Source organism: Lepidochelys kempii, chromosome 2 (genome assembly GCF_965140265.1).
Source record: "Lepidochelys kempii isolate rLepKem1 chromosome 2, rLepKem1.hap2, whole genome shotgun sequence".
Classification (NCBI taxonomy): Eukaryota; Metazoa; Chordata; order Testudines; family Cheloniidae; genus Lepidochelys; species Lepidochelys kempii.
In genome coordinates this window covers 156,703,982-156,776,070 of record NC_133257.1, presented here as the reverse complement: position 1 = coordinate 156,776,070, position 72,089 = coordinate 156,703,982, and the positions used below count along the sequence as shown (strand labels likewise).

General features: G+C 45.1%; 2 protein-coding genes across 2 annotated transcripts; one reads left to right on the top strand and one right to left on the bottom strand.

Annotated features, from left to right (window-relative positions):
* Positions 1–44,870: 44,870 nt before the first annotated feature.
* On the bottom strand, positions 44,871–47,712 carry ALG2 (ALG2 alpha-1,3/1,6-mannosyltransferase). The gene is given in 3 exon segments (XM_073332532.1): positions 44,871–46,618; positions 47,208–47,654; positions 47,656–47,712. Coding segments are annotated over 3 exon segments (1,392 nt in total). The 5' UTR covers positions 47,698–47,712; the 3' UTR covers positions 44,871–45,715.
* Positions 47,375–55,270, top strand: SEC61B (SEC61 translocon subunit beta). Its single transcript, XM_073332534.1, has 4 exons — positions 47,375–48,020; positions 48,104–48,201; positions 48,657–48,758; positions 54,906–55,270. Exons 1-4 carry the CDS (start codon positions 48,018–48,020, stop codon positions 54,991–54,993), a joined length of 291 nt encoding a protein of 96 aa, XP_073188635.1. The 5' UTR covers positions 47,375–48,017; the 3' UTR covers positions 54,994–55,270.
* The last annotated feature ends 16,819 nt before the right edge of the window (positions 55,271–72,089 follow it).

The following is a 72,089-nucleotide window of genomic DNA, read 5'->3' as shown; positions in this document are numbered from 1 at the left end:
AGCAGGGGATGGGGATGGCATTGTTCTACTGGAGAGAAAAGAGGGTTGTGTTGCTGTAGTAAGAGGGATGGGGGAGGGCTGGACTGGTGGAGCCAGGTTAGGAGAGAGGGCAGAGATCAGAGTGGGGGATTCATAGATATTTAGGTCAGAAGGGACCATTATGATCATCTAGTCTGACCTCCTGCACAACGCAGGCCACAGAATTTCACCCACCACTCCTACAAAAAAAACCTCACACCTATATCTGTGCTATTGAAGTCCTCAAATCGTAGTTTAAAGACTTCAAGGAGCAGAGAATCCTCCAGCAAGTGACCCGTGCCCCATGCTGCAGAGGAAGGCGTAAAACCTCCAGGGCCTCTTCCAATCTGCCCTGGAGGAAAATTCCTTCCCGACCCCAAATATGGCGATCAGCTAAACCCTGAGCATATGGGCAAGATTCATCAGCCAGATACTACAGAAAATTCTTTCCTGGGTAACTCGGATCTCACCCCATGCTATGCTAGGGGAAGTGTTGGGAGGTTGCAGCAGGAGGGAGAAGCCCCTTTTTGGGTGGGAAATCACCTGCCTCCACCTCAGGCAGGGTCAGAATTCACCAATCACAACCGAAGAACTGGGAAAAATGCCAAGAACACAAAGTCCTGCAGCTCTCAGACTCTTAGGCTGATGACATCCAACTTCATGTTTTCAGGTTGGTTGAACAACTTACCCAGCATCTAATGGTGATCGAGGCTCCTGTGCAGGATAAAAGCTCCCATGAAGGTAGCTGGCTGAGATTCACCCTAGAGGAGGGTGAAGTCACATCGGTAGGGTGTGGGGAGCAAATAGAAGAAATTATATCTGAACTCCCCCAAATGAGGGAGTCTGCCTGTGATTTATTGCTCAGGCTCACAACCTTCTGGTCTTGGTGGACCCACAACTCTTTCTGGGGCACCTGAAAGCCCAATATACAAGCCTACTTAAATTCCTGCTTCAGCTTCAATAGGGTATGTTAGTCTTCTGCTGTATAATATTAGAGTGCACCATTAATACTAAAATGAAATAGTTATGACAGTTATAACAAGGTGCTTGAGGATGCTGTGTAACAAAAGCAAAATCAACATGCAATAAAACACACAGTAATTAAATGCATCTGATGTAGTGAGCTGTAGCTCACGAAAGCTTATGCTCTAATAAATTGGTTAGTCTCTAAGGTGCCACAAGTACTCCTTTTCTTTTTACAGTAATTAAAATATGTATTGCTGTTTAATCCAAATGAGGGGGAATTCAATGTGAAAAGCATGGAGGAGTGTTGAGGCTAGTGGCGTGGGGAAGTTAATAAATTAAGGGTTTAAAAATTGATCTATTTTCCCTCAAAAGTGGCTGCATTTTTGAGGATAGAGATGTGGTTCCATACAATTTGTAAAGCACTTTGGGATCCTTTAAGGTGAATATATAAAGGTAAGATATTATTGTTACCATTTTGACGTTAGGCAGTAACATGATTTCACAGAATTCATTTATGTGACAACATAATGGTCTCCCCATGCGATGGTGTGTCCCTATTCAGGGAAGCACTTAAACACATAAGGTATGTCTACACAGCAAAGAAAAACCTCTGGCTGGCTTAGGGGGCCAATTTTGGTTGGACGTATTCCTGGGAGTTTCATCACATGACATAATCTTTAATTAAAGATTAAGCTTTAATTCCAGAAGACTCTAGGACAATCCTGGAGGGTTGGCAACCTCAGGCTGGCCCATGCTAGCGGGCTTGGGCTTGCGCTTCAGGTCTGTTTCACTGCTGTGTAGACTTCTGGGCTCAGGATGGAGCCCGGGCTCTAGGACCCTGTGAGGTGGGACAGTCTCAGAGCTTGGGCTCCTGCTGAGGCAGGAAGTCTACACAGCAATGAAATAGACCTGCAGCCTGAGCCCGGGAGCCTGAGTCAGCTGCCACAGGCCAGCCAGGGGTTTTTCTTTGTTCTGTAGATATGCCCATACTTCACTTTTAAGCATTACTTAAGTTCCATTGAAGTCATGTGATTTAAAGTTAAGCATGAGCCTCAGTGATTTTCTTAACACAGCTGCTTTCCTGAAATGGAGGCTTATTTTTAATCCATTTGCAGCACAGTAAGTGCAGCTCCCCTTCTGCCACTCATTCAGCTCCTCCTTATCCAAGCTCCCCTCTTTTTGCTAAGGCAACTGACTAAGTATTTTATTCTAGAGTAGTTGTAACTGGGGCCAAGAAGAATTTCTCAACGTCAGCTCAGGTAGCAGCCTAAGAATAAGGAGGGAGCAGAGCTAGTCGTAGGGGTATATGATGCATGCAGATTGTGACGTTATCTAATTAAAATATGACCATGTAGATCATTGCTGCTACCACTGTTACATAATTGCAACAAATCTTGTACAGAGTATGTCAAGTAAGGTGTCTATGGAAAGGTTATGATTTGTTGAATGTGGTTATGCTATTTGTATGTATGTATCATTTTTGTATTTGAAGTTCTGAATATTAACTATGTACCTGTTTCAAATGTTTGCTCCAGTGGTAACACCCACAAAGTATTTAGCCTGTACATCTTGAAGGGACTGTTCTAGTTAAATGGCTCATCCAGGAATACTTAACTCACAATGGACCATGGAAGACACCTCTCTACACTTAATGGACTTTCCTGTGAACATTCTAACTATGACTAAGCGAAGCATGCATGGGCATGTGACTTGCTCATGTGACTCCAAACACCATCTTGTTCCCTGTAATTTTCCACAGAGAGAACAACGGGTTTCTGTTCACATGGCAGAAGCTATAAAAGGCCCTGGAAACATCTCCATTTTGCCTCTTTCCTGCTCAAATCTCTGGACTATGTTGAACTTGTACTAATGGGAGCATTCTAACCAAGGGACTGAGGACCTTCCAGTGATTTGGAAGCAACCAGAGACTTAACAAGCCAGCAGTTTATTCTATCACTACTACAAGCCTGATCCAAGAACTTTGCAATTATTTTATGTATTTGATTCATAGAATCATAGAATCATAGAATCATAGAATATCAGGGTTGGAAGGGACCCCAGAAGGTCATCTAGTCCAACCCCCTGCTCAAAGCAGGACCAATTCCCAGTTAAATCATCCCAGCCAGGGCTTTGTCAAGCCTGACCTTAAAAACCTCTAAGGAAGGAGATTCTACCACCTCCCTAGGTAACGCATTCCAGTGTTTCACCACCCTCTTAGTGAAAAAGTTTTTCCTAATATCCAATCTAAACCTCCCCCACTGCAACTTGAGACCATTACTCCTCATTCTGTCATCTGCTACCATTGAGAACAGTCTAGAGCCATCCTCTTTGGAACCCCCTTTCAGGTAGTTGAAAGCAGCTATCAAATCCCCCCTCATTCTTCTCTTCTGCAGGCTAAACAATCCCAGCTCCCTCAGCCTCTCCTCATAAGTCATGTGTTCCAGTCCCCTAATCATTTTTGTTGCCCTTCGCTGGACTCTCTCCAATTTATCCACATCCTTCTTGAAGTGTGGGGCCCAAAACTGGACACAGTACTCCAGATGAGGCCTCACCAATGTCGAATAGAGGGGAACGATCACGTCCCTCGATCTGCTCGCTATGCCCCTACTTATACATCCCAAAATGCCATTGGCCTTCTTGGCAACAAGGGCACACTGCTGACTCATATCCAGCTTCTCGTCCACTGTCACCCCTAGGTCCTTTTCCGCAGAACTGCTGCCTAGCCATTCGGTCCCTAGTCTGTAGCTGTGCATTGGGTTCTTCCGTCCTAAGTGCAGGACCCTGCACTTATCCTTATTGAACCTCATCAGATTCCTTTTGGCCCAATCTTCCAATTGGTCTAGGTCCTTCTGTATCCTATCCCTCCCCTCCAGCGTATCTACCACTCCTCCCAGTTTAGTATCATCTGCAAATTTGCTGAGAGTGCAATCCACACCATCCTCCAGATCATTTATGAAGATATTGAATAAAACCGGCCCCAGGACCGACCCTTGGGGCACTCCACTTGATACCGGCTGCCAACTAGACATGGAGCCATTGATCACTACCCGTTGAGCCCAACAATCTAGCCAGCTTTCTACCCACCTTATAGTGCATTCATCCAGCCCATACTTCCTTAACTTGGTGACAAGAATACTATGGGAGACCGTGTCAAAAGCTTTGCTAAACTCAAGAAACAATACATCCACTGCTTTCCCTTCATCCACAGAACCAGTAATCTCATCATAAAAGGTGATTAGATTAGTCAGGCATGACCTTCCCTTGGTGAATCCATGCTGGCTGTTCCTGATCACTTTCCTCTCATGCAAGTGCTTCAGGATTGATTCTTTGAGGACCTGCTCCATGATTTTTCCAGGAACTGAGGTGAGGCTGACTGGCCTGTAGTTCCCAGGATCTTCCTTCTTCCCTTTTTTAAAGATTGGCACTACATTAGCCTTTTTCCAGTCATCCGGGACTTCCCCGGTTCGCCACGAGTTTTCAAAGATAATGGCCAGTGGCTCTGCAATCACAGCCGCCAATTCCTTCAGCACTCTCGGATGCAACTCGTCCGGCCCCATGGACTTGTGCATGTCCAGCTTTTCTAAATAGTCCCTAACCGCCTCTATCTCCACAGAGGGCTGGCCATCTCTTCCGCATTTTGTGATGCCCAGCGCAGCAGTCTGAGAGCTGACCTTGTTAGTGAAAACAGAGGCAAAAAAAGCATTGAGTACATTAGCTTTTTCCACATCCTCTGTCACTAGGTTGCCTCCCTCATTCAGTAAGGGGCCCACACATTCCTTGGCTTTCTTCTTGTTGCCAACATACCTGAAGAAACCCTTCTTGTTACTCTTGACATCTCTGGCTAGCTGCAGCTCCAGGTGCGATTTGGCCCTCCTGATAACATTCCTACATGCCCGAGCAATATTTTTATACTCTTCCCTGGTCATATGTCCAACCTTCCACTTCTTGTAAGCTTCTTTTTTATGTTTAAGATCCGCTAGGATTTCACCATTAAGCCAAGTTGGTCGCCTGCCATATTTACTATTCTTTCGACTCATCGGGATGGTTTGTCCCTGTAACCTCAACAGGGATTCCTTGAAATACAGCCAGCTCTCCTGGACTCCTTTCCCCTTCAAGTTAGTCCCCCAGGGGATCCTGGCCATCCGTTCCCTGAGGGAGTCGAAGTCTGCTTTCCTGAAGTCCAGGGTCCGTATCCTGCTGCTTACCTTTGTTCCCTGCGTCAGGATCCTGAACTCAACCAACTCATGGTCACTGCCTCCCAGATTCCCATCCACTTTTGCTTCCCCCACTAATTCTACCCGGTTTGTGAGCAGCAGGTCAAGAAAAGCACCCCCCCTAGTTGGCTCCTCTAGCACTTGCGCCAGGAAATTGTCCCCTACGCTTTCCAAAAACTTCCTGGATTGTCTATGCACTGCTGTATTGCTCTCCCAGCAGATATCAGGAAAATTAAAGTCACCCATGAGAATCAGGGCATGCGATCTAGTAGCTTCCGTGAGCTGCCGGAAGAAAGCCTCATCCACCTCATCCCCCTGGTCCGGTGGTCTATAGCAGACTCCCACCACTACATCACTCTTGTTGCACACACTTCTAAACTTAATCCAGAGACACTCAGGTTTTTCTGCAGTTTCGTACCGGAGCTCTGAGCAGTCATACTGCTCCCTTACATACAGTGCTACTCCCCCACCTTTTCTGCCCTGCCTGTCCTTCCTGAACAGTTTATAACCATCCATGACAGTACTCCAGTCATACGAGTTATCCCACCAAGTCTCTGTTATTCCGATCACGTCATAGTTCCTTGACATCACCAGGACCTCCAGTTCTCCCTGCTTGTTTCCAAGGCTTTGTGCATTTGTATATAAGCACTTGAGATAACCTGTTGATCGCCCCTCATTGCCAGTATGAGGCAGGAGCCCTCCCCTCACAGACATTGCTGCCTGTGCTTCCTCCCGGTATCCCGCTTTCCCACTTACCTCAGGGCTTTGGTCTCCTTCCCCCGGTGAACCTAGTTTAAAGCCCTCCTCACTAGGTTAGCCAGCCTGCTGGCAAAGATGCTCTTCCCTCTCTTCGTAAGATGGAGCCCGTCTCTACCCAGCACTCCTCCTTCATGGAACACCATCCCATGGTCAAAGAAACCAAAGCCTTCTCTCCGACACCATCTGCGTAGCCATTCGTTGACTTCCACGATTCGACGCTCCCTACCTAGGCCTTTTCCTTCCACGGGGAATTGGTAATTCCTTTAACCAATTTTAACTCTCATCTTTCTTTCTTTCTTTCTTTCTTTCTTTCTTTCTTTCTTTCTTTCTTTCTTTCTTTCTTTCTTTCTTTCTTTCTTTCTGTCTTTCTTTCTTTCTTTCTTTCTTTCTATACTAAAGGATTGGCAACAGCATGCTTATTGGGTAAGATCTGAGTTGTATATTGACCTGGGTATGTGGCTAGACATTTGGGATCAGAAGAACCTTTTGTTTGATGAAATTGGTTTTAAATAACCACGCGTCACTAAGTCTAGTGTCTGGGTGTTGAATCCAGGACTGGAATGCCTAAGAAGACTGCTTTTCTGACTTCTTGTTAGCCAGTGAGGTGAGACAGAAGTTTACTTTTGTTGGTGGTTTGGTACATCTCATGGAAGAATAACCACCAGTTTTGAGGTGTGTCTGCCCTCTCTCTCAGCAGCTTGTCCTGAATTTGGTATTCTCAGTTGTGACCCATGGAGGCACAGTGACACAGGTGCACAGGGCTCCCTCCCCGAAACTAGTTATGTGACTCAGCACTTCCCACACTGGCAAGAAGCTGCTGGGGAGGGAATGCTGGTGCCCCGAGACAGAGGTCACCTGTGCTAAGTTAGTGCCTGTAGCACCAGAGACCTAACTCCTTCTAGACTATAGGAGGAAGGAAGCAGGAGTGAGGATCTCATCCCCTAAGCTCAGGGTGGGGAGAGGGAATGATGGTACCCTAGTGAGAATTCCTGGTAAATTCTCTCCTTTTGGGATTCAGGGTGGACATGAAGTAAAGATTTCACACACCACACAATTCTTTCTGATAGAAGTCTCTCTCTCTCCCACTCCTCCCCCCCGCTCCACCTCACTCCATTGGATGTGAGGAGGACCAGGAAAAGAAGCTCTGCAAGGTTTATGGAGGGAAGGGTGACCAACCAAGACCATGGGAGGAAAGGAGGAGTAGGGAAGTATATGTATGTGGAGGACAAGATTGTGGGAATATGTATGTGAGGGAGCAATGATATGTGGGGGCGGGGGAGTAGGAATAGAGGAGTATATGTATGAGGTGGGCAGAAAATTGGGGGCGGGCAGTGAGAAGGTATGTATGAGGTGGGCAGGAATGAGCAGGGCAGTGAGCCAGTGTGAATGTTGGGTTAAAGGTTAGGGAAGTGAGTTGATTGGTGTAAGGCTTTCCCCTACACAAGAGAAAATGTGTCCTTCTGGGCTGTTCTTAGATGTCCTACAAAAATGTGTAGGAGTAGTTTTGATCTTTTAGTGACAAAACTGCTGTTTCCTAAATTTTGAGTGGAGTGCCTAGATACTATGCACATTAGAAATAAATTATAGACAGATGAAAATATAGATACACTTATTTTAGATATTGAATTGCTTGCAACAGGGCCTGATTTTCATGCTATTTCATGTCGACACGTAAATAGCTCTGAATTCTTTCAGCTAGGGCATTAATTACATTATGATTTAATATTGCGTCACAATGGGAATTACAGATAGACGTTACATTGGCATGTGGTATCCTGTGCTGATGCAGTATCACATCAAGACAGTGTCGGGCACCTGGTATATCTCCTGATGACATCATGACACTATAATATTTTCTTGTGTGGCAATTGAAGGAAGGCAGCCCTAATACTTGAACTCAGTGTAGTAAAGTGGCTATAAGAAACCCATGATCCTCCTTGAGTTAGCTGTTCCTATGTTCTACACTTGTAGTCTTTACTGCGATGTCATAGACTCGTGGTAGGTAGGCACAATCTAAAGGGGAGGACACGCGACTGTCCCACATGTCTCCTCCGCCCAGGGACAACCCCCGTCCTACACCCAGCCTGGGACTGCGGTGCTCTCCCCACCCCACTAGAGTTACCTGCGTGTGGTGGGGGCAGGGAGGGGGGGAGGGATGGCTCTGTCCTTCTCCCGCTGTGTCTGCCCCTGGCATGTTCAGCTGCTCTCCCTGGCAGCTGGGTCCAGGCTGGGAATGGCTGAAGCTGCCTGAGAGAGCCCAGCTGGGGAGGTGGCACAAGTGGCAGGCCACTGCCTACCCGGTCCCAGCTGCTGGGGACAGGAACTGAGTGAGCTGGAAAAATGCTGGGGATAGAGAGGACTCCGGATCACTCGACCCCTGTCCCTGGCAGCCGGGCCTGGGCTGGTGGGGGCTGGGGTAGGCCACCACTGCTGCTTACCACCTCCCCAGCCAGGCTCTCGCAAGCAGCCACTGTGCTGCACAGAGCAGTGACCCGGAGTGGCCGGCATGAGAAGTGGCTGGTCCTGCCGGCATGAGAAGTGGCTGGTCCTGCAACACCTGGCCTGGCTGCCAGGGACAGGGGCCGAGCATCTGGCTCTGTGTGTGCGCCTACATTTCTGAGAGTGTTTCAGAAAGTCATAAAACTCACTGGCCAGACTCACAGAAGCTTCATTAGGGAAAAAAAGCCTTTGGAGGATGCATTCCGTACCAACAAAAGAGATATTACCTTAATGAATAATTAACACACAACTCGAAAAATCAAATTTCCTGCACAAGTCCGGTACTTCAACAAAGGTTTTATTCTGCATGTTAAAGCTCTGACACTTCATATCAGTAAGGTGTGGGGGGGAAAGGTCGCCAGTTATGTCATCCAGGGATGTGGTGTCTGCAGGGCTGGCAGGCTGAGCAATGCTTCTTTCTTCATTTTATTTTCCTTTGCCACCCATTGCTAAAAGAAAAACAGAGACCTTTATATTAACATTAATGACCTTAAATTATGTTTATTCAAGTTAAGGGGAATTTATGGAATATAGCTGCCTTTGACACCTGATCAGCTGTTCAAAACCTGACCAGGCATAACCCTTTGAAAATTACTCAGTGATGTATGTAAAATGAGTCGGAGGTCTCAATGGAGTGTCTAGTATAGCACGAAACCCACCTCCATTATTAGCACCTGCCCTCGTTGGCAGTCTCATCAGGAAAGCTAAGTAATGAATGGGCTGTAGAGAATGAACTACATCCTCACTCATAGGAGTAGGAGGTCTAGGCTGAGGAAACTTGGCAGTGTAGTGAGAAGTAGGTTGCACTGCTGTGTTACCCACTTTCTGTGGCTAAGTGCAGATTCCCCTCCCCCAGAACCAGCAGGGAGATTCCCCTTCTGGAGACCTTTCAGGGACCGCCAGCCAGGAAATGAGGACTTGTGCAGCCTCCAAGCTCCAGCCACGTGGGGCGTGGGAGAGAGACCTGTGGGCAGTGGAGGCTGTAACAGGAGCAGCAACAGTTCCTTTGGAACTTTTGGACAGTGATGTCATTGGACTTTATCTTCTCAGGAATGTTTCTGGACAAGTTTTACTCCTTGCTGATTAGCTACTTGCTCTAAGCCTCTCCCACTGCTGCCAGTTCACTCCGAGCCTTCCATCCTCCCCTCTATACCTTCCTTCCTCCTCTCCCCTCCTTCCCTCATCAGTATTGTCCTTCCCTTACTTGGGAGGCAAACTCGCCACTATTCCAGGGCTGCTCACTCAGCTACGATGACTCACCCCCCTGCAGTATCTCATCCCTTGGGCATGCTGCAGCAGCTTATCTCTGGGCATAGCCCAGGTCAGATGGCCCCCCAGATACAGGAATTCACTCTCACTGCCAGAGCGCAAGTTAGGCTGTGCAGCGGCAGGGCTTGGTTAGGAACCTCCTGCTGCCTCACAGTGTTACACACTCCCAGCCTCTCCCTGTCCCTGCCTCAGCATTACCTGAGCCTTGTTCCAGCCCTCCTCAGCCTTGTCCATGGCCTGTTCTGACTCTGTTCCAGCCCTGCATCCACCTGCTGCCCCCCAGACCTTTGGACTGATTCCAACCTGGCTTTGACCTTCAGCCGGCTTCCATCTGACCATGACCCTGATTTGGCTTGCTATGGACTCTGACCCCCATTCTGATCCTCGGCCTGCCCTTGGACCCTGGTTTCAGTGCTGCCTTCAACCCTACATCTGGCCTCGAACACTGCTCCAACCACCAGGCCGGTCTACCTAGAATCCAAAGCCTGACATACCTTCCTTTTTCCATGCTCCTATCAACTCATCCTGTCCCCCTTCCTTCTGTTCACAACATCCTATAATCTACTTTGTAGCACAATAGAGCACCACTCTTGATTTGGGACCTTTAGGTGCTACCGGAATCCACATAATGTATACTATCAATAATAATAAAAATTGCAGGATAATTCTTCATGGTGGATGTATTATGTACTTTTCCCAGTGTAATTTTAAATGTGTCTAAGTATGTTCATATTCTTTCAGTACTTGTAGAGAGTCTTTCTTTCTCTTTTTCTTTCTTCTAGCACCTGAATGAAGGCCGCATGCAGAATTTAAGCCCTTTTGTGCCAGGCACCGTACAAATACAGAGGTAGATATATTCCATGCCCTAAAGAGTTTACAGTCTCCTTCCAATGTCGTAATACTTTTCCTTTGTCTATACTTCCAGTTGGTCAATATATTTCTGTACTGAGATGCCAGAACTGAATGTAGGGTTCCAGGTATCGCTAACCCATCTTCTACAGCCACTTTCTGTATTAGGGAATTTTTCTGAACATTTCCTATCATTATAACTTGCTCATCTGCACTGGTTTCAGCAATGTTGAGAGTTCTAGCGTAGATTATTTGCTGGTTGCCGCCACTGTTTTTAACAGTGTAGATTATACCCGCTGCGAGCAGAGTTATATCTCATGGTGATAAAAATGCCAGCAGTAGCTGGCAGTCCGACTCTACTAGGACTTCTAGAGAAACCAGTGCAGTGGAAACAGTATTAGCAAGAGTGGGAAATTTTACAGATTCTCTAGTGTGAGCATGGCCCCATAGAGGAATTATTCCCTCTGATGCCAATGCAAACCCAAAACTCTGTTGGCCTTTTTTTTCTGCCATAGCAAATATCACACTTTGTAATGCACTATCTGCTGTCACTCTCAGCATTACAGTTTTCCAGCAGCTTTCCAATTTCTGTTCCTGACTGAATATCAGGTAACAAGCAGGAGAAATATTGTTCAATGCCGTGGCTTTGCTTAGCCACACCCTGTTCATATAATGACATTTTTGAAGTAGATGTTGACATTTCTGAATGAATGAATGAATCTTTCACTGAATTATAAACAATAAGAGGACTTTAACTTACAGACAGACTGGACGGTGGATGTTGTCCCACCCTTTGGTGTTTGTCCTCCATGAGACTTAGCTTCGTGGGACATCATTCCAGATGCCTTACTTCCACTGGAGATCCCAATAGAGGTGAAACCTGATGAATGGGTTGAGCTTTTGGCACCTACAACAAAGAGAGTTATAAAGAGTGTGTTGATAAAGATCTCCAGGCTGGAAGGGGCCTCATGGGACAGTATGGCATTTTAAAGCTATAAAACACTTAAATTCCACCAAATGTTTCAAATAGTGATATCAAAAATAAATGCAAAGAGATGGCTAGTCACTCATCCCATTCCACCAATATGCAAGAATACTAGCAATGTGCAATCTTTTGGCTGCTACTGTTTCCAGGGTGGAAGGACACCAGGAAGGAAGCTAGGAAACCAGTTCTAAATTTCCATCACAATTTCCTGCAGGGGCCGTGTAATGCATCTCTAAGTAAGAGTCCTCCACTGTAAAAGATCAACTAAAGCTCTGGGGTGAGGAAGTGGTTAACAACACTGCTCATTTGGCTCAATAGAGCTTTCTACAATAAAGAACTAAGGACCATCACAAGCCTCACCGCCTTCCACTTGAAGTGTAAGGTGCTTTTGCTTGACTTTGCATTCTCAAATATAAATTTTGAGCAGCATATTGCACTTTCCCCCTGGGAGAGAGGAGGAGAGAACAAACAACATGTGTAGTCATGGAGCTTAATGCACAGCTGGAAGGTGCTCAGATACCACAGTCATGAGTACGGTATAAAAGCCTATACTGACTAGAATAGAGTGACACGGGACACTGCTCAGATGCTGCCGCAGACAGAAACACTCCCCTGCAAATGTCCATGCTGGGGTAAAGGTGAGAGGGGTATGTTTATCCAGGGGGAAAAGGTTAAAACACAGTGTTAACGAGCAAGGTTTCCAATGAATACCTGTGCAAGCGAGACTAGAACCTCCCATTCTCACCCAGGCAGGCACAGCATGCATGGCAAGCTCTTACACTGCAGAGAGCCAAAGCCGTCACCTACCTTGGTGGCATTATAGGGCTAATATTTTCACAAGGATAAGAGCGATCTTGGAATATCTCCAAAAGGCACAGGTACGATTTCCTTTGGCATCAGGCACGCATCTTTCTCTTCTCCAGAAACGTGTTTCCCATAAACACACATTTGATATAGTCGTTGCAACTGTAACCCAATAGTCTCTGCTAAAGTTTCAGTCCCTGTCTGTGCCTCTGAATGAATCTCAGCTCTGAAGGCAGCGCCACTGTCAGCAGCACTGCAGAAGTAAGGGTGGTAATGTCATACCAAGCCACCCTTACTTCTGCGCTGCTGCCTTCAGAGCTGGGTGGCCAGAGAGTGGTGGCTGCTGGCCAAGGGCCCAGCTCGGAAGGCAGCAGTGCAGATGTAAGAGTGGCGATACCATCTCATGCCATCCTTATTTCTGCTCTGCTGCTGGCCATGTTGCTGCCTTCAGAGGAGGGCTCCTGGCCAGCAGCCGCCGCTTTCTGGCCACCCAGCTCTGAAGGCAGCGCCACCACCAGAAGCATTGCAGAAGTAAGGGTGGCAATACTGCAACCCATTACAATAACCTTGCGACCCCCCCTACCACTCTCTGTTGGGTCAGGACCCCTACAGTTACAACACCATGAAATTTCAGATTTAAATAGCTGATATAATGAAATCCTATGACCATGAAATTGACCAAAATAGACCCTGAATTTGGTAGGGCCCTAGGTATATTGGTCAATCATTTTTACTTCAATTAAAATTGTAAGCGAGAAGAGAATACTTAACAGAGCTTATTTTTTAGGGCAGAATTGTATAATCAATACTAGGTTCTTTTTACCCCTCCTCTCTAAGGTGCAGTAGCCTTTAATTTCTTTTCTATGCGAAAGAAGAAATTCCAACTCATACCCATTTCTTGTAGGGTAGAAGTAGGTCCTCCAGAAGGCACACCTCCTCCATGGCTCCTCGCCTCTTTGGACATTATCTCAGAGGCAGTTGATCTTCCTTTTATCCCACCTGAGGTAAAACCAGCCTTGTGCACATTTTGGTCTGCCATCCTTCCTTCTGCTTTTCTGGACTGAACTGAGCTCCTGGGCAGAGCCTGTGTCCTATAAATACTGCTTTGGGGCAGGGGGAGAGATTCAGTGCAGGGAAAGAAATGAAACTGAAACTGAAACCTTAGCTGCTGCAGTTTCCATTTACTGAAAAACAAAACTGATCACAGCTCTGTGAATCAATTCTGTGATAAGTTACAAAGTAGCAGCCGTGTTAGTCTGTATTCGCAAAAAGAAAAGGAGTACTTGTGGCACCTTAGAGACTAACACATTTATTTGAGCATCAGCTACATTTATCGTGAGCTACAGCTCACTTCATTGGATGCATTCAGTGGAAAATACAGTGGGGAGATTTATATACACAGAGAACATGAAACAATGGGTGTTACCATACACACTGTAACTAGAGTGATCACTTAAGTTGAGCTATTACCAGCAGGAGAGTGGGGGGGGGGAACCTTTTGTAGTGATAATCCAGGTGGGCCATTTCCAGCAGTTGACAAGAACGTCTGAGGAACAGTAGGAAGTGGGGGGGGGAATAAACATGGGGAAAGAGTTTTACTTTGTGTAATGACCCATCCACTCCCAGTCTCTATTCAAGCCTAAATTAATTGTATTCAGTTTGCAAATTAATTCCAATTCAGCAGTCTCTCGTTGGAGTCTGTTTTTGAAGTTTTTTTGTTGAAGAATTGCAACTTTTACGTCTGTAATCGAGTGACCAGAGAGATTGAAGTGTTCTCCGACTGGTTTTTGAATGTTATAATTCTTGACATCTGATTTGTGTCCATTTATTGTTTTACGTAGAGACTGTCCAGTTTGACCAATGTACATGGCAGAGGGGCATTGGTGGCACATGATGGCATATATCACATTGGTAGATGTGCAGGTGAACGAGCCTCTGATAGTGTGGCTGATGTGATTAGGTCCTATGATGGTGTCCCCTAAATAGGTATGTGGACACAGTTGGCAACAGGCTTTGTTGCAAGGATAGGTTCCTGAGTTAGTGGTTCTGTTGTGTGGTGTGTGGTTGCTGGTGAGTATTTGCTTCAGGTTTGGGGGCTGTCTGTAAGTAAGGACTGGCCTGTCTCCCAAGATCTGTGAGAGTGATGGGTCGTCCTTCAGGATAGGTTATAGATCCTTGATGATGCGTTGGAGAGGTTTTAGTTGGGGGCTGAAGGTGATGGCTAGTGGCATGCTGTTATTTTCTTTTTTGGGCCTGTCCTGTAGTAGGTGACTTCTGAGTACTCTTCTGGCTCTGTCAATCTGTTTCTTCACTTCAGCAGGTGGGTATGTAGTTGTAAGAACACTTGATAGAGATCTTGTAGGTGTTTGTCTCTGTCTGAGGGGTTGGAGCAAATGCGGTTGTATCGTAGAGCTTGGCTGTAGACAATGGATCATATGGGGTGGTCTGGATGAAAGCTGGAGGCAAACACCTACAAGATCTCTATCCAGCATTCTTACAACTACAATACCCCCTGCTGAAGTGAAGAAACAGATTGACAGAGCCAGAAGAGTTGACAGAGCCTATTCTGGGGCTACATTATATGTACAGGGACATATAGCAAATGCATAAAGTACTCTTAGGAATTAGGATGAGGGAAGGGTGGACCGTTCACTCAGCTTCTCCCTCCCCTTGGATCTGCTTTGGAAAGAGATCAGATAAATCCAAACTTCTTGTATGCTGATTTTGTCTGTCTCTATGTTGTTGCTGTTTATTATTTGTATTGCAGTAATGTTCAGAGGCCCCTCCGAGGATCAGGACTCCTTGTGCTAGGTGTTGTACAAACAGAGTAAAAGACATTCTCTGCCTTGGAGAACTTTCAACCCAACTAAGGATTGGTCTACACAGGAAAGTTTACCAGCAGAATTATACCAGTAGCACTTCCCATGTGGACGCTCGACAATAAGAGTGCCTTTCTCTAGTTTAGTTGTATTGCTTTGAAAGCACCAGAGGAACATGAAGCCAGACCACTGACCCAATTTTTGTTTGAGACTCTAGACCCTGACTGGAAAACCCCTGAGTCTGGGCAGAATCGGATCTGGCCTAATCTGTTTGTTCTTTTAGGGCTGTGGGTGTTCAGCTTCTCCAAGAAGAACCGTCACTCAGCTGCTGAGAAATTTAAATAAGAAATACATGGAAGGCAACACTTTCGTTTTTCTAACATGCTTTTAAACCATTATTTTTTCCTGTCAAGAGGCCTCTTCAGCTCACTGTTTTCTTGTCAAGAGGCCTCTTCAGCTCACTGTTTTAAAAAAAATTGCCTTGGTATGGTCTTTATCCACCTTTCAACTGGAAGCCAAATGCTCCAGCCACTTAAGCTCTGATGGCTTGTCCCTGTTGCCACCCCCATTTACTCCAACCCCTAAAACGTTCTCATGCACAACTCACCTGTGACTTTCTCCATATTCCTCCTTCCGCTGGAATCATGAGAAGACTCCTGGTTGTGGTCCAGAATCTCAAATAAAAGTTGGGTCAATGGTCTGGCCTTGTGATCACATTCAGCAGTAACTATCCCCATTGACCTACTTTCAGGACATGCTCTGGTGTCTCAAACTCCAATTGTGTCAACATTGTATTTGTTTCTTCAGTTCACACAACTTTCCCTCATAACTTATCTTCACAAGCCACTTGAGCGTTGGTGAGGCTTGATTCAAGGGACTTTTAGGCACCTCCATCTTTAATCAACAGGCTTCGCAAGTCCATTGGTCTCCCTCTCTGTGCAAGGAGGACTTTCTGGCCGGGTCAAAGTAGAATGGGGACGGTTGTGGAAAGGGAAGGAGGTAGGGCAAAGGCATTGACAAAGTTAGTTTTGCATTGTTTTTATGTTTTATACTTGGTAGGTTACAGTTTATCAAAAACAAAAGGCATATAGCCTGTTTCTCGGGCAGGGGCCCCATGTGCTTGTGTACGTGTGGTAGGCACATGGGTGGTATGGTGTGTGGGCCAGCACAAGGTACCTCTGAATCTCCCTGTGAGGGGGCCCCTTCACATCTTGTGAGTGTGTCCTGTCATCTAGGTGTGAACCTGAACTCTCTGTCTGCTCATGGTGCCCCCTGTCGGCTATTGCCCTCATCAGGTGGATCTTCAGTAACTCAGCCCTCTGACTAAGTCACACAAAGCCTGAAATGGATGAACCCCTCCCAAAGTAACAAAGGTCCAATAAGGACTACTGCTGTGCCCTTGTCAGTGTCTGCAACCTTGTTTCTGGGCTTAGTTCTCAGCCCCTTCTAGTCTAGCATGGCCATGGCAGAACAGGTAGCAGGAGGGACTAGCCACCTGAGTACATACCTAGGATCTTGATTGGGATTGTACTCTGGTGGCTAGCCTGAGGCACTGCCTGTGCCAGCAGGCCCACACCGCTGTCTTTAGCATACTATCTCAATCAGCATGTACGCTATCTGACCTGGGAATTACACCTCTCAGCTACGGATTCAGTGCTTGTGAGAGGCAAAGCATAGCCTACTAAGGGTACTCAGGAGATGTATTTAGTTTTCCCAGGTTTCTGACAGGGGCTTACGCTGCTTTGGTTTTGTAATTTTAAGAGGAAACCCTAGATATGGAACTTGGTCCTTATTGCTGCCAGCAATACCTGGCAGAAGGGTTACATAAACAAATCGAATTAAAAGGAAGTGAGTTAATATCAGAGTGTCTAATTAACCTAATTATCAGGTTGATTAAAACACACCAAACAAATCAACAATTCCTTAAAGTAACAGGCCATCAATTTCCATGCAAAATTCTATATTTATGTTCCTTCATTCTCAACCTAGTACGGGGAAGCTCAAGTTACTCTCAGGCTGAAACTAATGTTGAGACTACAGCTCTGATGTCAATTAAAGCATGATACCAGTCAGCTCTGTGTTCTCTGGATACTGTGCCCTGGTTCCCCGCCTGTCTGTCTGACTCATGAAAGACACCCACCCACCCCCGCCCCCAGCCTCTGCTTGAACTGAAACCAATCAGAGAAAAGACTTGCAGAAAGCAATGAAGGGCGGTGGGAGACACACTTAGATCCCTCCTGACAAGGGTGACAAGATTAAAGGCAACTCCCCTAGCTTCATCTGCATCAAAGATGGGACAGGGAGGCATCTCCATTAGCATACAGAATGGAGAACAGAGATTCCAAGGCAAGAACCGCACTGAACTCTGGGACCAGAAAAGCAGGGAAGCACTGCATCATGGGGGATCTCTGTTCCAGAAGGTAATGAACCTATGCCTGTACACACCCAGCTCAGCACTTATCAGACCAATTCTAGTAATGAATCCTTGATTGATATCCAAAATATTGAAGCAGCCTAATTGCATTGTGAGCTTCCTGGAAGGAACATCATCCATAGCCAAGAGTGATCAGCTCCTATTGTCTAGCCTAAAGAAAACCCTTGAGTCATCAGTTTACCCATAAACAAACCTAGTGTTCTCCCTTGAACCATTGTATTTTCCCTACAAAACCCCTGCTCACACTCCGGTAGGTGTTCTGATGCATGGACTCAAACTCTGCATCGGTTCCACTGGGACTCCATCTTCTCCTGACTGATCGTGCTGGGGGCTCTGTCTGTCTCCAGCACTCAGGACCCTGAACTACCACCATCACCTGGAAACCCCAACCAGTTCAGGCTTCATGGAGCAGTGACATGCTTCTCTCTCACTGTTTTCCTTTCTACCTCAGGTATTAACCTTTAATAATGTAACTGTTATGTTGGTTTAGGCTCTCCTTGTGTAGTTATCACTATTATTCAATAAATAACTTTTATGGTTAAGCTGGTTGCCTCTCTCTCTCTCTCTCTCTCTGAACTTTACTCTTCTATGTTTTTAGCTTCCCCATTTACTCTGCAGCAATGCTTCTTTTACCTAAGCTAAAGATCCCTGTAGCGCCCAAAAATACTGTGGGGTTTGCTCATCAAGTGGGTGGGATAGCGCAGTGGTTTGAGCTTTGGCCTGCTAAACCCAGGGTTGTGAGTTCAATCCTTGAGGGGGCCATTAAGGGATATGGGGCAAAAATTGGGGATTGGTCCTGCCTTTGAGCAGGGGGTTGGACTAGATGACCTCCTGAGGTCCCTTCCAACCCTGTTATTCTATGGTACTACCAGAACAACTGTGACGTGAAAGTGGGGATAGGGACGTGCTGAACCCGTGACATACGAGGGTGGCAGCTTGAAAGTGCTGCCTGACCCAGTCCATGGAGTCCAGGGGCACATAAGGGTGGCAGCCTGGACGTGCTGTTCGACCCAGCCTGCTCAGGCTCACTCTATTCCAGTGCGGTACCTGTGGCACATAAGGGTGACAGCTTGAAAGTGCTGCTTGGCCCAGCCTATGGAGCCATGGGGCATATAAGGGGGGGCAGCTTGAAAGTTCTGACTGACCCGGTCCGCTCAGACTTGCTCTGTTAATGTGTGGTTTCAGTGTGGTTTCAGAGTAGCAGCCGCGTTAGTCTGTAATCGGAAAAAGAAAAGGAGGACTAGTGGCACCTTAGAGACTAACCAATTTATTTGAGCATAAGGTTTCGTGCATCCGATGAAGTGAGCTGTAGCTCACGAAAGCTTATGCTCAAATAAATTGGTTAGTCTCTAAGGTGCCACAAGTCCTCCTTTTCTTTCTGTTAATGTATGTGTGTTCATCTGGTTCTGGGGCTGGAGTTACCCAGAGTTCCCAGCAGATTTGTACGCGGAAGCATACATTGATCCAGTTTCACTCTTCTGCTAGGTTAAAGCTGAAATCATACCCTGTGATTGCAGTGGAGACATACACGTACCCTAAGGGTCAATTGGTGTAAATAGGTGTAAGCTCCACTGAAGTCAAAGCAGTTGAGGAACACAGGAAATGCCATACTGGATCAGACCATTGGTCCATCTAGTCCAGTGTACTGTCACAGGTGGTGGCCAAGACCATCTGCTTCAGAGGAAGGTGCTCGAAACCCGACATTAGCCAGTTATAGGATAACCTGCCCTCATGGAAAACTGCTTACTAACCCCCAATAGTTAGAGTTGGCTAAAGCTGTGAATCACAAATGTTTACATCCCTTCAGAAATCCTTGATTACTTATAATATTTATTATGTGGATACTCTTGTTATACAGATAAAAATCAAGTCCTTCTAGAAACATTCTGGGATCTTGGCCTCTGACTATACATGGGGGAAGTTTAATTAATCTTTTGGTTTTCTTTCTCCTATCAGAGTTTTGATGAGTTACTCTGAGCTGAATGATATTCTGTCAGAGCCTGAATATCAAAGCTAGATTCAAAATGTTTATTTTCCCTGCATGCCTCTCGGACAGGGCTCAAATTGGGCCAGCTTGGAGAACAAGGACTATTTTCTTGAGGTGCCCTTCTTGTGCTTCAGAATCTCAGCTTTCAGTTTATTATTTTTAATTATTATTATTATTATTATCATCATCATAGTCATAGTGGATCACAAGCTAAATATGAGTCAACAGTGTAATGCTGTTGCAAAAAAAAGCAAACATCATTCTGGGATGTATTAGCAAGAGTATTGTAAGCAAGGCACGAGAAGTAATTCTTCCGTTCTACTCCACACTGATTAGGCCTCAAATGGAGTATTGTGTCCAGTTCTGGGTGCCACATTTCAGGAAGGATGTGGACAAACTGGAGGAAGTCCAGAGAAGAGCAACAAAAATTATTAAAGGTCTAGAAAACATGATCTATGAGGGAAGATTGAAAAAACTGGGTTTGTTTAGTCTGGAGAATAGAAGACTGAGAGGGGACATGATAACAGTTTTCAAGTACATAAAAGGTTGTTACAAGAAGAAGGGAGAAAAACTGTTATTTTTAACCTCTGAGGATAGGACGAGAAGCAATGGGCTTAAATTGCAGCAAGGGCAGTTTAGGTTGGACATTAGGAAAAACTTCCTAACTGTGAGGGTGGTTAAGCACTGGAATAAATTGCCTAGGGAGGTGGTGGAATCTCCATCACTGGAGACTTTTAAGAGCATGTTGGACAAACCCCTGTCAGGGATGGTCTAGATCAGAGGTGGGCAAACTACGGCCCGCGAGCCACATCCGACCCGCGGGACCATCCTGCCCGGCCCCTGAGCTCCCAGCCGGAGAGGCTACCCCCCAGCCCCTCCCCTGTTCCCCCTGCCTCGCAGACTCACCTCGCTGCCAGCACTCTGGCCCGATGCTCCTGCCGGGCAGGGTGGCGGCATGGCTGTGAGCTCCAGCCGCTCTGAGTGGCGTGGTAAGGGGGCGGGAAGGGGTTGGATAAGGGGCAGGGAGTCCCGGGGGGCAATCAGGGGACAGGGCGCAGGGGGTGGTTGGATGGGGTGGAGGTTCAGGGGGTGGTGGTCAGGGGACAGGGAGCAGGGGGGTTGGATGGGGGAGGTCCTGGGGGGCAGTTGGGAGGGTGTGGATAGGGGTCGGGGCAGTCAGGGGACAGGGAGCAGGTGGGGTTGGATAGGAGGTGGGGTCCCGGGGGGCAGTAAGGGGCAGGTGGGGAGGGGTGGCGGTCCCAGGAGGGGGTGGGGTCCCAGGAGGGGGCGGTCAGGGAACAAGGAGTGGGGAGGGGTGGCGTTGGATGGGCGTTCTGAGGGGGCAGGAAGTGGGAGGGGCAGATAGGGGGCGAGGTCCAGGCTGTTTCGGGAGGCACAGCCTTCCCTACCCGGCCCTCCATAAAGTTTTGCAACCCTGATGTGGCCCTTGGGCCAAAAAGTTTGCCCACCCCTGGTCTAGATAATACTTAGTCCTGCCTTGAGTGTAGGGGACTGGACTAGATGACCTCTTGAGGTCCCTTCCAGTTCTATGATTATATGATTATATTATTTTAAAGTAAGCTTTTGGTTGTGACTGGGTGAAACAGCCAGGAAAGGGTTAAAGGCTACCCGCTTGACACATTGTTAGCCTGAGACAGTTGGAACTAGGTTTTACTTTACAGAAGATGGGCTATCTGCAGTGTTCTGCCCCCTCCGCATCTATCACGGGTAATTGTGTAGCTAAGACAAAGGCAGACTGAGGTTGCAAACAGTCAGGTGGTATGTATTAAGAGTAACAATAACAGGCTAAGACTCCCTGCAAACTAAGATAACACAATAACAGCTCGGTTGTTAACACAAATGATGTAAATGGGGGTGAATCCCAGAGCCCCAAACCCTATACACAATGAGGTACACAGGACTAAACAAGAAGGACTATACCATATCTTGCAGACACTGGACGGGAGAACAGGAACAGGAACACAGATGGGAACCAGGATCTCAGGGACAGGTGCCAGGAACAGGAACACAACAGGAATCGGACCTCAGGAACTTCGGTGACAGGTAAGTAGATCTTCAGTATGATTTCTTCTGTCTTCTATTCTTGATGTCATCATCCTGCGTGCTGAATGTGAATGCTATCTCTTGTGATGATGGAACAGGTGAATGGAGGTAAGTTAAGGGAACCTTGGTAGATGTTACTGGTTCACCTCAAGTCCTAATCCCTCAGGGCTCTAGCTAATAGCAAGGCTGGTGTTCTGTGGGAGGGCTTCTGTGCCTCACTGGGGTGACCTGCTTTCACAGCACCCAGAGTGCCCCTCAGACGGTGACACTCCCTTGTATGCATTCTCTCTTGCTAGGCAGATTCTGCTGCCACAAGACACTATCTTTCCCACCTTTTCCTTGTTTTGGTGCCAAACTCGAAAAGTTTGCCAAAAGTTGAAGGAGAAGGGATGGCAAGATGGAGGACAGGTTGTCTTTTTACCAGTCCAAAATGGCGACTATGTACACTAAATAAATTGAACCTTTCTTACCCAACAACATGACCCAGCAGGGGACTGAAGTGAAGGGGGAGTGTCCTCCTTCCAGGACAGAGAGGCAAAGGGGAAAGGCCTCTGGGGACTGCAGCCTGCTTCGGGCAGGGGAACTGTTTGGTTTTATGCAGCAGTTTTGTTTTTGGGTCCCTGCAAGTGGCTGGTTCTTGGGAGAATATTTCTACTTATTTTTTTCCCAGTCTGACCATTGGAGCCAACAAGCCAGAAGGAAGAAGAGCACAGGAGAGGGGAACATATGAGCTGAACCAACGTAAGAAGCCCGAAAGAGCCCAAAGGCACATCTGAGTCTCACTGAGGGGGAGCCAATCCTGTATTTAAACATAAAATTTCCTGTGAATTTCATGTAAAATTTTCTGTGAATGGCATCTCATTTTGGCATCTCATATGGGTGGAGCTTCATTTGTGGGCAGGGCTTTGAAGAGTTCAGCTTCACTTTTTTTTTTTTCAAATTGACCCCTGTTCTCAATACATCTTCTGTTTCTCTACACAGTGATCACTCACCTTGCCATGTCCTACTTCTCAAACTGTGCAACAGCACCTGTGAAACTGTGATAGTCAAAGAGTTTAACTTAAAAAGCTATTTGATCAATTACATTGTGGAGACCCTATATTTCCAAAGCAAATGTACTGAAAAAGCTTTTAGATTCTCAGATTGAAACAAAGGGGGTTGGGATCTTTAAATATTATGGACCAATTTTTCAACAATAGCCTCTCAATGTATGAACCCAATTTTTTCCATGTGCAGTGCCAGGCACTGGAACTTTTATACCTGCAAACTAAGTATCTGGACATTTAACTATTTGACTTTGTCGCATGGAAAACTGAGTTCGTGACTGTCTAAACATATGTGCCATCAAAAGTGCATTCTCTTTTATGGAGACTGCAAAATCAGAGGCTTGGCTGAAACCACTTGGAAAATATTACCCAGAGGTATCCTTTCCATCTTTGGTTTCTTTAAACATGTAATAGCAAAGGAGACAGATGTACATGTGGTTCTGGTATATTTCCCCAAGGAATGATCTGATTCACTTGTATGTGTGTGGAAATATATTGTTGTCCTTTTAGTATGTTTTCCTTGAAGTCCTGATTGATGTGCTACTTAGGTATATTTTTCTCATAATGAAGCTTGGCAGCTGATCGTGAATATTAATCTCCGCATACCCTGCTTTTGATAGTCACCTTTTTCATTCTAATAACACTTTCATTGAAGTCACTTTTTCATAAACATTTTCCCCATAAACCTCTATTTAAAAAGAGATTATTCAAACAGCTTTTAAACAATTAGTCTTTTGAGGGGTTTAATTGGAGAAAATAAACCTGTAGAGAATCTAACTGCACCAAAGATCTCCAGCATCCAAGATTATCTATCTGTCACCTTGTGACCTATTTCCTTCACACTACCTTTTAATTTTTGTAGCAATTATAGTGTATATGGATAATACCTATTAGCATATTTATGGTCATTGCTTCATATTTATTGTCTGCACAACTCATTAATCTTCATCTAGTGTGTGGGGCTGACAGCTCAATCTATTTTGCAATCTCTGGGCAGCAGCCATATCCAAAAAGCCTTTGTTTCTCTGTAAATAAACTGTGTTCAGGAGCAGAGGACAATGGTGCATCATACAGTGATTGACACAAGCCATGGCTGCTAATCAAAAGTAGATTTTATTACCAGCTGAGTCAAGTGCATTATGGGGCCATTGTTCTAGTGCTGTCAGGGCAAGAGCATACGTAGTCAGTCACCTTCTCAAGATGGGTTGATTGTTCTCCAAGATTAGACAGAGTTGCCTTATTATCCATCCTAGACAACAAGGCATCTCACCCAAACAGACGCCTTTGCAGAAACTGCCTGTACATTGAATTGATTTGAATTGCTAATGCGTAATCTGTCCGGCACAGATGTGCAATGAATATTTGGATGTTGTTTTGCATGTCAGTTGAGAAGGCTGAATGATGAGGTGATGATTATTCAATGATCGGTACTGGACATTCGCCAACAGTTGAGTTTGAGCACTCACACTGACAGTAATCAGATCAGCTTCCAAAGTCTCTTTTCTTCATTTTGGTGACAATTTATGTTAGAAGATAATACAACTCTCTCATAGTTAACAGAGTTGGCAGTAATTTGCACTTTTTCAAATAATTAAATTTTTCACTTTACCCAAGATAAGAAAGATATAAGCCATATGCAGCTGAGGTATATATTCCTAGACACTTGTAGAGCAGTCCATTTGAAATGGTAATAGAAAGCTGTTTTGAGAAGTCCAAAAATACATTTTCATTCTTTTTTCACAAACATAGATGGCACAAAGTTTGTTAGTTGCAAAACTGTATACTTTTAAAGATGCAGATGTATTGGGAGAAGGTAGGAAGCTTGTTATCAAAACATACTAGAAAAGTAATCCAAAATGACAAAATACTAATAATAGTTGTTAAAAATATGAATATGGCACTGTGCCTGAGCGAAAAGGTTAAAAGTGTGCCTTCTGGACTGGTGTGATACAAATAGTGCTTTGTGATTTTCATTTCTGTTCTTATCACGTCACCACTAAAACCAACATTACACAAGAATGAAAGCAGATACTTTATAATGATTCATACCTGAAAAGCAGGAAAACAATGTACATTTAGAATACAATAGCTTAGTGGCTACTTCTAGGCTATCGTCAGAAACTCTGAGATTGATGTAGACATCTCTGTTTTTTCCAGAGACACTGCAAACTTTATTCTTGCTCTCAGATACGTTTTGCATTAGATCCGTATTCACAAATTTGCACATAATGCATCTGACTGACAGGGCAGAGCTAGCACCTCCATCTGCTCAGGATCCTCAGCAGTGAACCCTTTCCAGCAGTTAGGCACCTAAACCAGGTCAGATGTTTAGTTAGCCTGTGCCCTAGCAGCTGGAACCATTTTGTGCATTCTCTTTCTCTGACTCCAGATCATACTCAGTACCTCTCTCATGCTTTACTCTACATTTCCCTCTTTTGTGTGGATGCTGTGCTGCCCTCTCCCACCTATGGGAGGCTTGCATCTGGTCCTCCTGCTGCAGGGTCTGACTGGTATCAGGTTATAGGTATGATCAGAACCTGATAGGCATTCCTCCCACCCCAGATTTGAGAATCCTACTTCAGGGCCTCCAGGTCTTTGGTTTGAGCTACGGCTCCAAGCCAATCATAAGCTTTGGGCCACGTCAGTGCTTTGGCAGCTTTGAGAATGCCAGCTGGCAGAAACATAGGCACCTAAAGGACTTAAGTGTCTATGGGATTAGGTGGCACTTGAACAGTGGTTTTGAAAATGTCAGTAGTACCTAAATGGTGGACTTAATACATCAGAGGATCTGGACCTTAACTCCCAAGCAGTGTCTCAAACAGAAGACCATTATTCGCCCCTTAAAACTCCCTCCCTTAAAACTAAAACTTTTATTTGCCAAAGTATTAACTATATCTTTGCTTTAGTTGCTTTCAAATAAATGCAAACAGTAATGTGTCTTTATTTTGAGGTCCAAATCTAAAGGTAAGGAGAACTAGGAATGCTCACAAACCTGATATGCATTTGAATAGAAAACAATATTGCACTGTATTCTGTCAAAGGAACATCTAGATACTAATAGGGGGGAAACTTGTAAAACTATAATCTGCTGATTGAAAGTTCCATTTGGTCACTGTATTAAACTCTTCCCACATATGAAAGTCTCTTAACTAAACTTCCAGCTTTAAGTGATATGCACGCTTATAGCCAGAATATTTGAAAGAAAAAATGTATTAGTCGGTTCCTGGAATCTGCAGGAACAGACAAGAATGAAACAATGACATTATGATAATAAATCCTTCAGGAACCTAGAGGGCAAGCTCATGAAGCCAGAAGATTACATATATAAGCAGCTAATTAGTTGTAGCTCTCCCCCAAGACATTATAAAGTTTTCTCTGCAAGAAATGTGGTGGAAATAAATATAAACGGTGAAGAAACTGAATTAATAGGTAAATTATTACTTACTTGTAAGAGTGCTGAGATCCTTGCTGCTATTCAAATATAATCAAAATTGCTTATTGAATGGAACTCACTGCCAAATATGCTAATTGTGAACATTACATAACTATTTGCAATTATAACAGCCTTTAAAACCAGATTTCATTAGTTCACAGACACTTGTTGAGTAACCCAAGGATATGGTACAATGTAACAAAGAGTAGGAATTTGAAAGGGAAGTCTGACTCTCTAGCAGAGGCATTAGGGGTGTTGGTACTAGTGTACATCAGGCTTAGGGGTGTTCAGAAACCATTTCAATTGAGTTATGTGACTAGGCACTTTTGAAAATTTGCAAGATGCATATTTACATCTTTAGGCATCTCAGTATCTGGTCCTTAGTCGTGGCCCACTCCCGCCCCCCAGGGGACTCCTGCCCCATCCAACCCCCTGGGTTCCTTGACGCCCCCCCCCAACTCCTGCCCCATCTACCCTGCTCCCCTGTCCCCTGACTGCCCCCAGAACTGGGCAGGAGGGTCTCCTGGGCCACCGTAGTGGGTGTCCCCCCTGTCCCTAAGAGCCAGAGGGACCTGCCGGGGGGCGAGGTGGGGAGTCCCGGTGGGCCTTACCTGGGGCAGCTCCCAGGAAGCATCCGGCAGGTCCCTCTGGCTCCTGGGGGGGGGAGCGTAGCTAAGGGGGAGCAGGGGGAGCGACCGTTCCCCCACTGATCACATCAAAAGTGGTGCCTTAGGCGCCGACTCTGTGGGTGCTCCAGGGCTGGAACACCCACGGGGAAAATTTGGTGGGTTCAGAGCACCCACCGGCAGCTCCGCGCTCGGCCCCAGCTCACCTCACCTCTGCTCCGCCTCAGCCTCCTCCCCTGAATGCGCCGCCCCGCTCTGCTTCTCCAACCCCCCCAAATTTCCCGTGAATCAGCTGGTCGCGCAGGAAGCTGGGGACGGCTGAGAAGCAGGCGGCAGCTTCGTGCTCAGGCCCAGGGAGGCGGAGGTGAGCTGGGGCGGGGAGCGGTTCCCCTGCACACCCCCCATCCCCGAGTTACCTGCTGTGGTGCGCGTGGCCCTCCTCGGCCCACCCCCCCCAACCCAACTCACCTCCGCTCCACCTCCTCCTCCCTGGGCCTGAGCACAAAGCCACCGCTTGCTTCTCAGCCCCCCGCCCCGCCCTCCCGGCAGCTTCCCGTGCAAACAGCTGGTTCGCAGGAAGCCGGAGCTAGGCAGAGAAGCAGAGCGGGGTGGCGCGTTCAGGGGAGGAAGCGGAGGTGGAGTGGAGCAGAGGTGAACTGGGGCTGGGTGTGGGGCGGGGCGCTGCAGGTGGGTGCTCTGCACCCATCAAATTTTCCCCATGGGTACTCCAGCCTAAGGCACCACTTTTGGCCGGTTGTCAAATTTAGAAGCCCTTTTAGAACCGGTTGTCCTTCGTGGGACAACCGGTTCTAAAAGGGCTTCTACATTTAACAACTGGTTCTAGCAAACCGGTGCAAACTGGCTCCAGCTCACCACTGGTTATCACCCAAAGCACAGACCATGCAGGACTAGTCAGGAATCTGAGCTATGTGGGTGGAAGAGGTCTCACTTGGAAATGAATGCAAACACAGGGGGCTGGATATTTTAAATTATGTAAGTGGGGGAATAGTCCTGCTATTGTGGGGAACTTTCCTGGCTTCTGCACTACCCCAGTGAAGTGGGCTAGCGAAAGGATCTGAGTCCTCGCTCCCACTTCCTTTACCCAGTGGCCTCCCTGCCCTTGAGGACTCCCTTTCCACTATCCTGTCTGGCAGAGTCCTAATAGTGCCAACAAAGCTGGGCCCAGGATTCCTGTGGGGCTCGACCCCCAACCCTGCTGTGGTCACCTAGGACAGGGGCTAGGGTGTCCCCACTCCGGGGTACTCTTTCTGCACTGGGCACTTCTCTGACCCACTGACCATTACATACAAGTTAAAGCAAATGCAAGTTATTTAATCAACAATTAATTTTAAAAAGAATAAGGAATAATGGGAAAGGTTAAAGGAAACACATCACCCCGCTCTGTGGCAGGGAACATCACAAACAGTGTCTCTGGAACGTCCGGGCAGTTCACAGTCTGTTCCTTGTAAGTCCCAGGCCTTCTTCTCAGGCCCTGGCTATGCTGCAGGGATGCTGGGGGTTGGACACTTGCTCTGGTGGTGGCCACATGCTCTCAGGCTCTAAGTGGTAGGACCCTTCTTCCCAGTGTCGCCCCCGCCCTGTCGGGGTTATGATCCAACCCTGGCCTGCAGAGCCTCTTCGCTGAGGTGTCTCCCTGTGCTGGGCCTGCTGCCCAGGGTCCCCCTCGCTCTCCCCAGATGCTCACCGCACCCAGCTCCGGACTGCTCCAGCCCCAGCTCCACCACTCGGTCTCTGCTGCTCTGCCTCCAGCTCCCTGGGCTGCTTCTTTGGCCCCTCTGCCTCTGGTTGCTGCAGCTCTGCTCCCAGGACAGGTCTACTCTGCAGGCTGCTTCTGTGACTCTGCTCCCAGCACTGACCTGCTTCCTGGGCTGCTTTTCTGGCCCCTCTGGCTCCGGTTGCTGCAGCTCTGCTCCCAGGGCAAGTCTGCTCTCTCTGGGCTGTGCCTCTGGCTTTGGGGCTGCAGCTCTGCTCCCAGCACAGGGGCTGCTCTCTCTGGGCTGCTTTTCTGGTCCCTCTGGATCTGGCTCAGCTCTGCTCCCCAGCTTAGCTTGGGCCCCCCTGCCTTCTCCTTAGCTCGGCCCCACTTTGTCTGACCCAGGCAAATCCAGCCCACACAGAGGACGGGACCTCCCTGGCCTCCTGACTCCCTGATTAGCCTGCTTGCCCTGTCATTCAGGCTGACCTGGAGCATTGGCCTCTCCCCATTGTTCCTGGGGGCTGTCAGTCTCAGGGTCCTGATTCCCCATCAACCCTTCCCCCTTTTTAGTTCTGGGAGCTAACAACTAAAACACCCCCACTGAATGTTAGTAAGTGGGCAACAGTCCGCTTTCAATAAGAACATAAGAACGGCTGTATTGGGTCAGACCAATGGCCCATCTAGCCCAGTATCCTGTCTTCTGACTGTGGCCAATGCCAGGTGCTTCGGAGGGAATGAACAGAACAAATAATTATCAAGTGATCTATCCCCTGTCACCTTTTCCCAGCTTCTGGCAAACAGAGGCAAGGGACACCATCCCTCCCTATCCTGGCTAATAATCATTGATGGACCTATCCTCCATGAACTTATCTAGTTCTTTTAAAAACTCTCTTATAGTCTTGGCCTTCGCAACATCCTCTGGCAAAGAGTTCCCCAGGTTGACTGTGTGTTGTGTGAAGAAATATTTTCTTTTGTCTGTTTTAAACCTACTGCCTAATAATTTTGGGATGGAGTTGTGTGTATATGGCAGAGAATCAGCAAAAAGACTACAGAAGCACAGAAGGAAGGTGGGCGGAAGCCCTGAACACAGCCCTACAAGCGCCTGTAGTGTGATCCTGAGAAAAAGATAAGAGAAAGGTTTTGATTGAGTACTGGCTGGAAAGAAGCTTGGAACTGTGAACAAAGAAACTGTCTCCTACTGTTTGATTCCTACTGTGTTCAGGGAAACAGGACTTTATGTACATTCTTTGTAAATAAACAAGATTGTATCAAAGAAATACCTGACTCCGTCATTAATTTCTTTTTCTAAAGGAAACAACCCACTGGGCCCTGATTATTGGTTAACCACTTTGGTCAAAAGTGGAAACAATAGGTTTGTCAAACAATTCCAAATGTTTGTGGGTGATTCTTGAAGAGAAAAGAGATCCCTCCCATTTATAAAGCTTAGGTTATCCAATCATGGAGGAGACATGACATCTTTTGTCTTGGAGTATGTGACCAATCACACAACACAAATAGTAAATAATGATTTCCATTGACTTTGGTGGGCTTTGAATCAGGACCCAGATAAACTATTTACTACAAATAGTTTGCATGGTGCAACAGGGATAATACTGTCAGCCACTCATTGCAAGAAAATAAAGCATCAGAGTTAAAATACTATTAGAATTTGCCTAGTTATTATCAGTGCAGTGAAGAATCTTCTGCAATGTGATTTGTGAACAGAAATATTATCTATAATGTACAAAATGCATATTTCAACAGAATGGTCAATTTGAATATTAAAAACATCTGACAATAAGACATATTTGTTGCCAATATGAAGTCAATTGGCAACACTCCCATAATGTGCATATCCCATAATAATCAGGATTTTTCCATGTCTGTCAATTTGGCTTTGAACAATCTGTTGGGGTCCCATAATAGCATCCATCTAAACCAAAATGGAACCAGATTGCTGGCATGTAAAATTAAAAAGATCATAAAGGAGTTTTTAAACTAAGGGCTGGAGGAAAGCCAATGGATATGAAGGACGACATGATTCTGGAAGAGATATCCCTTAGAGGAGGATTTATCATAGAATCATAGAATATCAGGGTTGGACGGGACCTCAGGAGGTCATCTAGTCCAACCCTCTGCTCAAAGCAGGACCAATCCCCAACTAAATCATCCCAGCTTTGTCAAGCCTGACCTTAAAAACCTCTAAGGAAGGAGATTCCACCACCTCCCTAGGTAACACATTCCAGTGCTTCACCACCCTCTTAGTGAAAAAGTTTTTCCTAACATCCAAACTGAACCTCCCCCACTGCAACTTGAGACCATTACTCCTTGTTCTGTCATCTGCTACCACTGAGAACAGTCTAGAGCCATTCTCTTTGGAACCCTCTTTCAGGTAGTTGAAAGCAGCTATCAAATCCCCCTTCATTCTTCTCTTCTGCAGATTAAATAATCCCAGTTCCCTCAGCCTCTCCTCATAAATCATGTGCTCCAGCCTCCTAATCACTTTTGTTGCCCTCCGCTGGACTCTTTCCAATTTTTCCACATCCTTCTTGTAGTGTGGGGCCGGAAACTGCACACAGTACTCCAGATGAGGCCTCACCAACGCCAAATAGAGGGGAATGATCATGTCCCTTGATCTGCTGGCAATGCTCCTACTTATACAGCCCAAAATGCCGTTAGCCTTCATGGGAACAAGGGCACACTGTTCACACATATCCAACTTCTTGTCCACTGTAACCCCTAGGTCCTTTTCTGCAGAACTGCTGCCTAGCCACTCGGCCCTAGTCTGTAGCGGTGCATGGGAGTCTTCCATCCTAAGTGCAGGACTCTGCACTTGTCCTCGTTGAACCTCATCAGATTTCTTTTGGCCCAACCCTCTAATTTGTCTAGGTCCCTCTGTATCCTATCCCTACCCTACAGCGTATCTACCACTCCTCCCAGTTTAGTGTCATCTGCAAACTTGCTGAAGGTGCAATCCACGCCATCCTCCAGATCATTAATGAAGATATTTAACAAAACCGTCCTCAGGACCGACCCTTGGGGCACTCCACTTGATACCGGCTGTCAACTAGAGATGGAGCCATTGATCACTACCCGTTGAGCTCGATGATCTAGCCAGCTTTCTATCCACCTTATAGTCCATTATTAGAGGAGATACTCTATATCCTAGTAAAGAGGAGAGGATAGAAGTTGATAAAATACAGATAGGAATTGAAGAGAAACAGTCAAATGGGAAGACTCCCATTTACTTACATCACATGAAGGCAGTCAACTAAATATTGACAAATGTTATGAATACTTGTATACAAATGCTAAAAGTCTAAAGACTTGTGAACTTGAATGCCTGGTATTAAATGAGGATATTGACATAATAGACCTCACAGAAACTTGGTGGACTGATCATAATCAATAGAACATGGTAATACAGGGTACAAAATATATAGGAATGACAGAGTAAATTGTGCGGGTGAGAGAGTAGTACTATATGTGAAAGAAAGCACAGAATCAAATATAGTAAAAATCTTAAATGAAACAACCTGTACCACAATCTCTATGGATCGAAATTCCATGCTTGAATAATAAGAGTATAACAGCAGGAATATATTACCGGCCACCTGACCAGGAGGGTAACTATGACAGTGAATTGCTAAAGGAGACCAGAGAAGCTACAAAAACAGAAAATGCAATAATAATAATAATAATAACAATAATAATCTTTTTTTTCCTAACTGAAATCTCATCCACACACACAAAATGATCGGGTTTAAATTAGCTTTTTGCAACTAAGAAAGAGACCTTGGAGTCATCGTGGATAGTTCTCTGAAAACATCGGCTCAATGCGCAGCAGCAGTCAAAAAAGCTAATAATGTTAGGAACCATCAGGAAAGGGGTAGATACTAAGACAGAAAATAGCATAATGCCACAATAGAAATCCATGGTACGCCCACACCTTGAATATTGAGTGCAATTCTGGTTGCCCCCTCTCAGAAAAGGTATATCAGAATTGGAAAAAGTACAAAGAAAGGCAAAAAATGATTCGAGGTCTGGAGCTACTTCTCTATGAAGAGAGATTAAAAAGCCTGGGTCTGTTCAGCTTGGACAAGAGATGACTAAGGGGGGATATGATCGATGTCCATACAGTCATGAGTGGTGTGGAGAAAGTGAATCAGGAAATATTTTTTATCCTTTCACATCACAAGACCCAAGTGTCAAGCAATGAAATTAATAGGCAGCAGGTTTAAAACAAACATAAGGAAGTACTTCTTCTCAGGTTGCCAGGTGTCCGGTTTTCGAAAAGGGACCCTGGAGGCTCTCTGCTGACCGGGCCTTTAAAAGTCCGGTCAGAGGCACAGTAGGGCTAAGGCAGATTCTGCGCAGCTCCCCAGAAGTGGCTGGCATGTCCCTGTGGTCCCTAGGTGCAGGGACAATCAGGGAAGCTCTGTGTGCTGCCCCCACCCCCAGCGCTGCCCCCACCCCCTCTGTGTGCTGCCCCCACCCCCAAGAAACATGACCAATGGGAGCTGCGGGTTCCAACCAATGGGCAGCGCACACCGCGCAGCGCTGCCTGGCCAGTGACCGCAACTCCACCTGGGGCCGGACATGCTGGCCACTTCCGGGAGTGTGGAGCCAGGGCAGGCAGGGATCCTTCGCCCCACTGTGCTGCCACCTGGGAGCCGCCTGAGGTAAGTGCCGCCCAGCCAGACCCCACACTCTGAAACCGCTGCCCCAGGTTGGAACCCCCTCCCGAACCCTAATTCCCTCCCAGACCCTGCACCCCCACCTTAACCCCCTGCCCCCAGCCTCCTCCTGCACCCCAAACCCCTCATCCCTGACCCCACCCCAGAGCCCACACCCCCAGCTGGAGCCTGTACCCCCTCCCACACCCCAACCCCCTGCCCTAGCCCTGAGCCCACTCCCACACTCCAAACCCTTTGGCCCCAGCCCAGAGCCCCCTCCTGCACCCTAGCCCCACCCCAGAGCTTGCACCCCCAGCTGGAGCCCTCACCCTCTCCCACACGCCAATCCCCTGCCCCAGCCCAGTGAAAGCAAGTGAGGGTGGGGGAGAGTGAGTGGCAGAGGGAGGGGGCTGGAGTGAGTGGGGGTGAGGCCTCAGAGAAGGGGTGGGGCCTCAGGGTAGGGGCAGGGCAAGGGGGCAGGGCAAGGGTGTTTTAGTTTTTCTGCAGTTTCTGGCAACCCTAACTTCTTCACACAACACACAGTAAACCTGTGTAACTTGTTGCCAGGAGATGTGAAGGCCAAAATTATAACTGGGTTCAAGAAATAATTAGATATGTTCTGGAGGATAGGTCCATCAATGGCTATTAGCCAAGATGGTCAGGGATGCAACCCCATGTTCTGATTATCCCTAAGCCTGTCACTGCTAGAAGCTGGGACTGGATGACAGGGGATGGATAACTCAATAATTGCGCTGTTCTGTTCATTCCCTATGAAGCGTCTGGCACCGGACACTATCGGAAGACAGGCTACTGGGCTAGATGGACCAGTGGTCTGACCCAGTATGACTGTTAGTTCTTCATAATACTGTGTGAGCATTTTATTTTGAAAATAAATAAATAAATTTCACATTTAAACAAATATCCTCTCACTGTTCCTCATAAACATTCCTGTTCTTTTCTGTGGTCCTCCTCCTCCTGGACTGAAATGAATAAACTTGATATTGTTGGGGGCTAAAAATACATTTGTTAGCACAGACTAGAGTAAATTCATTTCTTCAAATGGCGTTTTCAGATTCTGTCTAGTCTAAGATTTCATTTTTTAAAAATTAAGTTTCTAGCCCCGCCTCTTAATGTAAATTGAAAATATAAATCTGGACCTGGCCTGCAAAATTGTCACCAGCTGAACAGTGACTCTTCTAAAGGTGTGAACTCATCTCTCCCCTACCCTATTCATTCCAGGGACATGTGAATTTCAAAGACTATGGGATGCAATTTAAATGGTAACACTGGTTAGTATGGCTATTCCAAATAAAACCTCACAATGGGAATTCACCCATCTGTTAAAATATCGGCAAGGCCAGTGGTAGGCAGGAAGGCCAGGATGGTAGGGTGTGATATTTGCTTATTGTTGACCCTCAGTGTATGGGAACAAGGGCCTGAACTTTTGTCTACACTACGAAATTTTGGCACTGCAAGAATTTGCCATGTTTGTTTCACACCTCATGTCCACAGTGCCGGGTTTACAATGGCACCAGTGGCACCATGGAGCCGGGCCCACTCTCATAAGGGGCCCCAGCCTGCTCCACTTGCACTGCGCCCTAAGACCCCACTGGCTCCCCCCGCCCACCACTTGCTCCTCTTGGCCTGCCCACCACCTGCCCGAGGGCTTCTCTCCGCTCCCTGGCCCCCACCCTGCTCCTCTCTGCCCCCTGGCCAGACCCCAGTGCACCTCTGGCTCCAGGCAGTCTCTGCTTCCTACCACCTGTGGGGCACCCAGACCTGAGCCGCCTGGGACTGGTGCAGAAGCCCGGCCAGTCTCAGCCAGGTGGGGGTGAGGGGAACAGTGTGGGGGGCTTGGCTGGGCCTCTCCAAGCAAGTGCGTTTTGAGGGAGCCCAGCCAGGACCGGCTGATCGTGTCACTCCCGAGGGTCCAGAGCGATTCCCCACCCCGGGACCAGCCCTGGCTATGCTGCCGTCTCAGCCTCCCAGCAGAGCAGGTGAGTGTGGCTGGGAGGCAGGGTGTGGGGGAGTGGGTCTCTGGGGTGTGGGGGGAGATGGGCTGTGAGGGGGCGTGGAAAATGTATGTTGGGGCACTAGGGAGTGGGGGTTCTGTGGGGGGTGCTGGGCAGTTGTGGTGGGCTGTAGGCAGGGGGGCGCTGGGCAGCAGTAGTGTTGTGCAGGCCGCTGTGCATTTGTGGGGTGGGGTGGGGGAGCTCTGGGCATAGTGGGTTCACGGGGGCTCTGGCCATAGGGAGTCAGGGGGATGTTGGGCGGCGGGGGGGGGAGGCTGTGTGGCATGGCATGGGCCCGCCCCCCAGGGGAAGGGGCATGCTGGCAGCACAGGGCCGGGTGGGCCACTGTGCGTCTGACAACTGACGGTTTGTAAATAGTGGCCTCGCACTGGGCTGGGCGGAGCGGGGCCATCCCTGCCATGCCATGCCCCATTGCCTCTGGCTGGCCCCTTGCTCTGGGGACTGACCTCCCCGTGCCATGCACCATTGCCTCCATTGGGGCCCACACATATGTTTGGCGCTGGGCCCACAAAAGATTAATCTGGCCCTGTGTGTCCACATACAAAAGAGCTTGTAAGTTTGGCCTCCATTTGCCAGATTGTGTTTCACCTAACAGAGCATTTCCTGGCCATGGGCCCTCCTCTCTCCCACACTTCTCCCTGTCTCTACTGAGGCAGTTAGTGCAACTAGGGGTGACAGGCAGGAACAGTCGTGTACTTAGGGGAATGCAAAGACTTCAGTTGTGGTTGACTCCCTGCTTAGGGGTTTTGAGGGGCAGAGGCTCTTGTCACTTACGTTTGTACACCCATACAGGGGCCAGGCACAGCCTGTCCCTGTGATGTGGAATTTGTACTACTGCAGGGCAGTGATAAGGTTTGGGTGGTGGACTGATATACTTTGCTTATAGGTCTTTTGTGCATTAATTATTAACTGTCTACCTCTTTGGTAAACTCAGAGCCTTCAAGGCACCATCATCTGGAGGAAGCAGCTGTCTTAAAATCCAGTGTGGAAGTCTAATGACCTAATTCACCAGTTTAATGCTCTTAAAGATTTGTAACAGAAACTGTCCTTATCAGTTCTAATCTACTTTCTATGACGGTGGTAAACATCCTTCCCTTTTGTGTGGGGGAAGTGTCCTGAGGAAAGAAAGAAAGGGATTGAGGAGGATTCTAGGAGGAGAGAGAAAATTGAAGGATATCCTGGAGGCAAGAGAGAAAAAAGATCTGAATGAAGTCCTAAGAGGAGAACATACATCTGTCTGCCTGCCTTCTGGCTGTCCATTGATCATCTACTTATCTATCTAGAGTGGTTGCCACTAAAAAGTCAGCATTCACAAACATTTACCACACATTGGCATCAAAATTCCATAGAATTTTCCCTATATTTAGCATGGGAAATAAATGAGATATCACAGCTACTACTGTGTTGTAGCTGTAGGTAAATGTTGACTTTTAAATGAAAACTACTGCTTGTCTTTCTAGTGCTCCTAACACTATAAAATGTAGTTTTATTGTTGCCGGAGACTATCTTCTTGCTCCTGTCTTGGTTAGGTTATATTCATACAGCTCATTCTAGGATGAATACGTTGAGGAGAGGAAAAATCTCACTGGCCATTTTGTAGCCTCCTTTGTTGCTACAGAGGAGATGGGGGATTATTTGTATGAAGTGAAGAGGAATGTAAACTGGAAAGATAGGGGGACCTGAAGGGAGAGAGACAGAACAAGAAAACATGACATGTTGATATAAATGTAACATTTTTTCCTCACAGTGTGCACTGGGGTGGGGGTACCCAAAAACCACCCTCACTGGGTGCCCATGCACAATGCCACATTGACTGCTTTTTGTGCATTGACTTTTTCTTTCTCTACCTCCTTTTATCTCATAAAACACTTTATAACCTTCACTTGCTACTGAAAAGCAACTCTCTCTATGATGTATATTGTAGTTGTCTAATAGCCTAAAGCAACACTATACAATAGTACAGGGAAGGAAATGAAGACTGTTACAGTATCTAATTTAATTTACTGGAGGAATTTAAGAAAAATCCGACAAAAATGTAATTACCTCTTTGGAGCTGAGTGAGAGATTCCATGACAACACTCCAACTTGTTAGACTGAATTGAACATAAGAGTGGGGTAGATGTAAACTGAAAGACAAAGGCTTCCAAAGGAATTTACAAAGGAATTACAAAGGATTCCATATTTAAAATATATTTAAGGCAGGGGAGTGACATAATCATGGTTCATTCTTCACTGAATCCCTGGCCAAGGTGACTGTTGAAAACATCTAAAAACAAAGACTGAACCAAAGAAGAAGGACTGAGCCCAGGCTGGAAGGTTGTCTAGCCTGTGAATGAAATATCTGAAGGTTTAAACTGCAGGCAAGAGCAGCTGTCCTTCAAGAATCTCTGCAATCGCCCTAAAACAACATTTAGGGTGAGAAATTACTACTTGTATCCAGTTTCTTTAGTATTTTAAGATTAGATTGCGTTTTTGTTTTATTTGTTGCGTAATCTGCTTTGATCTGTTTGCTATTCCTTATAATCTATCTTTTGTAGCTAATAAACTTGTTTTTGTTTTCTCTAAAACCAGTTTGTGGAATTCATAACTGGGGGCAAAAAGCTGTGCATATCTTCCTCCACATGGAGGGAGGGGTGAATTTCATGAGTTTACGCTGTATAGTTCTCTGGTGCAGCGGAAGACTGTACAATTTTGGGTTTACACTCCAGAGGGGGTGTGCACTTGTGTGCTGGGCAATTCCTTAGCTGAGCCTTCCCATGCACAGCTGATCTCAGCATCTGTGTGTATAGCTACAGCTGGATGTGTCCCTACCTGTGTGTGTGCTGGTAAAGTGCAGTCTGAAGCCTGAGGGAGGGCTTGGCTGATTTGCCTCAGCAGCACAGTGCAAAGAGAATCCAGGCTGGTGGGTCAGGCGGGGTCAGTGGTACCCCAGTTCCAAGTGGCACCCTGGCGGCGGGGAGGGGAGGGGGGGATGGAATTTGTCAGAATGTCCCGTTTTTAACTTTGTACCCTTAGGGGGAAAAGGCAGAAGTGTGTGTGTTTTGGGGAGGGGAAGACATTTTTTTAAAATCTGGGGCCAGGCCCTGTGTGCTTCATAGCCATGGAATTTTCCCTGGAATTTATCCCTTGGGTCAGAAGTATGCTCCAGAATTGCAGCTTTCATTACCTAATAATTATAAAAAAATCTTTCTTGCGTTAATGTTTGTGAAGTTAAGCTTGAAAATATGAATCAAGTGTACTGATGCAGTCTTGTCTCCTTGAGTCTGAAGACAGCCTGAAACAACAGCTCAGAAGAGTGAAATCTCCCTTTCATTTCAATGTGTTGCTAACTCGGGACTAGGGACCGAATGGCTAGGCAGCAGTTTGGCAGAAAAGGACCTAGGGGTTACAGTGTATGAGAAGCTGGATATGAGTGAAAAGTGTGCTGTTGTCGCCAAGAAGGCCAATGGCATTTTGGGATGTATAAGTAGGAGCATTGCCAGCAGACCAAGGGACGTGATCGTTCCCTTCTATTCGACATTGGTGAGGCCTCATCTGGAGTACTGTGTCTAGTTTTGGGCCCCACACTACAAGAAGGATGTGGAAAAATTTGGAAAGAGTTCAGCTGAGGGCAACAAAAATTATTAGGGGACTGGAACACATGACTTATGAGGAGAGGCTGAGGGAAATGGGATTTTTTTAATCTGCGGAAGAGAAGAATGAGGGGGGATTTGATAGCTGCTTTCAACTACCTGAAAGGGGGTTCCAAAGAGGATGGATCTAGACTATTCTCAGTGGTAGCAGATGACAGAACAAGGAGTAATGGTCTCAAGTTGCAGTGGGGGAGGTTCAGGTTGGATGTTAGGAAAAACTTTTTCACTAGGAGGGTGGTGAAGCACTGGAATGTGTTACCTAGGGAGGTAGTGGAATCTCTTTCCTTAGAGGTTTTTAAGGTCAGGCTTGACAAAGCTGGGATGATTTAGTTGGGGATTGAGCTGGGGGTCAGACTAGATGACCTCCTGAGGTCCCTTCCAACCCTGATATTCTATGATTCTATGAACTCTAAAATCTAAAAATGACCATTTAAATCCCAACGTTAACTGTTTCACTGTTGGTCATTTTAGCAGAAATATTTTAAAGGTATGGCAAAACTTCTTTATGCACCCTTACATCCACACAAAGGGGGTGCAGGGCAATGCTGAACTGGTCCTCTGCATTATATAATGAAAAGAAGGGAGGAAATGAAATAAAAAAGGAGGAAAGCCAACAGGATACCTTCGGCTGCTGAACGTGATGTCAGTCAGAAAACACTGAGTGAGCAGAGAATTTCCCCACATTAATGATGTCCATGAAAAAGCTCTGACTCATATGGAATAAAATAATAAACACATTACTGATTCACCCTTGGAAGACTACATAATTCCTGTGTGAATTTCACAGAGGCCTCATCTTCGATAGGAAAAAAAGGTGTGTTTTTTAACTCTAACTCACTCAAGGTAAAATCCTAGGGAAGACAATGCAGCTTGTAGTTTGCAGATGAGTTGGCAGGTCAAGGTACAGATTGTGAGGGAGACTATCTTTACCTTCATCTGTTAACATATGTAAACTACAAATTGCCTTCTCTTCACTAGGATTTTCTTGACTGAGTTAACTCAAATTAAAAACACACCTTTTTAGCCTAGTGAAGATGAGGCCTTATGGACTAGCTAATCTCCATGTTTTTTAGTTTGGGGCACCGTGCTGGGCATCAGGAAAGTTTTATATCTGCTGGGAGGTGGCACTGCATTGGCATTCATGCTTGCACCCCATTGAGAATCCTCCTTTCTCCCCAGAACTGCCCTTCCAGTGTGTCATTCTCCTTTCCTACTAGGTATCAATGCCATCTCTAGGCTGGGCACCAACAATGGGTAGGTTGCACACATCATGACAGACAGGGCAGGGAGCAACTGACGCAGAGCTTCAACTGACCCTGTGTAGGAAGACAGGGCTGGCAGCAGGCAAGAAGTGAAGCTCTTTCTATTTCAGATTTTCTTGGGGGGTTGGAGTAAGCCATTATCTTTGTTGCAAGGAAAGAGGGAACAAAACATGGGAAGGAAGGCATATCTTGTTATAGAGCAGAGAGAGGGAATCAAGACAAACATATTTTTTTCTCAGGCAGAATGCTGAGGACAAGTTGCACAGTCAGCCTGTGGAACTTGTTGCCATGGAATGTTGAGGAGGCCAAATGTATAACTGGGTTAAAATAAGGATTAGATAACTTCGTGGAGGACAGGCCCATCAATGGCTAATAGCCAAGATAGTCAGGGATGTAACCTCATGCTCTCGGTGTTCCTAAACCTCCGACTGCCAGATGCTGGGACTGAACAACTAGGGACGGATTGCTTGAAATTGCCCTGTTCTGTTCATTCCCTTTGAAGCATCTGGCACTGGCCAATGTCAAAGACAGGATACTGGGCTAGATGGACCATTGGTCTGACCCAGTATGGCCATTCTTATGTTCAAGTAGACTTGTCTTCAGGCTACTGAAGGGTTTAGGGTCCTTTAATAAGCTTGGTAGGCAGCATAGTAACAGCTCCTCAGACTTCAGGTAGAGAAGTCTATGGCAGCTGTTGAGGGAGGATACAACCCATAAAAGTGTTTCTTGTTAAAAAGCATATAAACTATAAGTATTTATGTGATATCTGTTCATTGTATAAAGGTTGCATAAAACTACTGTGGGTACTGATTTTGTTTTTTCAGTGCAAGTGTAGTGAGAAGGACCACAGCACTAGGTGTAGCTAATTCCCCCTTTGAACTCTCCTTTACAGGTATGTGACAGCAAGGAGGCATGGCCTCCTTGAGAGACTAACAAGGACGGATGACCATGCAGCCTACAGCATATTTATGGTCCTGATCCTACAAACACTTATTGCCCATCACAAGTACTTATTTCCAGGAGTAGTAGTCCTAGCAGCAATCTCTGCACTCAGTAGTATTTGCTGGATTGTTCCCTGTTTGCATAACATCAAAACTTGAAAAACTCATGGCAAAGAGGAAGTTGGAGGGGATGAATGGGCTGACTGGGACCAGATCACCTGGAGCTGCTGGCTTCTCTTCCTGAAACAAATAAGTAAGCTGATGAATGGTGGTCATGGGTTTGCTGCTCTTATAAAAGGAAGAAGGGGGGAGGGGAGAGAAAGTGGCCTGGACATTGAAGCACCCCAGAGAAGGAACTGAACTGCAGAGGCCCAGCTGGAGAGCTGCAGCCAGAAAGCCCGAGAAGGCGAAGACATTGTCACCTGGGAGGAGCCCTGGCGCACAGCTCTAGCCCAGAGCAGGGACAAACAGAGAGAGTGCAGGCTCACACACACACTTGGCCAAGGGGGCGCTCATGAGAGATGAGTGCACCCCGTTACAATAGGACAGACCGAAAACTGCTTGGGGATAAAGAAGGAGGGACATGTGTAGGAGAGAATAGAAGACAGCATAGTGGGGAGCAAAAGGGTATGATGGGTGGAGAATGCATAAAAAGATACACGATCAGTAATAGGAAATAAAAAGCAGAGTGAAACAATATAATAAAAGATCAGGAGACAGAGAAATGTACTTTTTAAATATTTATTAATAGAAAGTTGATTGACAATGCTTCAGTTATGAAGAGTCCACAGATGTTTTGTTCCTTTAAATTGCAGGGATGTGGGATTTCAGGGGCTCAGTGACAGATGTTTTCAAATGAGCTAGTAGGTGTTAAGGAAATTTTTCAATCCCTGGATGAGAACACTATGTTAATCTACTTCAATTCCAACAGCTTCCTGAGCTGAATTGGGACAGGACCTCTTTCCCTTCTAGATGCTATAGGCCTTCCCACCTAAAGGTAAGTGTCACATCCTTGGTCTATGCTCCATCCCAGCTGCTGTAGCCATATAATGATTGAAAAATCAGCATGGACCATTATTGATTTTATAGGTATGCCATAGACTGGGTCTGCTGAGTCAAGTTCCACAATAGTCCTTAAGGATGTGAGAAGTATTACATAGACTGGGTTAGCATGGAGAGAATACAGACCAAGCCATTCTTGCCTGAGAAGAAGTGGCAGCACAGAACAAGGGGATAATGGAGACTGTTCAGAAAGTGGGTGCTGAAGTCCTATTAGAGGAATCACTGTACCTACAAAGCTTTTCCTGCCCAAACTAATGGGAATGAGAAGTTATACCTGCTCACACCCACTGACAAATGTATTGCTCATATAATGCTTTTACATGAAAAGGCACACAAATTGTAGAGGTAGGCTTTGACAACAAAAATGTTCTGAATTGACATGGGGTTTTTTCCCTCCTCCTTTTGGCTTTCACACTAAAAATACCAGCCCTTTGCACATTTTTTCATTAGCGGCTTCATTCTTGGTTTTTGAAAAATACTAGCTGTAAAAGTTTCTTTTTGCTTGAAAACTGACCCCCTATTGGGGGGAAGTATTTACTAATTCCTCAAATATAATTTATTTTTAGGAAATAAGAATACAAGAAAATATTTTTGAAGTTTCTAATAAGTTATTTCAAATCTTTTGAGCTGGAAAAGTGTAAACTGAATTTCCTTCAAAATTTCAGGAAAAAAGCCCTTTTCCTTCCAAGAGTCCATCTTAAATTTTTGAAAACATACGTTTTTTTAAGGTGCAAGGGGGCTTTGTAATTACATTCTCATCACATTAACTATGCCCTGGTGCCTTTGCAACTGTCACAGAAAGAAAACAGTTTAAACGCAATGCAATACATCACCCCAGCATCACTGCAACTGTCGGTGACAATCCGATGCAACATCGCACCACGGTTGGTGCAAAGGCCAGCGAGCAATTTCAACTAAGCATATATACACCACTGACAAGTTTGCATGACTTGTATTAGTGAGTTCAATAAAATGCTGATCATTTTAAAGTTGAAGCTGCCACCAATGAATGCTATCTAGTAGATATTGGGGTACTTAACACTCAGTGTTTATTGTCAAGGCCCTGTAAGATTCATTAGACCTAAATTATGCAGCAGGGGGCTTGGATCTGTGTGGAAATAGGCACCAACCACCCCAAACTCTCTCCTCCTCTTCAGCTCTCACCCATCCATATCAATTGCCTCCTGAAGGTCTCAGTTCATTGAAAAAGGTGCCTGCTTAGCAGAACATTAGAGACCAGCTTCCCCTTCTTCCTCTTACAAGTCCTTTTCACTTTTTCACTTACTTTAAAGGGATGAATTTTTCCCTTCTAAAAACTTTACATGTTTTAACTTTGTCAGCTTAAAGAGTCAGTGAAAGGAAAAGATGTGAAGAAAAGATGTGAGGCTTAAGGGACAGCAGACTTCTGGCTGCATGGTGGGGACTTATTGGAACTTCACGTATCAGTGGCAGAGTTGGGAAGAGAATCCAAGTTGTCTGACTCTGATTCCAGTGCCCTAGCTACTGAAGCATGCAGACTCCAGGGGATTTTATTTAGTTAAAAAGTGAGGAAGAGTAAAGCAAAACATGTTACAGTAGGATTTAGGCTGCAGTCTTAACAATGGAAAGGTTAAAATCTCTGCATAAATCAAACAGCAATTCAATTCTAAAATTCTGAGAACTTCTAGAGACACCTTGGAATAAAAGTTAACTATCCCAAAAGCGTACACACAGTGCGGTACGCAGAGAGCCCATACAGAGTAAGTACAGAACCTAAACCTCAGAGAATTATGCAAGTTACATATCCATTTATAGTATATTATATATATATATATATATATAGTATATGGTAGATCAGTGGTTCTAAAACTTTTCTACTGGTGACCCCTTTCACATAGCAAGCCTTTGAGTGCAAGCCTCGTTATAAATTAAACACGTTTTTATATATTTAACACTATTATAAATGCTGGAGCCAAAGTGGGGTTTGGGGTGGAGGCTGACAGCTCGAGACCCCCACATGTAATAGCCTTGTGACCCCCAAGGGGTCCCGACCCCCAGTTTGAGAACCCCTGTTGTAGATGAAAAAGCATATAAGACAAAGTTAAATAAAGTGAATTGGGCCTGCAAAGCTCAGTAAAATGAGTTGAGGTATTTATAAAATCTGATACTCCTTGTCCTCAGATTAATGAGCTAATATTTGCCCCCCTCAATAGGATTTCAGACCAAAATATAACTAACTTGTATACAGTGCATAAAATATAAACTTAGAAGCAAATTTCTAGCAAGCCACAAAATGCAGTCCCTTAGAATCTTTTCAAGTGATGTTCTGATACATTGTACACTATAAGAACCACTATAAATCAAACATATCTAAGGCCTGTTTCACAGTGAAGTCTCCCTGAACAGAGAAACTTGCAGAATCTATATCTAAGGCTGTTAGTTAACTTCATGCATTTTTTGCTCTTTGTGTGATTTTCTAAAACCAAAACAGAGGACTGTATACTTTTCTCACTATGACTTCATCCACCATCTTAGTTTTAAAAGACATAACTGAACTTTTATGCAGTGATGGACATATTACCGTCTCTTTTAAAAACTCAATTTGACATTTTGATTGTGGGAAATATTCATTCATATTATCATTTTTGCATGACTCAAGACTATGGGGATACATCTTGAAAGGAAATGGAAGAAAAATGTCAAGGCTTTTTCCACATATCTCTCTGGTTATGTGCGGATCAGAAAATCCACAAAGGAAAGCCGTATCAAGACACGCTTCTAATAGACAAAATGAAATTCAGTAGATGTAGACATTTAATATAACAGCTGATATTCAAGAAGATTTCAGAGACTTTTGAGGGGAAAATGGGGTTAAATCCTAGCTCCATTTTTTGTCTGAGGGATTTTGACATCCTTGGTTTCATCCTTCTCTCTCTTTCCTCTGCCACTGCTCCAAGAACAACAGCTAGTTACTGGGATTATGACATCAGAGATGATTAGGTGATACAATTTAAGGACAGCAGTTCTCAGACAAATAAGATAGTTTAAGACTGTTCAACATCACCAGGCTAGAGGTTAGCATTTAAAAAAAAAACAAAACACAAAAAACCATGGGACTTTATTGCATATGTATAGCTCACTGTATTTTCAATGACTGCATCCACACCAGAATTGGCAGAGATCTGGCAGAGCCTTTCAGTAGAAATTCATTCAAGTGGAAAATTATGGTGCATAGTATTACAACAGAAGAATTGCACTGTAAAGTTAATTCATAGCAAGTGTAGAGAAGAAAGTTTAAATAAGAAAGTTAATCATCTTATACAACCTGAAGACTTGCCATAATTTTAACTTTCCCCAGTTTAAACTAGCAAGTCTAATAAATTTATTAAACTATTTTCCAGTACATGATATGCAGCAAAAATTCAATGTAGTCAATGGTAAACAAATCCACCTCAACTAAATCTTGTTATTTTATGGCAACCGGCATGAAACAGACTATCAAAAGTGTAGTTTAAAGATTAACTCAAATTTTCTAAATATTTCAGCATCCTTGCACTAGCCTAGACGTCAGTTTAATCAACTGTCTCATGTACAAATCAGAAACATGACAAAGCACTAAATTACACTACGGCGTGTATCTGTTATTGTGTTAATCTACATATGTATTGGTACAGCTGTTCTGTAAAAGCGTCTGAAGAAAATTTTTCTGTAACTCTTGCTCTTCCAGCTGCTCCCATTGTATTCTTTAAGGCAGGGTCTCTCACAAATTTTTCCATGGCCTCAGAAAATTGTGTTGGAAGAGGATCACACAAAAATCCTGTAAAATTATTTATAACAGATTCCAAAGGACCACCTGAATTAACTGCTATAACTGGACATCTCATATACATAGCCTCCAAAGGAACTATGCCAAAGTGTTCATTGCTTGGCGTATAAAGCACACACACACAGTTATTGAAAAGAGAGATTTTTTGTTCATCTGAAAAAGACCTCACAAAAGTGACTTGCTTGCTAATATTAAGCTTGGTCGCAATAGTCTTCAGCTCTTCATAATGTTCCACGTTTTCCAAAACCCTTTCATCATAACCACCAGCCAAAACTAGATGAACTTCATTCCACTCTTGAGCATCGAGCCTGCCACGAAGATCATGTAAAGCTTCCAGAGCTAATGCTAGGTTTTTTTTCCTTTCAAATCTATTGATTGAAAGAAACAAATATTTTTTCCCCTGGGGAATTATACTAGCTATATCTGCAGGAACAATTGTTTCAAAGGTACTGACATTCAACGAAGGGTATAGGACGTCTGGTTTAATCTGATTTAAGGATTTAAATGTATTCTTGAAGACATTAGCTGTAAAATTGCTGTTGACAACAATGCAATCTGCCATGCCAGTAGTATACTCTTCCAACCAGTCAAGTGGAGCTCTATAGATGCGTTTAAGAAAAGATTCTCTCTCGGTCAGAAGCTGATCAGGAAAGTGACAGTAAAACAAAACCTTCTTAGGAGTTCTGGCCAGCCTGAGGACTGGGATACAAGCAGACACCTGGATAAACCGAGAGGTGGGGGTGAGAGTAAGAGGCAGCACTGTTTATTCAGTCCCAGTTTCTACAATAAGATCTATCCTGGAGCGACACTTGTGGATTCAAAACTAAAGCGCTCCGCGTGAGGAAGCAGCGGCGCGGACTGGAACGACCCGGTGCTTACTCTCACTCGCGGCCTTCCGCAAGGGGCGGGGGGGGGGGGGGAGGTGTGTGTGTGTGTGTGGGAGGGGGGGGGGTTCAGATGCTGCTGGCAAACCGCCACTCGGCGGGCTTCCCTTCTCGGTCCAGGGAGAGGTGACCCGAAGGGCAGGCGCCTGGCGGTCTCCCCCTGCCCGTGACCAGCGAAACACGTGGCTGTGCGACTCGCAGCCCCACCCGTGCGGTCCGCACCCGGGCTCAGGGCCCGTGCCCAGCGAGGGGAGGCAGCGTCCTGCCGGCTCAGGGCCCACCTGACGCCCCCTCCCTTCGGTTCCCGGCTGCGAACCGAGCTGTGACCGCGCCGCCCCTCCCCGCCACGGCCGTTACGGGCGCGCGGCCCCGGCAGCTCCTCGCGCTGGGCCAGAGCACGTGCTGCTGGCCCCGCCCCCGCACCTGGTCGCACACGAACACGTCCATCTCCTCCCCGCTCAGCAGCAGCACGTAGAGCGCCACGTAGGCCATGCGCAGCGCGGCGCAGAGCGCGTGGCCCCGCCCGAAGAGGCTGCGAGGCAGCCAATCCCCCACGCTCCGCACCGGCAGGCCGCGCGTCTCCGAGAAGCAGCGCGCGGGGTCGTAGTGCGCGGTCCAGATCTGCACGCGGCAGCCGCGCGCCCGCAGCGCCAGCGCCGCGTCCACCACTAGCCGCTCGGCGCCGCCCAGGCCCAGGTCCGGGTGCAGGAACAGCACGGACGGGCCCGAGCCCGGGCCCCCTGCCATGCTGGCGCCTGCACCCGCCAGAGAGGAGGCGGAGCCCGCTTCTTTTGAGCGAAGAAGTGATTCCGGGACCTGGGCTAGTCCACGTGTCACTGCAGAGAGCGCATGCGCAGCTCCGCCCTCTCCCGTGTGCTGCCAGCTTGGGACACATCAGCCTTCGTCCCCGCATAGGTGGCCTGGTGCTGCCTGGTTCCTTAGCCCGCGCGTCCTGTGGTGTCTCCGTTTCAGGCGGGGTTCGGGCACAGGAGGGGACAGGACTCTGGCGGCTGGAGCCCTGAGCTCGGTTCGCTGCTCTGGAAACTGTCTCCTGAGAGGCGGCTGGAGTCAGGCAGTGTCCTAGTCCACCGCGGGGCCTTGGGAGGCCCAGGAGGCGAGCGCTCCTAGGGGCGGGGCAGCTAGACCTGGGGTATCTGCAGCAGCCGCAGCGAATTTTGGAGACGGGAGAGTTCTGAGGCCCGCGCGCGCTTCCTTGAACCCAGAGTCGCTGCCATGGTGAGAGCGCGAGGCCCCGATCCCCCCTCCGCGCCCTGGCTCGCGCTGGTCCCGTCTCACGCGCTGTCTCTTTCTCTCCGCAGCCCGGCCCCAGCCCCAGCGGCACCAACGTCGGCGCCTCTGGCCGCTCCCCCAGCAAAGCGGTGGCGCCTCGAGCTGCGGGATCCACCGTCCGGCAAAGGTACCGGCGGGGGCGGACCCCGAGGTCGGGGCTCGGTAAAGCCTGGCTGCGCCGCCCGGCCTCGACCCGATGGAGACACCGGTCGCGACAACGCTCGATAGCGCCGCCTCCTGCCCCCCCCCTCCGACCCCCGAGGCTGACACTTGAGCTGGGGGAGCCTCGATGGGCGTCGTTGCCCCTGGTGCCAGCTGGGAGCGGGCGGCTGGGGGAGGGTGTCAGGCAACTTCTCTCTATGTCTGTGGCTAACGGCACTGAACCGAGCCTGGCAGCGCCCTGTGGCCCGGGCCCAGCGCTGAGCACGGTCACTTCGGGCCAAAGTCTGAGACCAGCACCAGGAAGAGATTGTGTGGGGTGGGGGGGGGGGGGGTTTCTTCTTGACTTCTAGGAAAGGTTGGTGGTTCTCAGCTGATCGCTAATGCAGGTCAGGTTGTGATTCCCTTGTTCTTCCCTCCAAGGAAAAACGCCAGCTGTGGGACTAGGAGCGCAGGCCGCACTACCTCAGCAGGCACTGGTGGCATGTGGAGATTCTACACAGAGGACTCCCCTGGGCTCAAAGTGTAAGTCCCAAAAGCAGCAAGAGGGTGACAGTGTTGTTTTAAATCTATATACAGTAGTCCAGGCTCCCCGAGTCATTTGATCTGGCCTGCACATTATGCATGAAAATATGGGGGAACCACAATTGCTTAGATAAATCAGAAAGAATGCCTTGAGGAGACCTGGTTATAAAAATATAAAAGATCAATCTTGTAGGTAGATGTTTAAGTTAATACAGTACAGTCAAGATGATTACTTGAATTGTTTTTCTTTAAGGTCCCAAACCTGCAGACGTGCACGTGCTTTTCTTGAATACTGTGAACGGTTCTAAGAAATCAAGAGAGGTTACTCACAGTAGTAAGGCACATGCATATGTGGTTGTAGGCTTCGGACCTAAGGCTTCATTATCTACAGTTTTTCTGGGTTTTTTTAATGCCAATAAAAACACCATTGCAGAAATACCAAAAAACATTACACATCAATACGTACCGTTTGCAGTCATACACGCAGTCAGAAGCAACTCACTGCTAATGAGGTCCACTGGACACGGTAACTTCATTAATCACACGTCTTGAGTTAAACATAATGAAGTGACGAACATTTTAAGAGACACTGATGTTATAAGGCTAACCTTTTCAGCCTTAGCTCACACCTGTGTCACAGGTTTGTTTTAATGCTTCAACCCTGTATTTCCTTGGTCTTCTGTTGTAGGGATGAAGAAAGCCAGGTGCTCTCAATCAGTCCCTTTGCCCATTACACCATATCTTCAGCACGCAGCTTCTTAGATACCTTAAGTTGGTAATCGAAGTGGTAGGTGCTGCAGCTGGCTGTAAAAGAAAGAGCTTCCTGAGCAAGCAGCAAAAGCAATATAAAATAAAATGGCCATTCTGATAGAGCTATTAAAATACCATCCCATTCGCAAACCATTTTCTCCTATACACTTAGGCCTGTAGATTTCTCACTTCTGCAAGTGTTCCTGACACTCTTGGAGATATCCTCGTCCCTTCCAAAAAAGTGATAGATCCCACCCTCATCCAGGCTTGGGTGACGGACAAATACAGTCAAGAAATAGAGAGAAACAGCCTCTTTCCTTGTCACATGGAAACTTGAGGCAGGAATAGCATGTTATTTACCAGGTAAAATCATGGTTCTTAACACCCAGGGAGAAACTAGTTAGTCCCAGTTTAAGGCCTTTTAAAAACTGTTTCATTAATGCACACCACAGTACACTTTGTTTTAGTTACATATTCAAATTGTGGTTACATGAGGCAATAGACTCAGAGATTAATTTAGAATTGTTCAGATAAAAATAAAACTGCAGAGGGCATAACATATAATTATAATACTGAATATTGCACAGTTTGGTTCAGTATCTTCTCAAGGAAGTTACACATGTCAGCTCATTTCAGTTTTCACTGTTATGTAACCAAAAGTCAAAAACATTTGATTAGATGAAAATGCAGAGTTTCAGGTTTGAAGCATTAAGCAATCAGAAGCATGCATAGTTGCAGACAACTGGTTGAAGTCCACTTGGGCATGTAGCATTCTGTAGCCGGAGACCAACTTTAGTTGTGGCTAGACCAAGCCTATTCTCCAGATTTGAATGGATGTATCCAGCATTTGAAAAGATTCGTTCTGTACTTGCTGGATGTTGAAATTGCACCACCAATTCTATTAAGTCAGATAGAATATCAGTATTCTTCAGATTTTCCCCACCATATTACAGGAGAAACTTTCTCCTTGATAGCAGATGAAAATATTGTGGGGTGTGTGTGTGTGTTTTTGGATACAGAGCTACTTCTACTTTAAATGCAAGTGTATATATATGGCAGAAAGTTGAGATGATTTTTTTGCTGAGTAATCACTGCCTTGCAATTTCTTCTTAAAATGACAATTCCTTTCTTGCATATTTTACATGAAGGAGGTCGGCCAACATGTGTACATGAATACTTGCTTCATGAAATTTTTGTGTACTTTTGCTTGATATGGTGCAAGATCTTCATTTATCATTAGGTTCAACCATACTTTGCATGCAACAGCAATTGTTGATGTGTCCCTTTTTGAAGTGTCAAGTGCCACAACAGCTGGTTTCAATTGATTGATCAAGTTCTTTGTTTCCCGGAAAGCCCTTTGATTATCAATTATACTGACCACTATCTTCAAGTTCTTCCTCAAGACCGCTCACAATCCTGAGATAATGTAACTGATTTTTAATATAGGTTTCCATACATGTTTGAGTGTTCCATCGTATGTCACCACAGATTTGGGGTTTTACAGATCCTTGGTATTCTTTTAACCAGGCTGACGGTGATTACAAAAATACTTTTGTAAATCTACAACGTTTCATCAAAGCACTTGGGATAAGGTCTTGTCCAAGTAGATTTAGCCAACATGATGCTCATTAATATATAACCAAACTGTTGTTGACTTGTTCCAAATCACTTCTTATACTTTCCATCTTTTTTTCATCTTGCATTAGTGTAACTTTTTTCCATAAAAAGAAAAGGAGTACTTGTGGCACCTTAGAGACTCACAAATTTATTTGAGCATAAGCTTTCATGAAGTGGGCTGTAGCCCCACAAAAGCTTATACTCAAATAAATGTGTTAGTTTCTAAGGTGCCACAAGTACTCCTTTTCTTTTTGCGGATACAGACTAACACGGCTGCTGTTCTGAAACCTGTTTTTTTCCATGTAATTTGTTACTTCCACTCTCGTGCTATCAGTGTCTAACAGTTCACCTGCTACCTGCTTTTTGTAGCCTGACCATAGGCAGCTGATCATTTTTTGAAAAGTTTGATGCTTAATAACTAGGGCCCTACTAAATTCACTGTCCATTTTGGTCAATTTCATGGTGATAAGATTTTAAAAATTGTAAAATATCAGATTTAAATAGCTGAAATCATGAAGTTCATGGTGTTGTAATTGGAAAAGGAGTTGTGGGAGGATCACAAGTTTATTGTGGGGGGGTTGCAGTACTGCTATCCTTACGTCAGTGCTCCTGCTAGCAGCGCCTTTGGAGCTGGGCAGCTGGAGAACGGCAGTGGCTGGCTGGGAGCCCAGCTCTGAAGACAGAGCTGCCGCCAGCAGCAACGCAGAAGTAAGGATAGCATGGTATGGTATTGCCTCCCGTTTGTCTGTGCTGTTGCTGGCGGCGGCTCTGCCTTCAGACCTGGGCTCCTGGCCAACAGCCAGTCTCCCAGATTAAGAAGTTTTTGTTTCAAACAATAGCATACCTCTTTTGAGGCTCTTTTTTATTTTGTTTTGTTTTCCTTATTTTTAAATTAAACAGACCACATTACTGCAAAACTATTATCAAATTGCTAAATGTTTTTCAGTAATATTCATTAGTATATTCTAATAAAAAATTTTTCCTCAGTTTCCTGGTTTAAGCTTTTATTTATCAGCACTCTGTCCTAAACTAGTTTTTCCCAGGAAATTGCCAACCCTGAAGGAAGGAACTATCTGTTCCAATCTCATCAACATGACAAAAACCTTTATCCAGAAGGAAAAATTCTTCTTTTCTCTATGCATGTTTCTGACCTCCACAGACAATTTTAGTAAATATATGAATCTGATGTCTGAGCCAGGAATTTGTCAGCATGTGGTGGTGACAGTATTTAGGTCTAAGGGAGACTGGTCAAAACAGCCACTACAAAGAAAATCACTGGTGAACTTTTGATGTCTCACCTTTCTAAGTGTTAGTGGTCACTACCCAATAACATAAGCTCTTCTCCAGTATACACAGGTTAGTGCTGTCCCCTTCTCTGTCTCAGTTATGACCTGCAACATCCGAATTTCATCAACTCCTGCCCTGCATTCTCTGCTAGTCACCAGTTCAGCAGACAAACTTCAAGGCCCTGTTTCTGAGGGGCTTATCCCTTTCACTCTGGTTGTGAGTGTTACCAAAAAGCAATGGGCTAAAGTTGAAAATGTCTTGGCTATTAAGGGAATTGGTGGTGGGGGGGGGATATGTTTTAATGGGAAGGATAGTCAGAGCAAAATAGTTCGCTTGAGACCTGTTGCCCTCCTTCTGTGGCACTCTGAATCTGATCACTGTGAGAATGTCAAGACTATGTAATAGAAATCTTGAGCAGAATGGTTTGGTTTGATAAAACTAGATTGTATAGAAAATCAAAGTTGACTTCAAATTTATTGACTGCAGGGAACTCTAGATATGGAGTCACTGCTGTGGTTATTTAACATTGTTACTCTTATTAAGGGAATTCATCCGGCTAGTCAGAAAAAATGTTGACCTTAATGAGGGTGAGAAGCATGTGTGTGTTGGTGGGGAGAATGGTTGATCTCCTAGGTTCCAGCAAGGACCTTCCATGGGATTGGAGGAAGTGTAATTGAAAATGTAATGATTTGTCAGTACTGAGTAGTTCATTTTGGGGTTTTTTTTATAATCAGTTCTGTAAAATCTCTAAACTATAGAAACAGGCTTTTTGGTCTCTTTGTAGCTAATGTTCCTGTGTGTTACCATCGTGGCATAATGTAATTTATGTAGCAGATGTTTACTAAATTTCTGAAGTACAATTTTTCTTTACTGAAGTTTAGTACTCCTTAATAGTGATGATAATTAGTAAGGTACCAAGTTCTTCCATGAAGACTAATGCACTTGAGAGTCTTTGGTTTTGCATATGTTTATGAAGAGACAGAGCTTATGTAAGATCTGTGTCACATGCAAATTCATAAAGAGGGAACCCATAACAAAACTGTCTGCTTTAAGGAGGCCCATTTTGCCTGTCACTATATGCTGATGTATTTGCACCAAAGTAAGATTAAAAAAATAAAATGCTGGTATAAAAAAACTTAAGTCTTCACACCAGTTCAGATATTAGAATCTGAATACTTGGGTACATCATTCATGAAAACTTGTACAGAGATTTGGTTGTGGGAAGCAAATTATCAGTAAGTGGAGATTGAGAATTAGGTGAATTAAAATATACTCTTGTTTTTTACAGTGCAAATATTTGTAATCATAAATATAAAGTGAGCACTGTACACTTTGTATTGTCGTGTAATTGAAATCAATATATTTGAAAATATAGAAAACACCCGAAAATATTTAAATAAATGGTATTTATTATTGTTTAACAGCGCAATTAATAATGCGATTAATCGTGATTAATTTTTTTAATTGCTTGACAGCCGTAGTTATGAGATGCACAGTAAGAAAATGGTGTTTTTATTGTAATGGAACGCTCACGTTAATTTGCTTGGGATCCCCTTCAGACTAGTCACAGCATAGATCAGCTAGTTTAACACAGTCTAAAATTGAAAGTGTGAGAAGTTTTCCAAACAATAATACCCTAATTATAATTTCTTAAAAATAGAATTAGTGAGCATAAAAGATTCCAACACGAAGTTCAGATTGGGAGTTTTAGATAAGGATTTATAATGGACAGAGCTTCCACTTGTGATTTTTTTCAGTGTCACTTGCAGTAAATTTAATCAAACTGAAACTGGTGTAACTATAAAAGCCTACTTGAAAAATGATTGTATCTGTTGCCTCGCTGCATTTAAAATTCTGTTCACTTCTTAAAAACTGGAGAGTTGGCTGTAAATTACTTCCCAAGCTAAAATATTCTAATTTTGAACCTAAGTTTGACTAGCTGCTAGGGGACTCTATTGTTTCTTGTGCTCTATTTGTGTACAAGTATGCTCAGGTCACTAACTCAGTAGCAGACCCACCAGAATGTGAGGCGGAAACATGAATTGAAAAATGTGGAGATAAAGTTTACGATCAGAGTATTAAGATCCTGATTTCAACAAGTGATTAGCAGTGAATGACTAAATACTCCCTGTAATAGTTATAGTACAAATGGAAGCATCCATATTCTTTCAGCAATTCAAAACTGAGGTATCAAAATTAAATCTTAGATTTCCAACTTAATGTGGCAGATACGAATTCTGAGAAAATGGTTCGTATTTCTGTTAATCTTAAAGGGTTAACTTGTACTACTAAAAGCTGCATTCCAGTAATGTTTGTATTAAAACTTTTGCAATAGATAACAAAATAATCCCCATCACTAATTTGGTGAGGGGCGTGGAGTGGGAAGTCTGTGTATTTACTGAGTAATTTATTTGGCTGGTTCTACCTAACCTTCAGAACAAGATGTCTTTATGTATCGTTGAGATTTAACTGACTTTTTTTCTTTCTTTCTAGTGGTCCTGTTCCAGTTTTGGTTATGAGTCTCCTCTTTATTGCTTCTGTATTTATGTTGCATATCTGGGGCAAGTACACTCGCTCATAGACTCCTCTGCATCCATATGTCTGTCAATTTAAAGCATACATCTTGGACCAAAAGTATGGAGGATTTTGTTTGCTCATGGAGAGAGAATATTTGGAAAGCTTCCTGTTTGGCTATTGAGGAGTCCCTTGTCACTTTTATTTGGTATTAGTGTTGAATGAACTGTTAAATTTTTCTGTTTGTGCTGGTTTTGAAGTCTTTCTGTCACAGGTCATTGTGTGTTTGCCTGTACACTTAAAAATTACAGGTCTTGCAATAAAATTTGTATACATAAATTGAAGCAATGCATTCTCTATTCCTCTTCTCCTCCCCACCCCCCAACACAGCACTGTCATGAAGTATTATAAAGAGCTCTCTGAATAGTTTTGAGTAAACAGTGGTATAACAATAGTTCAAAATGGAATTTTGAATACTGTACAATATAGGTAGAAAATAAAATATTACATCAGAGAATTGTTTTTGGAACAAAATTTGTGAGACATGAAAATAGTTGAAATAACATATGCTAATGCACTTGGTCATAAAAACGTAGTGTGGTACATGTGCTGGTAGATTGCTCCACCTCTTTGATCTGGCATTCCACAGCAAAGACCATGTAATCAGCCAGCTTTGGATCACAGAAAAACCTTTTCCCATTCTCTCTCTCTCTTTCTCCCCCGCCCCCCACTTCCCTCAGTGCATATATATCTGTGCTACGATTAGAATTGCTTATATTGCACACTGTAAACTCTTGAGTGAGGACTGGTTCATTTATCTGTTTCCCTCAATATTGGGTAGAATGACTTTTAGCTCACTTGCTCTTTTTTCACTTCCCTAGCCAGGTGCACTTAAAACTATTGTGCAAGAGAGGCTAAATGCATGCTTTTTGGCTTCTTGGATATGTAGCCCTGAGTAAAAGAGCTGTCTTTGGGTAGTAGGCTACAGCAGCATCATAGACTCATCAATTTTAAGGTCAGAAGGGACCATAATGATCATCTAGTCTGACCTCCTCCTACACATTGCAGGCCACAGAATCTCACCCTCCCATCCTTTTTCTCTCTTTGAATACTCTTGGTATTGAGGCTGATAACTATTTGAAAGTCATACTACCACAGAGAGAGGGCAAATATCTCCTTTTTCTCTGACAAAACATCTGGCAACTTAATTACACATGCATTTCTATTCATTAGGATTGGAGTACAAAAACAGTTAGACAGTCCCTGTGCTGGGGAGTTCACACTTGTAGCTGTTTACTGAATTCACTTTAAATAAAACAATGTGGTATTACACCACCATGGGTTTGGCTCTGGTGGCTACAGTTTCAAGCTTAACAGAACGAAAGTCACCTCTGCTACTTGCTTTAGATTTAGAGCCTCCAGGAACACATGAAGACCAAGGGTGCAGTGACCGCACAAACATTTCCAAGTACAAGGTCTAGTCTGTTTTACAAGTTTTATTAAAGTTATGATTACCCAAACATATAGAAATCCTCTAAAGACCTATGCACAAGGTACAAATATAGTCATACTCACATCCTTAATGATATTCAGAGGGTCTGATAGATGCCTTGCCAATTGATCATCAGTAGAGGGATGAGTCCTGCTGGAGTTTTCCCTTAGGGAGCTCATTTTACCCAATTTGGGAGCCCTCTTTTATCTTGTGATATTGACTACACATCCACTCTGCGCATGTGCGTGAAGGAGTCCACCCTGTTTCCTTATTTGCAGTGTCCCCCAAGAATATTGGGGTACCTGTAGCCAGCCAGACAGCCAGCCCCCCTCCCCCCCCCCCCCCCCCCGCAGATCAGCATTGCTGGAAACACAGGAGGAAGCTGGAACAGGGCACTTAACATATATTCCAGCACAGCCTTTGAAGCTGTGAAAAGCACAGGTGTGCTGCTAGAACGATTAAGCTCACAGCAGGCAGAGGTCCTGTGACAGACATGGCTCTTAGCCCCTACTAAATAGCGTGATGCACACACACCAACATCCTAGGTGGGAAAATATTTACCCTGATAAAAGAAATGTCCAGTAGTCAACACTTATTGTTTCTCTCCTTTGCAAGTGTAAACTACTCTTGCGAAAGCTGGCGTCACCCCGACAGACCAGCCCCAATTTGGCATTAGAAAGGAGAAAGAGAATAAAGGAGTACAGAGGTATAAGTAGGGGACCTACAGCACCATGATTTTTGAGTGCTTTTTCACTATCTATCTGCTGGTCAGATAAGTGACAGCCTCCCAAGGCTTCTACAGCTAAGAGGGTCCCTAAGCCTTGTCCCTTATTCGTCTTTCCGTGGAATTGAGTGACCGATCCTGACTTGGCACCGCTGGAATCGAGAGATGCAAGGAGGGTAAGAAGCACCCGCACCTGATCTCTTATCTTTAGTGTACACATATTTTGAAATAGAGCTCTATACTTTGTTTTCTTTCTTTGGGATTGTGGCTTCAGTTTTGTAACTTGTTTGTGTGTGTGTAACATTTCTACATTTAAATACGTAGGCACTAGCAATTTTGTAACCACATGATTAGAATCTAGCTTAATAAATTTTGGTAACCATTTGTGCATAAGCCTGACTTGTTTTCTCTGGTTTACTGTAAAGCAGCCGACACAATTAAAGAACCTCAGCCGTTTTGGCTCTAAAGCCTGGCCATTAGGTGAGAGTACTAAGAGCCTAGCGTTGAGTTGTGCCGCCTCCACGGGGCAAACTCTTGGGGCACCTGTCAGTCAATCCTGGCTGCCCGCTGCGAAGGAGCTCTGAGCTCTAGCAGTTAAAGTCACGGGTGGTTAGGACCTTGGGGCATCCGTCAGCCTAGCCCGGGCTGCCTGCCGCGAAGGGACAGTGCGTCCTAGCGGTTAAAGTCACGGATGGTATAAACGGGCATAGCTGGCACCTCACCAAACATCCTTGGCCGTCGGCTAACAGGTACCCCATTTTTCATAGGCTGCTTATAGTTCCTTTTATTCTCATTAGTATTTATGCACATAATGCACCCTGCGGTTAGGGCGCATGTTAGAAAACTGACTACTGGGTATCTTGTAATCAAAAAATCTTGTTGTTCATTTTTCGCAATACCCTCCATTGGCACATCTGTTCCTGTAATTTTGTGGCATAAGGTCAGTCTTTGGTCACTTACATCAAGCATTTCCGCTGCACTTTACATACTGCATTCTTGATTCCCCAGAATTTACTTTCCTGAAATACAACATCCTTGTACGAATGCATTTGGTGAACCAATTCCATGTTCATTTGCTCCAACATTAGATATCTGTCCCCAACCGTCCATTTGTTATCACCTCTTTTGAAATGGGTAGCTAATTGGTTCATTTTATCATTCATTTATTTAGTGCGATGTTATGATTAACTAACATGTCATATATATATATATAAAAAATCATTGCATGCTAAATAGATCTAAGTTGTAGGAATATAATTAGCTACCAAATTCGTGGTCCATTTAGTCAATTTCACCATCATAGGATTTTAAAAATAATAAATTTCATGATTTCAGCTATTAAAATCTGAAATTTCAGGGGTGGTAATTTTAGGGATCCTGACCCAAAAAGGCGTGTGAGTGGTGGGAGGAGAGGTGGTAGTGCTGCCTTTGCTTCCGCACTGCTGTTGGTGGTGGTGCTGCCTTCCGAGCTGGGCGGCTGGAGAGCAGCTCTGAAGGCAGAGCTGCCGCCAGCAGCAGCGCAGAAGTAAGGATGGCACGGTATGGTATCGCCACCCTTATGTCTGCCTGCAGAACTGGGCCCTCAGTGAGCAGCCGCCACTCTGGCCGCCCAGCTCTAAAGATAGTAGGCAGAAGTAAGGGTGGTATGGTATGGTATCACCACCCTTACTTCGGTGCTGCTGCTGGCGGGGTGCTGCCTTCAGAGCTGGGCACCTGACCAACAGCCGCTGTTTTCCGGCCATCCAGATTGGAAGGCAGCACAGGAATAAGGGTGGCAATACTGTAACACCTCTAAAATAACCTTGTGACCCCCTGCAACTCCTTTATGGGTCAGGACCCCCAATTTGAGAAACGTTGGTCTCCCCTGTGAAATCTGTATAGTATGGGGGAAAACCACACACAAGACAGTTTCATGGGGGGAGACCAGATTTCATGGTCTGTGATGCATTTTTCATGGCTGTGAATTTGGTAGGGCTCTAAGTATAAGTTTGGTCAGTATTTAGAAGGGATAAGTATGTATTAGATATCTAAGTAAGAAGGATGGAAATGCAAAGCCCACAGGCTAAGGTCTGTAAGATGTCAGCTTAGCCATACTGGGCCACTGTCCCTTAATGTTTTATTGCCCACGTTTCAGTAGGGTTTTAGAGACCTCTAAAGGGGTGCCATATTTTTTCAGTTTTATGCAAATTATTTTCTCTGCTACCTTCAGTTGGAAAGATCAGTTCTCCAGGTAAAAAGACTAGCAGTCCAGCAAAGAAGGCGTACCTCCTTATTTCAAATTCCCTTTATAGCATCAGACAGTCTGGGATGTGGGGACGAGTTCTATCTATGGAGGAAGAACTTAGGTAAATGAATGTGAGCAGCATCAACATTAATTTACCTGTAAAGGACCTGTGGGGTTTCGGGGGAGGAGATAAGCTGCTGCGGATAGCAGTTGGTCCACCCCGCTCCTCTTCTACCTGCCCCATCTTACCCTGGAACCCAAACCCTGTGCTGCTCACGTGGTGCGGTTTCATGGGACAGAGTAATGGCAGGAGCAGAGAAATGCCATGGAGATAGTGCCCTTGTTTAGGGCTCTACAGTGTTTTGATCACTTCCGTCAAAATAGGGATAGGAAAGGATAGGACGGTTGCCCTATGTGCCAATCTCCATTTCTCATTAGTCTCCTCGAAGTGTTGGTAAAGAGTCTAATTCAAAATCACAGAGGATATGAAATACAGTATCTCATCCTTACATTATTTCCAGTTTCTGGTAACTAAATTATGAGGAACATTGAGTATTTTCTAAAATATTTGGGAATGTGTATTTTTAGACAGTGAAGTATGTTTTAAATCTGGGATTAAACACTTGCATTTATATATTCATCTAAGTCAGGGGTGGGGAACCTCCGGTCCACTGCTTCATTTCATCTGGCCCTCAGCAAGTCTCCGCCCCGGGGGCCAGAAGCCCTGAGCCTCAGCACCCCTGCAGCACTGGAGCTGCGAGTGCCGGCTTGTCGGCTGAGGGGGAGGGTTGCCAGGCTGTTAAAAGCCTGGTCGGCTCTGTGCAGCTCCCGGAAGCGACCAGCATATTCCTGCGACTCCGGAAGCGCCGGCTCCACAGCTTCCATGGCCGGGAACTGTGGTCCATGGGAGCTGTGGGAGTGGGGCCTGTGGGCAGCGCACACCGCGCAGAGCCCCCTGGCCCCTGCGTCTAGGGGCCGGACATGGCAGCTGCTTTTGGGAGCAGCAAGGGCAGGTAGGGAACCTGCGTTAGCCCCACTGCGCCGGTAACCACCTCCTAGCTGGAGTCTGAACCCCCTGGCTTGGGTCGGAACCCCCTCTTGCACCCTAACTCCCTCCCAGACCCTGCACCCCAACCCCCTGCTGGGTCACAACCACTGTGACGGGTTGGGTCACAGAGACCCCCGTGGAACTGCTGCCTGATGTGCTGAGACTACCTCTGAGCCTGTTTTCCCAGCCAGCGTGGGAGTTCAGAACCCTGCCTTGTTGAGTCAGACACGTAAACCTGCTGCAAACACAGACCCAGGTCTGAACCACGTCCCCGAAAGCTGTAGGCTTTAACTGAAAACCACTTAGCAGGTACTCCTGTCTCCAGCACACAGATACCCAGGTCCCAATGGGGTCCAGACCCCAAATAAATCCGTTTTACTCTGTGTAAAGCTTATATGGGGTAAACCCATAAATTGTTCGCCCTCTATAACACTGATAGAGAGATATGCACAGCTGTTTGTTCCCCCAGGCATTAATTACTTACTTTGGGTGAATTAATAAGCAAAAGTGATTTTTATTAAGTATAACAAGTAGGATTTAAGTGGTTCCCAAGTAATAACAGATGGAACAAAGTTAGCAAGCAAAATGAAACAAAACACGCAAGTCTAAGCCTAATAAATTTAGAAACTGCATACAGGTAAATCTCACCTTTAGAGATGTTCCCACAAGCTTCTTTCACAGACTGGACTCCTTCCTACTCTGAGTCCAGCAGTCACTCACACCCCCGTAGTTACTGTCCTTTGTTCCAATTTCTTTCAGGCATCTCTTTGGGGCGGAGAGGCCATCTTTTAAGCCAGCTGAAGACAAAATGGAGAGGCTTCCAGGACCTTTTATATTCTCTCTTTTGTGGGCAGAAACCCTTTTGTTCTTCTGTGCAAAGTCACAGCAACAAGATGGAGTTTGTAGCCACCTAGGCAAGTCATATGTCCATGAATGATTCAGCTTTTTGCAGGCCAACGCCATTGTTTACATGTTAGTTTGAATGTTCCCAGGAAAGCTCAGATGTGGATTGGCGTCTCCCAAAGTCCATTGTCAGTGAAGTGTTTCTTGACTGGGCACTTACCGAGAATAGTCCTTTCTCAAGAAGCTGACCAAATGAGGCTACTTAGGATCAAACACATTGAGATACAAGTACATAGCCAGAGTAACAGCCGTGTTATGCAACAGCACTTGCATCCGATGAAGTGAGCTGTAGCTCACGAAAGCTTATGCTCAAATAAATTGGTTAGTCTCTAAGGTGCCACAAGTACTCCTTTTCTTTTTGCAAGTACATAGCCAATATTCATAACTTCAAATACAAAAATGATACACACATACAGACAGCATACTCATAACCAGCAAATGACAACCTTTCCATAGACACCCCACTTGACCTCCTCTGTACAAGATCTAGTGCAACCATAGTACCCTGGTTGCAACAATGATCTATACGGTCACAGTTTATGTCAATAACGTCATAACCACCTGGCCAGAACTTTTTCAAGTAAGATGCACTTAAACATGATAAAAATCAGCAAACACTTCCAGAAACTTCAACCCTCTGCCCCAGCTCTGAGCCCACTACCGCACTTCAAACCATTTGGCCCCAGCCCAGAGCCCCCTCCTGTACCTCAAACCCCACATCCCCAGAGCCTTCACCCCCAGCGAGAGCCCTCACCTCTTCCATCCCATCCTGTTCTCTCCCCCCCCCACCCCCATGGGGCTGGAGCTGTGAACTCCGGCTTGCCCTGCTGCAGGGGGAAGCCCTGAGCCTCTGTGCCCCCCGCAACAAGGCTGTGTGTCCCACCACTGATTTTTTTTTTGTGGACCAGTGGCCCCTGATTGAAAAATGGTTCCCCACCCCTGTTATAAGTGTTCCGGGCACCACACTTTTTTCTGAGGTGAGATGTGTTTTATGGTTTTCCTTTTTTTAAACTTTTGGGTGGGAGGAATAACCAACCTATTCCCAGGTTTTTCACATGTAAATACATTTTTAAAATGTGTGTTAGGAATCTGAAATATAGATGCACTTATTTAATTCCTTATCATTTACCAAATTCCTTTATCTTCCAACTGGTCAATAATGGATTACTATAGTTGCTCCAGGAAGTTCCCATATCTTTACCATGATGTGAGTCAGAAATGACAACTTCCTGAAGTACACATCACCTTAATGAAGAAAAAGATAATATTGGGATGGGATATTAGATGGGGTGGGATCCGAGTTACCCAGGAAAGAATTTTCTGTAGTATCTGGCTGATGAATCTTGCCCATATGCTCAGGGTTTAGCTGATCGCCATATTTGGGGTCGGGAAGGAATTTTCCTCCAGGGCAGATTGGAAGAGGCCCTGGAGGTTTTTCACCTTCCTCTGCAGCATGGGGCACGGGTCACTTGCTGGAGGATTCTCTGCTCCTTGAAGTCTTTAAACTACGATTTGAGGACTTCAATAGCACAGATATAGGTGTGAGCTTTTTTGCAGGAGTGGTGGGTGAAATTCTGTGGCCTGCGTTGCGCAAGAGGTCAGACTAGATGATCATAATGGTCCCTTCTGACCTAAATATCTATGAATCTATGAATCCCTATGGTCCTGCAGGTGTGTCATTAAAAACTGAAAATTGTAATATCTCCCCTTTACCTTAAATCTCAAATGTAAATACACTATAGACTATGTGACTCCAAACATCTAAACCAAGTAGGAGGTTCTGAGAAATTTAGCTGAATAAAAATTAATAAATATTGACATTGCCTTGCAAGCAACATCATGTTTTTCAAACCCTAGGTGGTCTGTCCTTTCCAAGGATAAAGCAAGTTGACAGATACTGACTGCAGAAGCTTTAACTTGCATATAATTTTAGGAAGTAGATCCTCAGCTGTGTAAGCTGACATAGGGCCATCAAGTTCTGTCCTTAAGAGTTTTAGATTTGTTTTATAAATTAGGTCTTAATGTGACTGGAAGATGTGCAATACAGAGTAACCTAGGAAGATTTATTTTAATGGACTGATTTCTTCTTGGCCTTCTGGAATGTGCTCCTTTTGTGGCACTAAGAATACACAACAGAGTGCAGTGGAGGGAGTGAAGAATGCCTTGTTTGAAGCTGTCTGAAGCTATAAGGGGAATCTGAGACCAGGAGATATAGAACTGGGGGGTTAGTGGTTAGTTTGTATTCCATTTCTACTCTGACTTTTTAAGAGAATCCGTGATCTCAACAATTTCTTAAGTAATCTATGTACCTAATCTACTCTATTTTATTACACAAGATCCAGCAGTAGTGATTCAAACTTAGGGACCATGTTTGAGAATCTTGCTTAAACACAGTTTCGAAATGGTTCCAGCAAAATGGTTCTAGCATAGCAGGGGGATCAACCTGTTTTAGGGGGAAAAAAAGTAGAAACTATGTTGTATGCTAGGTAAGTAAACCAGATCAGCCACCAAAAGTAGCAAAGTATGAGCAAAACATTTAATAACATGCAGAATATTTGTAAAGGAGTATAAAGACTTTTTTAAAAGCTCTAAACTGCAGAGAATTTTGTGATGAGGCACAATTATGTGACCATCATCTCAATAGTTTTTAGTTCAGTTGACTTATTTTACGGAGCTATCCATTCTCATAAAAGCAGCATCTCCCAGATGCTGGATCACAACCACCTGGCCAGAACTTTTTCAAGTAAGATGCACTTAAACATGATAAAAATCAGCAACCACTTCCAGAAACTGAAAAATCAGCTTGTTGATCCTGTGTCACTGATAAATAGACTGCCTTGGATAATCTTCCATCATGTTTGTTGTTGAAAGGGCTACATGGAAGACAGTTGCTCAAGTACATGGATTCATTAGCTAAAGAAATCTGTTTCATACTGAGACTGCCCTTTGTTTGGAAACAGCAGGATTTTTTTTTTCTTTTATCACATCAGACTGGGAGTTTACCCTCCAACAAGAAACTGTCAGCTCTTTTTGTTGTCTCTTGTACCTTCCACTGTATCGCAACATCTTTGAGCCTATCAGACAGTAACACAACATACCGTATGAATTACTCAAGACCCTTCACAGTATGTTCCTTCAGTATTATGATGTCTTTACCAAATACACAATCTCTTCTTTAGGAACGAAAATGTGGGCAGCTGGAACTGTGACATGACTTGCCCTCATCAGAATAAACCATGACATATTCAGTACACATAAGAAAGTAAATTGAGCAGCCTGTATTTTTCCATTAGTCATGTTGGTTAGAGATTAGTTGGTACTTTGCTCAATGAGGGCTACATAATTACATAGATAGACTGATAGATTCGGGGCTAGGTTGATAGATAGCTTTGTCGTGTTTTTTCTGGAAAAGTCATACAGCTCTTGTTTCCTCTAAGGTGAAGTTGCTTAAATATTGCTATACATATGACATTGATATAGATACTTACCACTTTGGTAACAGAAAGGGAAATGGTGCCATTTTCAACTGTTTACCAGTATTTATTCATATGGTAAACTCATTTTTTAAAAAGAAAAGGAGTACTTGTGGCACCTTAGAGACTAACCAATTTATTTGAGCATGAGCTTTCGTGAGCTACAGCTCACTTCATCAGATGTTTACCGTGGAAACTGCAGCAGACTTTATATACACACAGAAATCATGAAACAATACCTCCTCCCACCCCACTGTCCTGCTGGTAATAGCTTATCTAAAGTGATCAACAGGTGGGCCATTTCCAGCACAAATCCAGGTTTTCTCACCCTCCACCCCCCCACACAAATTCACTCTCCTGCTGGTGCTAGCCCATCCAAAGTGACAACTCTTTACATAATCAAGTCGGGCTATTTCCTGCATAGATCAAGGTTTTCTCACATCCCCCCCACCCCCATACACACACAAACTCACTCTCCTGCTGGTAATAGCTCATCTAAACTGACCATTCTCCAGGTTTAAATCCAAGTTAAACCAGAACATCTGGGGGGGGGGGTAGGAAAAAACAAGAGGAAACAGGCTACCTTGCATAATGACTTAGCCACTCCCAGTCTCTATTTAAGCCTAAATTAATAGTATCCAATTTGCAAATGAATTCCAATTCAGCAGTTTCTCGCTGGAGTCTGGATTTGAAGTTTTTTTGTTTTAAGATAGCGACCTTCATGTCTGTGATTGCGTGACCAGAGAGATTGAAGTGTTCTCCGACTGGTTTATGAATGTTATAATTCTTGACATCTGATTTGTGTCCATTTATTCTTTTACGTAGAGACTGTCCAGTTTGACCAATGTACATGGCAGAGGGGCATTGCTGGCACATGATGGCATAGATCACATTGGTGGATGTGCAGGTGAACGAGCCTCTGATAGTGTGGCTGATGTTATTAGGCCCTGTGATGGTGTCCCCTGAATAGATATGTGGGCACAATTGGCAACGGGCTTTGTTGCAAGGATAAGTTCCTGGGTTAGTGGTTCTGTTGTGTGGTATGTGGTTGTTGGTGAGTATTTGCTTCAGGTTGCGGGGCTGTCTGTAGGCAAGGACTGGCCTGTCTCCCAAGACTTGTGAGAGTGTTGGGTCATCCTTTAGGATAGGTTGTAGATCCTTAATAATGCGTTGGAGGGGTTTTAGTTGGGGGCTGAAGGTGACGGCTAGTGGCGTTCTGTTATTTTCTTTGTTAGGCCTGTCCTGTAGTAGGTAACTTCTGGGAACTCTTCTGGCTCTATCAATCTGTTTCTTTACTTCTGCAGGTGGGTATTGTAGTTGTAAGAAAGCTTGACAGAGATCTTGTAGGTGTTTGTCTCTGTCTGAGGGGTTGGAGCAAATGCGGTTGTATCGCAGAGCTTGGCTGTAGACGATGGATCGTGTGGTGTGGTCAGGGTGAAAGCTGGAGGCATGCAGGTAGGAATAGCGGTCAGTAGGTTTACGGTATAGGGTGGTGTTTATGTGGCCATTGTTTATTAGCACTGTAGTGTCCAGGAAGTGGATCTCTTGTGTGGACTGGACCAGGCTGAGGTTGGTGGTGGGATGGAAATTGTTGAAATCATGGTGGAATTCCTCAAGGGCTTCTTTTCCATGGGTCCAGATGATGAAGATGTCATCAATATAGCGCAAGTAGAGTAGGGGCTTTAGGGGACGAGAGCTGAGGAAGCGTTGTTCTAAATCAGCCATAAAAATGTTGGCATACTGTGGGGCCATGCGGGTACCCATAGCAGTGCCGCTGATCTGAAGGTATACATTGTCCCCAAATGTGAAATAGTTATGGGTAAGGACAAAGTCACAAAGTTCAGCCACCAGGTTAGCCGTGACATTATCGGGGATAGTGTTCTTGACGGCTTGTAGTCCATCTTTGTGTGGAATGTTGGTGTAGAGGGCTTCTACATCCATAGTAGCCAGGATGGTGTTATCAGGAAGATCACCGATGGATTGAAGTTTCCTCAGGAAGTCAGTGGTGTCTCGAAGGTAGCTGGGAGTGCTGGTAGCGTAGGGCCTGAGGAGGGAGTCTACATAGCCAGACAATCCTGCTGTCAGGGTGCCAATGCCTGAGATGATGGGGCGCCCAGGATTTCCAGGTTTATGGATCTTGGGTAGTAGATAGAATATCCCAGGTCGGGGTTCCAGGGGTGTGTCTGTGCGGATTTGATCTTGTGCTTTTTCAGGAAGTTTCTTGAGCAAATGCTGTAGTTGCTTTTGGTAACTCTCAGTGGGATCATAGGGTAATGGCTTGTAGAAACTCGTGTTGGAGAGCTGCCGAGCAGCCTCTTGTTCATATTCCGACCTATTCATGATGACAACAGCACCTCCTTTGTCAGCCTTTTTGATTATGATGTCAGAGTTGTTTCTGAGGCTGTGGATGGCATTGCGTTCCGCATGGCTGAGGTTATGGGGCAAGTGATGCTGCTTTTCCACAATTTCAGCCCGTGCACGTCGGCGGAAGCACTCTATGTAGAAGTCCAGTCTGCTGTTTCGACCTTCAGGAGGAGTCCATCTAGAATCCCTCTTTCTGTAGTGTTGGCAGGGAGACCTCTGTGGATTAGTATGTTGTTCAGAGGTATTTTGGAAATATTCCTTGAGACGGAGACGTCGAAAATAGGATTCTAGGTCACCACAGAACTGTATCATGTTCGTGGGGGTGGAGGGGCAGAAGGAGAGGCCCCGAGATAGAACAGCTGCTTCTGCTGGGCTGAGAGTATAGTTGGATAGGTTAACAATATTGCTAGGTGGGGTGAGGGAACCATTGCTGTGGCCCCTTGTAGCATGTAGTAGTTTAGAAAGTTTAGTGTCTTTTTTCTTTTGTAGAGAAGCAAAGTGTGCGTTGTAAATGGCTTGTCTAGTTTTAGTAAAATCCAGCCACGAGGAAGTTTGTGTGGAAGGTTGGTTCTTTATGAGAGTATCCATTTTTGAGAGCTCATTCTTAATCTTTCCCTGTTTGCTGTAGAGGATCTTGATCAGGTGATTCCGCAGTTTCTTTGAGAGCGTGAGGCACAAGCTGTCAGCATAGTCTGTGTGGTATGTAGATTGTAATGGATTTTTGACCTTCAGTCCTTTTGGTACGATGTCCATCTGTTTGCATTTGGAAAGGAAGATGATGTCTGTCTGTATCTGTACAAGTTTCTTCATGCAGTTGATAGATTTCCACTCCATACGGCTGACAAAGGAGGTGCTGTTGTCATCATGAATAGGTCGGAATATGAACAAGAGGCTGCTCGGCAGCTCTCCAACACGAGTTTCTACAAGCCATTACCCTATGATCCCACTGAGAGTTACCAAAAGCAACTACAGCATTTGCTCAAGAAACTTCCTGAAAAAGCACAAGATCAAATCCGCACAGACACACCCCTGGAACCCCGACCTGGGATATTCTATCTACTACCCAAGATCCATAAACCTGGAAATCCTGGGCGCCCCATCATCTCAGGCATTGGCACCCTGACAGCAGGATTGTCTGGCTATGTAGACTCCCTCCTCAGGCCCTACGCTACCAGCACTCCCAGCTACCTTCGAGACACCACTGACTTCCTGAGGAAACTTCAATCCATCGGTGATCTTCCTGATAACACCATCCTGGCTACTATGGATGTAGAAGCCCTCTACACCAACATTCCACACAAAGATGGACTACAAGCCGTCAAGAACACTATCCCCGATAATGTCACGGCTAACCTGGTGGCTGAACTTTGTGACTTTGTCCTTACCCATAACTATTTCACATTTGGGGACAATGTATACCTTCAGATCAGCGGCACTGCTATGGGTACCCGCATGGCCCCACAGTATGCCAACATTTTTATGGCTGATTTAGAACAACGCTTCCTCAGCTCTCGTCCCCTAAAGCCCCTACTCTACTTGCGCTATATTGATGACATCTTCATCATCTGGACCCATGGAAAAGAAGCCCTTGAGGAATTCCACCATGATTTCAACAATTTCCATCCCACCACCAACCTCAGCCTGGTCCAGTCCACACAAGAGATCCACTTCCTGGACACTACAGTGCTAATAAACAATGGCCACATAAACACCACCCTATACCGTAAACCTACTGACCGCTATTCCTACCTGCATGCCTCCAGCTTTCACCCTGACCACACCACACGATCCATCGTCTACAGCCAAGCTCTGCGATACAACCGCATTTGCTCCAACCCCTCAGACAGAGACAAACACCTACAAGATCTCTGTCAAGCTTTCTTACAACTACAATACCCACCTGCAGAAGTAAAGAAACAGATTGATAGAGCCAGAAGAGTTCCCAGAAGTTACCTACTACAGGACAGGCCTAACAAAGAAAATAACAGAACGCCACTAGCCGTCACCTTCAGCCCCCAACTAAAACCCCTCCAACGCATTATTAAGGATCTACAACCTATCCTAAAGGATGACCCAACACTCTCACAAGTCTTGGGAGACAGGCCAGTCCTTGCCTACAGACAGCCCCGCAACCTGAAGCAAATACTCACCAACAACCACATACCACACAACAGAACCACTAACCCAGGAACTTATCCTTGCAACAAAGCCCGTTGCCAATTGTGCCCACATATCTATTCAGGGGACACCATCACAGGGCCTAATAACATCAGCCACACTATCAGAGGCTCGTTCACCTGCACATCCACCAATGTGATCTATGCCATCATGTGCCAGCAATGCCCCTCTGCCATGTACATTGGTCAAACTGGACAGTCTCTACGTAAAAGAATAAATGGACACAAATCAGATGTCAAGAATTATAACATTCATAAACCAGTCGGAGAACACTTCAATCTCTCTGGTCACGCAATCACAGACATGAAGGTCGCTATCTTAAAACAAAAAAACTTCAAATCCAGACTCCAGCGAGAAACTGCTGAATTGGAATTCATTTGCAAATTGGATACTATTAATTTAGGCTTAAATAGAGACTGGGAGTGGCTAAGTCATTATGCAAGGTAGCCTGTTTCCTCTTGTTTTTTCCTACCCCCCCCCCCAGATGTTCTGGTTTAACTTGGATTTAAACCTGGAGAATGGTCAGTTTAGATGAGCTATTACCAGCAGGAGAGTGAGTTTGTGTGTGTATGGGGGTGGGGGGGATGTGAGAAAACCTTGATCTATGCAGGAAATAGCCCGACTTGATTATGTAAAGAGTTGTCACTTTGGATGGGCTAGCACCAGCAGGAGAGTGAATTTGTGTGGGGGGGTGGAGGGTGAGAAAACCTGGATTTGTGCTGGAAATGGCCCACCTGTTGATCACTTTAGATAAGCTATTACCAGCAGGACAGTGGGGTGGGAGGAGGTATTGTTTCATGATTTCTGTGTGTATATAAAGTCTGCTGCAGTTTCCACGGTAAACATCTGATGAAGTGAGCTGTAGCTCACGAAAGCTCATGCTCAAATAAATTGGTTAGTCTCTAAGGTGCCACAAGTACTCCTTTTCTTTTTGCGAATACAGACTAACACGGCTGTTCCTCTGAAACCTGTCATTTTTTAAAGTGGCCATTTTCCTCTTCCTCAAAGCAAATTATATTACAATGTTAAAGGAAACACAAGCAATCTATTTCATAAGTGTGCATCAGCATGTGTTCATTTCGACATAAATCTGGTTAAAAATCCTTGAATATGTAACATCCCTTCAAATATTATTATTAATTATTATTTTATTATTTATTTATTTACTATTACTGTGATCAAGCCTGTATTGCTCATCCAGGACCTATTGTGCTGGGGAATTATCAAACATAGAGCAAATGACAATCTCTGCCTCCAAGACCTTACAATATAATATCTAATTGAATTTTTACTCAGACAAGTGGGGTGCTGTTCATCTGTGTTTCTGGGCCAAACCAGAGCAGCACCATTAGGGATGAATGCTAACGTGTCTGGACGGGAAACATGGGAGGGGTATTTTTAACTAAGAAACTATTTCAACCCTATATTTTAAAAATGATAAAACATGTATTTCAATTAGTTTTGTAAAAGCATTTATTTTCCTTTAAGAACGTAAGCGTTTTGGGACAGGGCACTAACAGTAGTTTGGAAAACGTATGTTTTGTGCAGCACCATATATGCAGGTTTGACAGTGCTATTAATATTAATAAGAACCTTAATTAAGCTGAATTTTGGGCTTGGGCTAAAGTGTGTGCCCACTGGTTGATTTTGACCTTTTTTTAAAAAAATGGGGGAGCGGGGGGAAATGGTTATATGGCTTCTGTTATTTCTTCTTTGTTTTCTGGATTTTATTCAGTGAAAAGGTAGGCATACCAAGCACAGGTGTTTTGTGAACCTTCTGCATACAGCTAATTTCTGACCTGCAGCCTCCTTGTTACTATATTCCAATCACGTACATCTGAGATTTCCAGTTATACTGAATTGTGCCAAGTAGTAGAATAGTGTTTTTATGCAGAGTGATGTCAGCTGGTGTCAACAATTAACACAACAAACCCATTTCACTAATGACAAAATCCGTGTGTGAACTCTCATCTCCAGAGATCTGGTGTGTTGATTCATTGTGCTATTTCACATAAATATTTATCACTCTTTGCAATTTCTAATGTGGAAGGATTTTAAAATCAGTTATTTCGTTTCACAAGGTTATGTTTGAGGTTTTATCAGCCAGAATTGGAATCTGTCTAAATTATACTACTTATTTTAAAAGCCCTCAGATCTGAGACTTTTAATGTTGATATGGTGACATTCTGGTTTGTCTGGTGTGATCTTTAAATGCAGGCTCTATTCACTGAGTTGCACAAACCTAGCTCACCCAATTGCTTCTTCTGGTACTACAGAGAAAAGTTAATGAATCTGCATGAGGTGTAGAAATAAGCAATTGTCTAAAATACTGAAAAGCTTCCAGAACAGGATGAGAGAGGCTCAATTTAGCTCTGGAATGAGCAGGCTCAACTCTCATTGAAGTCCATGGGAGTTGCACACATGCCAGCAATGAACTGAATCCCAGTATCTATCAAATGTGCATCATTATAGTGAAGATATGACTTGATGCTGGTTAATTCTGATCAAATTCAGTTTTCTGTTTGGCCAAATCTCAGGAAGCACCAGAAAATGTACCCAGTTTGGCACTGTGTACTGTATTACTGACGCTACCGAGTTCTAAATCTGAACTTTCCCCAAGTGTGAGGATGGTCAGACCTGGGTTTTTGGTTTGGTCCATTATTATAGAGAGGTTGCAGCCATGGTCTCATTGAAAGGCTGATTTTTTAACCCTTTGTAAATCACATACAAAAAAAGCTTAATGCTTTCACATTTGGG

Bases quoted from the DNA above. Each gene is read 5' to 3' on its own strand.
- SEC61B (XM_073332534.1), top strand. The intron at 48,202-48,656 runs GTACCGGCGGGG...CTTCCCTCCAAG, and splicing joins GGATCCACCGTCCGGCAAAG to GAAAAACGCCAGCTGTGGGA. The intron at 48,759-54,905 runs GTAAGTCCCAAA...CTTTCTTTCTAG, and splicing joins GACTCCCCTGGGCTCAAAGT to TGGTCCTGTTCCAGTTTTGG.